At 45.9% G+C, this 71,679-nt stretch overlaps 1 protein-coding gene, 1 long non-coding RNA gene and 1 other non-coding gene across 3 annotated transcripts in view; all 3 read left to right on the plus strand.

Annotated features, from left to right (window-relative positions):
• The first annotated feature begins 3,365 nt into the window (after positions 1-3,365).
• Positions 3,366-35,263, plus strand: TM9SF2 (transmembrane 9 superfamily member 2). The gene is made up of 17 exons (XM_029073343.1): positions 3,366-3,554; positions 8,552-8,619; positions 11,135-11,228; positions 13,005-13,132; positions 16,323-16,452; positions 17,214-17,338; positions 18,322-18,433; positions 18,548-18,627; positions 18,720-18,828; positions 20,337-20,469; positions 20,957-21,076; positions 22,685-22,742; positions 23,208-23,367; positions 25,350-25,501; positions 26,750-26,861; positions 29,274-29,445; positions 33,925-35,263. The coding sequence occupies exons 1-17, from the start codon at positions 3,381-3,383 to the stop codon at positions 33,990-33,992; spliced, it is 1,995 nt and encodes a 664-aa protein (XP_028929176.1). The 5' UTR covers positions 3,366-3,380; the 3' UTR covers positions 33,993-35,263.
• Positions 35,264-38,882: 3,619 nt separating this feature from the next.
• On the plus strand, positions 38,883-38,932 carry MIR7410 (microRNA mir-7410). Its single transcript, NR_127391.1, has one exon. It is a non-coding gene; the product is annotated as a microRNA mir-7410 (primary transcript).
• A 28,183-nt stretch (positions 38,933-67,115) lies between these two features.
• LOC114814643 overlaps positions 67,116-71,679 on the plus strand; it is a 4,933-nt gene continuing 369 nt past the window's right edge. Inside the window, exons 1-2 of the long non-coding RNA XR_003762403.1 lie at positions 67,116-67,170; positions 71,634-71,679. The exon at positions 71,634-71,679 is cut by the window's right edge and continues 369 nt beyond it. This is a non-coding gene — a long non-coding RNA (uncharacterized LOC114814643). The remainder of the gene's footprint in view (positions 67,171-71,633) is intronic.

Raw genomic sequence — 71,679 nt, forward strand, 5'->3', positions numbered from 1 at the left:
TCTCCATCCCCATTTTACAGATGAGGTCACTGAGGCACAGAGAAATTAAGTGACTTGCCCACAGTCACACTGCTGACAAGTGGCAGAGCCGGGATTCGAACCCATGATGTCTAACTCCTAAGCCCGGGCTCTTTCCACTGAGCCACGCTGCTTCTCTATATGCCAAGCACTATGATGATAATAATAATAATAATAATAATAATAATGTTGGTATTTGTTAAGCGCTTACTATGTGCAGAGCACTGTTCTAAGCGCTGGGGTAGACACAGGGGAATCAGGTTGTCCCACGTGGGGCTCACAGTCTTAATCCCCATTTTACAGATGAGGTAACTGAGGCACAGAGAAGTGAAGTGACTTGCCCACAGTCACACAGCTGACAAGTGGCAGAGCTGGGATTCGACCCCACGACCTCTGACTCCAAGGCCCATGCTCTTTTCACTGAGCCACGCTGCTTCCCTAAGCACTGTTCTAAGCTCTTGGGGTAGATACAAGGTAGGTTGTCCCCCCTGGGGCTCCCAGTCTTCATCCCCATTTTCCAGAGGAGGTCACTGAGGCCCAGCCAAATGAAGTGACTTGCCCCCAGTCACCCAGCGGACAAGTGGCGGAGTTGGGATTAGAATAGCGTTGGCATTTGTTAAGCACTTACTATGTGCAGAGAACTGTTCTAAGCGCTGGGGTAGATACAGGGTCATCAGGTTGTCCCATGTGAGGCTCACAATCTTAATCCCCATTTTACAGATGTGGTAACTGAGGCACAGAGAAGTTAAGTGACTTGCCCAAAGTCACACAGCTGACAAGTGGCAGAGCTGGAATTCGAACCCATGACCTCTGACTCCCTAGCCCATGTTCTTTCCACTGAGCCAGAACCCATTACCTTCTGACTCGCCGGCCCGTGCTCTATCCACTATGCCAGGCTGCTATTCCATCTACCCCAGCACTTAGAATAGTGCCTGGCACATAGTAAACACTTAGCAAATAACATCAAATAGTGACAATTAAAAACAATAATAATCATAGCAACAGTCCCCCCCACCCCAATAATAATGATGGCATTTAAGTGCTTACTATATGCCAAGCACTGTTCTAAGCGCTGGGGAGGTTACAAGGTTACAGGTTGTCCCCTGTGGGGCTCCCAGTCTTCATCCCTATTTTCCAGAGGAGGTCACTGAGGCCCAGCCAAGTGAAGTGACTAGCCCCGAATCATCCAGCTGACAAGTGGCGGTGCTGAGATTTGAACTCATGACCTCTGACTCCCTAGGCCGGGCTCTTTTCACTGAGCCATGCTGCTCCCTGGGGTGGATAGAAGCAAATCAGGGCTGGATAGAGTTCCTGTCCCTGCCCCTGGGGCTTACCATCTCAATCCTCATTTTACAGATGAGGGGACTGAGCCATACTTTGTTCATTCATTCAATAGTATTTATTGAGCACTTACTAGGTACAGAGCAGTGTACTAAGCGCTTGGAATGTACAATTCAGATAGAGACAATCGCTGTCCAGTGACGGGCTCACAGTCCAATCGGGGGAGACAGACGGCAGAGCCAAACAGAACAAAACAAAAACAAGACAACATTATCACGATAAGTGGAATCAAGGGGATGTACATCTCATTAACAGAATAAATAGGATAATAAATAATATATACAAATGAGGACAGTGCTGGGGGTGGGGAGGGAGGATTGCCTCTATCTGTTGCCCATTCCAAAGGCTTAGTCCAGTGCTCTGCACATAGTAAGCACTCCATAAATGCTCTTGAATGAATGTTGATGGATCACACCCCCACCCATCCCAATTTGAGTGATGCAGAGTCCTCCTCCTCCCCTTCCAGAGAAGCAGTAGGTCTCAGTGGAAAGAGTCAGAGGTCATGGGTTCGAAACCCCGCTCTGCCACTTGCCAACTGTGTGACTTTGGGCAAGTCACTTAACTTCTCTGGGCTTCCTCTGGAAAATGGGGATGAAGCCTGTGAGTCCCACGTGGGACAACCTCATCACCTTGTACGCCCCCAGCGCTCAGAACAGTACTTGGCACATAGTAAGCGCTTAACAAATACCTCTCCTCCTCCTCCTCGTCTTCTATCCCTCCTGGGGATGCAGACTGTGAGCCTCAAGTGGGACAACCTCATCACCTTGTATCCCCCCAGTGCTTGGCACATAGCGCATAACAAATAATAATGTTGGTATTTGTTAAGCGCTTACTCTGTGAAGAGCACTGTTCTAAGCACTGGGGTAGATACAGGGTCATCAGCTTGTCCCATGTGAGGCTCAGAAATACCCCTCCTCCTCCTCCTCCTCCTCCTCCTCCTCCTCCTCCTCCGCGTCTTCCATCCCTCCCGGGGATGCAGACTGTGAGCCCCAAGTGGGACAACCTCATCCCCTTGCATCCCCCCCCCCCCCCCAGCGCTTAGCACATAGTCAGCGCTTAACAAATACCCCTCCTCCTCTTTCTCCACGTCTTCCATCCCTCCCGGGGATGCATACTGTGAGCCCCAAGTGGGACAACCTCATCCCCTTGCATCCCCCCCAGCGCTTAGCACATAGTCAGCGCTTAACAAATACCCCTCTTCCTCCTCCTTCTCCACGTCTTCCATCCCTCCTGAGGATGCAGACGGTGAGCCCCAAGTGGGACCACCTCATCACCTTGTCAGCGCTTAGCACATAGTCAGCGCTTGACAAATACCCCTCCTCCTCTTTCTCCACGTCTTCCATCCCTCCTGAGGATGCAGACGGTGAGCCCCACGTGGGACAACCTCATCACCTTGCATCCCCCCCAGCGCTTAGCACATAGTCAGCGCTTAACAAATACCCCTCTTCCTCCTCCTTCTCCACGTCTTCCATCCCTCCTGAGGATGCAGACGGTGAGCCCCAAGTGGGACAACCTCATCACCTTGTCAGCGCTTAGCACATAGTCAGCGCTTAACAAATACCCCTCCTCCTCCTTCACGTCTTCCATCCCTCCTGGGGATGCAGCCTGCGAGCCCCACGTGGGACCACCTCATCCCCTTGCATCCCCCCAGCGCTTAGCACAGTGCATGGCACAGAGTCAGCGCTTAACACATGCCCTCCCCCCCCTTCCAACTCCTGCTCCAGGTCTTCCCTCGCTCCGGCCGGTCCCGGCCGCGGGCGGAGCTCCGGGGAAAACCCGGAGAGCGGATCGGCCCGTCAAGGGCCCGGGAGCGCCGTCCCTACTGAGCATGCTCCGCGGCGCGTGCCACCTCCCTCTCCCCCCTCCCGCTCCCCCCCCCCCTCCCCGCGGCCTCCGTGGCGCCTGCGCAGTGGGCAGCCCGCCGGCGGCTCCGTTGGCCGGGCCCCCGCCGCTCCCGCTCGGACCCTGCGCCGGACGCTGCGCCCGTGGACCCCTCCCCCCCCTCCCCCGCCGCGGTCCCGATGGGTGCCGGGGTCCCGGCGGCGGTGGGCGGCCCTCGGGGCCCGCGGCTGTCGGCGCTGTGGGCGGCGTGCGTGGCCTGCCTGGCGCTGCCCGGCCCCGCCGCCGCCTTCTACCTGCCGGGCCTGGCCCCCGTCAACTTCTGCGAGGAAGGGAAGGACACCGCAGACTGCAAGGTCCGTCCGGCCCGGCGACACCCCCGGGAGGCCTGAGGGGGACGCCCCTCCGGGAGGGCGGGCGGTAGGACCCAGCGGACCACCACCGGGGGGCCGCCCCGCGCGGCGGGCGGGCGGCAGGACCCAGCGGGCGACCGGCGGGCGCGCCCGCCCCCCCCATCATCATCATGGCATTTCTTCAGCGCCGACTATGTGCCAAGCACTGTGCTAAGCGCTGGGGGATGCAAGGGGATGAGGTGGTCCCACTTGGGGCTCCCAGGCTTCATCCCCATTTTACAGATGAGGTCACCGAGGCCCAGTGAAGCGACTTGCCCAAAGTCACACAGCTGATAAGTGGCAGAGCGGGGATTCGAACCCATGACCTCTGACCCCCAAGCCCGGGCTCTTTCCACTGAGCCACACCGCTTCTCCAATCATAATAACGATGGCATTTATCAAGCGCGTACTACAATAACGAGGGCATCTGTGAAGCGTTTCCTCCGTGCCAAGCACTGTTCTAAGCGCTGGGGATGATAGAAGGTCATCAGGTGGGGCTCCCAGTCCTCACCCCCATTTTCCAGATGAGGAAATAATAATGTTGGTATTTGTTGAGCGCTTCCTCTGTGCCGAGCACTGTTCTAAGCGCTGGGGGCAGATAGAGGGTCATCAGGTGGGGCTCCCAGTCCTCACCCCCATTTTCCAGATGAGGAAATAATAATGTTGGTATTTGTTAAGCGCTTTCTCTGTGCCGAGCACTGTTCTAAGCGCTGGGGTAGATACAGGGTAATCAGGTTGTCCCCCGTGGGGCTCACTGAGCCCATCATTGGGCAGGGATGGTCCCCATCTCTTGCCGAACTGTATATTCCAAGCGCTTAGTCCAGTGCTCTGCACAAAGTAAGCGCTCAATAAGTACGATTGCATGAATCCCCATTTTACAGCTGAGGGAACTGAGAAGTGAAGTGGCCGGCCCAAGGTCACACAGCTGATGAGCGGCGGAGCCGGGATTCGAACCTACGTCCTCTGACTCCCAAGCCCGGGCTCTTGCCACTGAGCCACACATCTGATCCCTCCACACGCCTGATAATAATAAAAATGATGTTGGTATTTGTTAAGCGCTTACGGTGTGCCGAGCACCGTTCTAAACGCTGGGGTAGATACAGGGTCATCAGGTTGTCCCACGTAGGGCTCGCAGTCTTCATCCCCCATTTGACAGATGAGGGAACTGAGGCACAGAGAAGTGAAGTGACTTGCCCGAGGTCCCACAGCTGACCCGCGGCGGAGCCGGGATTAGAACCCATGACCTCTGACTCTCAGGCCCAGGCCCTTTCCACTGAGCCGTGCTGCTTCTCATAAAAACCATCTATCCATTGATGGGGCGGCCTCGCAGCCCTCGGTCTCCCCCATCGGGAGCTCCTCATTTGATCACTCCCCTCTCCCGAGCGCTTAGCGCAGTGTTCTGCCCTGCATAAAGGCCACCGATGAACCGACATGGCGAGAGGGAGGGAGGGCTCCTGGCTTCTGAAAAGCTCTGCCACTGCTCAGTACATCCCTCCATATCTGTAATTTATTTACTTCTATTATTGTCCGTCTCCCCACCTCCAGACTCTAAGCTCCTTATGGGAGGAGGAATGTCTCTGCTCATCATTTTATTGGACCCTCCCAAGCGCTTAGTACGGTACCGTGCCCACAGTGAGCGCCCAATAAGTACGATCGAATGAGTCAGTCGTATTTATGGAGCGCTTACGGTGGGCAGAGCGTGGTACTGTACGCTTGGGAGACAGACTGGGTTTATTCAAGCGCCTAGCACATTTTTTTGCCCATAGTAAGCGCTCAGTAAATACTATTGAATCATTATTATTATGCACTCCCCGCCTGCAAAGAGATTACAGTCTAGAGGATGACAGACGTTATAAATAAATGATATTAAATGAATAAATCGCGGATACTTACAGTGGGGCAGAGGGAGAGGTGAGTGAGGGTGTGAATCCAAGTGCAAGAGTGAAATGAGAATAAAAGATTTGATTAAAATGCCCGAAAAAGACCCTCCCCTTCCTCCCCCAAGTGGGTTTACGGGGCTCAGATGCTTTTGCCGTGCGACTTTCAGAGGAATTTTTATTTATAAAATGGGGTTCCCAGAACTTCATTCCTGGAGAGTTTCTTTAGAGAAGCAGCGTGGCTCAGTGGAAAGAGCACGGGCTTGGGAGTCAGAGGTCATGGGTTCGAATCCCGGCTCTGCCACTTGGCAGCTGGGTGACTGTGGGCAAGTCACCTAACTTCTCTGTGCCTCAGTTACCTCATCTGTAAAATGGGGATTAAGACTGTGAGCCTCATGTGGGACAACCTGATTACCCTGTATACCCCAGCGCTTAGAACAGTGCTCTGCATATAGTAAGCGCTTAACAAATACCAACATTATTATTATTATTCTAAAGCCGGGGAAGGAGCAGGTGCAGGAGTTGGAGGAAGCCCCAAGTAGAAGTAGGGGCCTAATTGTATGTCTTGGAAACTGTGGTTTGCTTTGATCTCGTTCTTGAAATGCACAGACGAAGGATTTCAGGTAGATGAAAAGTGGCGATAATCCGTCAAACCAGTTTTTTTGTTTAATGGCCCTCATAAAATTTCTAGGTTAAACTTTCCACTCGGTGACCTAGAATTTTACTTTCAAAGCATAAGTACCTCTAGGCTCCAATTAATGTTCTCCAGATTTCACCTTTAGAAATAAGAATTTAAATTGCTGCCTGAATTGATTCGTTAGAGTACATTAGTTTTAACAGACTGGGGAGCATGTTTTAGGTAGAGAAACAGTGTTTATTTCATTTTTATTTGCCAGTCTTCCTGGAAAGGTCACAGTCTTGGATCTTCGGGAAGGTTTTCCAGGTGCTTACTGATGCTACAGATACTTGTTAGCAGCGTGGCTCAGTGGAAAGAGCCCGGGCTTGGGAGTCAGAGGTCTTGGGTTCGAATCCCGGCTCCGCCACTTGCCAGCTGTGTGACTTTGGGCGAGTCGCTTAACTTCTCTGTGCCTCAGTTACCTCGTCTGTAAAATGGGGATTGATTGTGAGCCCCACGTGGGACAACTTGATCACCTTGTATCCCCCAGCGCTTAGAACAGTGCTCTGCACATAGTAAGCGCTTAACAAATACCAACATTATTATTATTATTATCTACTACCGGGCTGAAATGTTACGGTCCACTTACGTTTTGCTGGCACCACACAGCCTTTTCTTATTTAAATTGAAAAGACTTCAGATGTACAAAGACACAGTCTAGGCTTCCATGAGGCTTCAATAATAATGATAATAATTATTATGGTATTAAGCACTTACAGTGTGCCAGGTACTGTACTAAGAATAAGCCCTGGGGTGGATACAAGCACCTTGGGTTGGACACATCCCTGTCCCACCTGGGGTTCCCAGTCTCGATCACCTTTTTACAGATGAGATAACCGAGGCACAGAGAAGTGAAGTGACTTGCCCAAGGTCTCAGCAGACAAGTCGTGGAGCTGGAATTAGAACCCATGACCTTCTATCCACTACATCATGCTGTTTCTCTATTAATAATGATATTTATTGAGACCCCCCCAACTGGGTGCAAGACACTATAGTAAACCCTTAAGGTAGTACATAAAGAATAGTAATAATTGTGATATTTAAGTCCTTATGTGCCAAGCATTGAGCAGGAGGAAGAACAGGTATTGAATCCCCATTTTTGCAAATGAAGTCACTTAACTTGCCCAAGGTCACACAGCAGACAAGTGATGGGGTGGGAATTCGAACCCAGGTCCTCTGCCTCCCAGGCCTGTGCTCTTTCCACTAGGTCACAGTGTTTCAAATGAGTTTGCTGTGGTAACACCCCAGTTCTACAGCCGCACCACAGGCTTGTCCAAGAACCTGAGTAAACGCGGCCATTTCCGACATGAACGTGAAGGATGAGGAGGCATTCCTTCGCGTAAACTGCTCTTTTTCATGATGTGGCCTTCTGCATAATCAATGAGTACAGCACTTAGAGTGAAGCCCGTTTTGGCTATTAAATATTTAAATGCAGTTAGGAGCCTTTAAAAAATTAAAACCACGCCGAGTGTTGCAAACACATCAGCCCAACAGGAGACAGTCTGTGTGTGGAAATGGTATGGTCAAAACTTCGTCTCGCATCTAACCTTTTCGGGCGGAAGCCAATGCTTGATCCTTCCTGATCCATTCACATCCCAGAATGCAGGAATGCTCATGCCTCCTCCTCACCCCTCCTCACGCCAATGAATCGTATTTATCGAGCGCTTGCTGTGTACAGAGCCATGTACTAAGCGCCCAACATGCTAGAATCGGTAAACTATCACTGGTCTCCGGGTGACGGTCACCGGGCCGATGGTGTTTGGGGTTTTGTTTTTTCAGCGCTAACCATAATTGAGAGACAGAAGTTTCAGTAAAGGCACTCCTTACCGCTACAGCAGTTCTGTAAGGAAACGAGGCCTTGCGTCATCTTTGATATTCAGTAATATTCTGGTAGCAATATCCTGGTAATTCAGCATTCTGATAGGGGGTGCATTTCGAGTGTACAGAACATTAACGAAACCCGCAATTTTAAATCTGGATAGCGTCTGTAATTTACAGGAGTTTAATGACATACTTGGAAAAAAGAGTGTTTCGGCTGCTCCTTGCTTCAGACAATGATCAGTCAGTGTGGCTATGAGAAGCAACGTGGCTCAGTGGGACCAGCCCGGGCTTGGGAGTCAGAGGTCATGGGTTCAAATCCCGGCTCTGCCACTTGGCAGCAGTGTGACTGTGGGCAAGTCACTTCACTTATCTGTGCCTCAGTGACCTCATCTGTAAAATGGAGATTAACTGTGAGCCTCACGTGGGACAACCTGATTACCCGGTATCTACCCCAGCACTTAGAACAGTGCTCTGCACATAGTAAGCGCTTAACAAATACCAACAGTATTATTATTATCAATCCCAATTTTTGGCCATAATTAACTCACCGTTGTTTGAATGCTAATTCTTTATTTCATCAATTTCAGTCTGGAATAGAGCTCTTTGTGAACAGGCTTGATTCTGTGGAATCTGTTCTTCCTTATGAATATACCGCGTAAGTGTTTCAAAATTCAGTTTTTGATGTACGTTTTCCCCTATCCAGTCAAGTGACCTTTGATTGTTTGAATTTGTTTTCCAAAGTTTGCGTGGGACTGTTGGGTTTTGATCGTGCTGATAGTTAAACCTTCATGGTGGACTTTACATTTTCAACTTCCTGCAAGTTGAATCCCAAAATGAGATGTCTTTTTTTTTTTTTTTTTAACTGTTTGACCCTTGTGATCTATACTTTGTCATGCAAATACAATAATGTGTGACAGCAGTCCTTTATTTTTAAATGGTCACTTGAATCTTACAAGAGCTTATAATTTTTTGGACTAGTGATAGTGACTTGTTTTACCTAAAAGGAAGAATGAAGAAATGAAATCGTAAAAAGGTCTTTTATAGCTTATATCAATCAGTGGCACTTAATGAGTGCTTTCCGTTTCTGGAGCACTGTACTAGGCACTTGGGAGAACACAGAACAGTAGAGTTGGTTGATGTGACCCTTGCACTTGAGGAGTTTACAACGTAAGTTGGGGAGACTGCCGTTAAATTACCGGTAGGAGAAAGTGGCAGAGTGTATGGATAATCCCACTGAGGGTGGGGTGAGTATCACAGTGCTGGGGGTATGAAGCCAAGGGTTTAGGCAACGCAGCAGGGAGGGAAGATGAGAAGTTAATCAGAGAAGGCTTCTTGGAGGAGGTGTTTGTGGTAGAGTTTTGAAGGTACGGAAAGTGGTGGTCAGTTGCCTGAGAAGGGGTAGGGAATTCCAGGTAGCGAATTCCAGAGAGACAAGATTGAAGTAGACTCCATCTGTTGATGGTAAAGTGAGGTAGTGTAGGCTGGGATGTATTGGGAGAGGAGCCAGGTTATTCAGGAGGGGGAAAGCTGATTGAGTGACTTAAAGCCCGTGGTAAGGAGTATTTGATTTAAAGGTTGGATGGGCAACCATTAGATTTCTAGAATTCAGTTAAAGCTATTTTGGTTAAGAGGTAATTATTAATACTTCTGTTGGTGAATTCAGATACAAATATACCACTTCTAAATACCAAATGACTTTCAATCTGTTTAATTTAGGGCTTCCAGTCAACCTGGGCTTTTAAAAAATGCCCTCCTATTCGTATTGAACTTGTAGATCTACATTTGGGCAAAATTGGAGCGAGGGAGTAATCTCTCGGTATTCTCTTTTAGGAGGGAACCAGGAAAAAATAGCTGGGACATTAAAGCACTTCAGTGGTAAAAGATAGGCATTCCAAATCAAGTTCTTTAGATTGTGTGTTCTTGCCATATGTCAGCAACTTCCTTTTTTTTTTTTGTGCCCTGCCGTTTTGAGAGGGACCGTGAGGAAGAGAGAGGCTGTCTACCGGTTCTAGGCCAACAACTTGTAGCTGGTGCTGTTTTTCCCAGGCCAGGGATTTTGTGACATTTCTCCCTTCAGTCATGTTGTTCTGTTTCTCCCAGGTCTATTCCACCTCTCTGAGGGACCCCTGCCACCTGGACAGAAATGCAAGCAGATGGGGAGAGAGGGAAAGTGGCAATAGCCCCCGTGGTCATAGTAGCCATTGGGCGTCTGAAGGATCGGTTTGAGGCAATTTCTGACACCTGTTTTAGAAGCTAGTTTGCTAGATCGAGTGGACTGACCAGCTGGATTTCGGGTCTGTGCCGAGAGTGACTGAAGCTACGCGATCTGGTAGAAAGACCACCTGGGCCCTAGTCCCAGCTCTGCCCTTTGCTTGCTGAATGGCCTTGGGCAGATGAACCGCTTTGAACCTCAGCTTTCTTACGTGTGAAATGGGGATATAATATCTGCCCTCCTTACGTTTTATATTGAGCCTTACGCAGGACAAGGAGTGTGTCAGATCTGGTCATCTTGTATCAACTGCTCCGCACGGCGTATGGCACATAGAAAGCACTTGGGAAATCCATTTTCTATTATTACAGCGTCGTAGCTTCTGGAGAACTGAAAACGGACAAGACAAAATCCTGAAATGTAAAATTTATTAGATTGATACTACCATACTACCCCAAAATTTCTCAGTGGAAGATTGAGGTCTCAACATACCAGTATTTATCACTGGGTCCGATATAGGACTGGGAAGAGTGAGGAAGGCCAATATTGGTTACTCTGTGTTCCTTTCCTCCTAATCAAACAATAATAATCTTGATTTTTTTTCTGTGGTATTTAAGTGCTTTCTGTGGGCGACACACTGTACTAAGCACTGAAGTAGATACAAGCTAATCAGGTTGTTCCACACAGGGCTCACAGTGTTAATACCCATTTTACAGATGAGGTAACTGAGGCACAGAGAAGTTGTGATTTGTCCAAGGTTTTACAGCTGGTAGCTGGATTTAGAACCCAGGCCCTCTGACACTCAGGCCTGTGCTCTTTCCACTAGGCCGGGCTCTTCCAAATAAGAAGCAGAACAAAAACTCTTACTCTTGGTCATGATTTCGGATGGTCGTGATTTTTCTTTTAGCTCTTGTTTATATTTCAAAACCTCCTAACAGTTGCATTTTTTTTTCCTTCTTAGGTTTGACTTTTGCCAAGCAGCAGAAGGAAAACGTCCATCCGAAAACCTTGGTCAAGTGTTATTTGGGGAAAGGATTGAACCCTCTCCATATAAGGTTTGCATTTACTACTCTAAAAAGGAATTTAAATAGACCGTGTTCAATTTTATGACCAGTCCGTGCCCCATATGGTGCTGAGCGTCTAACGGGGAAGAAGGAACAGATATTTAATCTCTGTTTTTTCAGATGAGGAAACTGAGGCACACAAATCAACTGATAGGCCCAAGATCACACAGCAGGCCGGTGGCAGAGCTGGGATTAGAACCCAGGTCTCTTGACTCAGAACCGTGGGCTCTTTCCACTTAAGCCACCATGCAGTTAATTTTTTTTTTTATCTCTGCACCCTTGTACCACCTTGAAGTGTATAAATTTACTCTTGCATACTGTACGATTTAAGTACTTACTCATCTGAATATGAATTCTCTTTGCAGTCTCTTTTAACTCTTTCCTGTGATTGGGGTCTATCTTTTCCCCCATAGCTCCTAGGAGGCAGGGATCGTGTCCTCTTTCTTTTATATCCCCTAAAGCATATATCGATTGGTACAGTGCACTGTCCTAAACGAATTTGGTATTTATGAAGCATTTAGTAGGGCCCAGGCACTGTGCTCAACATTAGGATAGATAAATAATCAGATCAGGCATAGTCCTTGTCCCATACAGGATTTGCAGTCTACGAGGTAGGGAGAACTGCTGTCTTACTCCATTTTACAGTTAAAGAAACCAAGGCGTGGAAAGGTTGTAACTTGATGGGAGTCCCAGAGCTGGATTTACAAAGTCTTGACTCCTAGAGCCATACTCTCTCCATCAGGGCACGCTGCCATCGCACACATCTTCTGTCCACCCGGCAATCTCCCCAGTGCAAGTTGGCCAAGTCAGTAAACGCTAGTATGAAGCAATTGAGAGTTATTGCGAACCAGAGACTCACTTCAGCTGGAGGTTGCTTTTTCTTTCCCTTGTCCTGAAAGATGGCAGGAGAGCAACTGAACTGCTTGGAATGAAATGACTTTTCACCCCAAGCACCCGCTAGACTTTGTGGCTGTTGTTTCAGGTATCCTTGGTTGAGGATTAGAATCGTAATTGTGGGGCCGAGAAACTAATCAACTCTCCACCACTCCATTCATGGTTGCTAACACTGAAGAGCTTAGTAGACTTGATGGGTGCTCAGAATATGCTATTACCACTAAGACTGTTGTCAGACCAATAACCTACTCCATTTTGCATTAGATAGTTAAATATTTTCAAGCTCCCTTCACATTGTGGTGAAGAACAACTCACCTGTAATAGGGTGACATGGAATCCTGTTTGTTTTTTTATAAGAAACAAGGAAAGAGGTAGGCAGGGAATGTGTCTGTTTATTGGTGAATTGTACTTTCCCAGGAGCTTAGTACAGGGCTCTGCACATAGTAAGCACTCAATAAATATGATTGAGTATTTACCAAATTAGGGACAGATGATAAAGATGTTCTGTTTTGCTTTGCTGTCCGTCTCCCTCGTTCAGACTGTGAGCCCGTTATTGGGCAGGGATTGTCTCTATCTGTTAACGAATTGTACATTTTAAGTGCTTAGTACAGTGTTCTGCACTTAGTAAGCACTCAGTAAATACAAATGAATGAATGAATGATAAGTGACTAGAGCAGGATTTGATTTTTTAAAAAAAAAGACTGCCCTGCGTTAGGTAGTGAATAACAAATCCTTTCTTCCCAGTGATTGATTTTACTCTGTGGCAGCATTCCTGTATTGTGACTGTGGTTTGATTTAGTGTGTGGTTCAACTTTCCTATAATGTGGGTATATTTACATAGCCCAAACTGAAATTCCATTTATTTTTGAACAGTTCTTATTTAAAAAGGATGAGACCTGTAAACTCGTTTGTACAAAAACATATAAGCCAGACAAAACAGAGGACAAACAAAATCTGGAATTCCTGAAAAAAAGCATGCTGCTGAATTATCAACATCACTGGTAAGAAGATACCAAGATTTTGGGGGTTTTTTTGCTTCTCAAGGCATTATGGTGTTTTAGTTAATCTTGTTCCTTTTTTTTTTTTTAAATGAAGATAAAATAGTGACTGCAATGAAATGCATGCCTTGTCTTCTATCTGGGTTTTTTTACTTGAAATATGGAAGTAGCATCGAACAGTAAAGGTGAGGGGAATTAGCGTTTAAGAGTGAAAATAGGTATCACAGTCCAACCACCAAGTGTTTTAGCTCCGTTGTAAGGAAACACTTTTGATAGGTTTTTTCTGATCATTATGATACTTAATAATAATAATGTTGGTATTTGATAAGCGCTTACTATGTGCCGAGCACTGTTCTAAGCGCTGGGGTAGACACAGGGGAATCAGGTTGTCCCACGTGGGGCTCACAGTCTTAATCCCCATTTTTTACAGATGAGGGAACTGAGGCACAGAGAAGTTAAGTGACTTGCCCACAGTCACACAGCCGACAAGTGGCAGAGCTGGGATTCGAACTCATGAGCCCTGACTCCAAAGCCCGTGCTCTTTCCACTGAGCCACGCTGCTTCTCTGGAAAATTGGAAAATTGATCTTGTATAAAGTGTTGGAATCAAGCTTTGTGGTACACTGATCATTCCTTTAAAGGGAGCATTGCTAATTCAGGGGCTGGAGCCCAGGCCTACCTGCTCCCGCTAGTTTCATTTGTGTACGGCATCCACGGTTTGGTTTGGGGAGGCAGTGAGATCCAGAAGATAAGTTCTAGAACTGCTGGGTGACCCAGACATGGTGTCCAGTCCACCCAATGAAAGAGACTGAAGCCAGTCACTTATTATGCCTTTCGAGGCCTTTCTGTTAGGATTTGGGGGTGGGAGGGCCATTGACGGGGGGTGGAAACGGAGAGTGTGGATGTGAGGGGGCAGAGAGCCAAACCAACGGTGAGCTTGTTGTGCGCAGGCAACGTGTCTACCAACTCTGTTATATTGTATTCTAAGTGCCTGGTACAGTGCTTTGCATGCAGTTAGTGCTCGATGAATACGATTGATGGTAGGTGCAGTTCCTTTTTGGCCCCATTCAGGTGGCTCTGCACTTGCCAACTGGAGCAGGTGTCCTACAATCCATCAGTCATATTAATTGAGTGCTTACTGTGTGCAGAGCACTGTACTAAAACTTGGGAGAGCACAATATAGCAAAGCTGGTAGGCAAGTTTCACGCCCGTACGAGTTTACAGTTGATACGTTTGGGATGACTCTGCCTCCATACAAAAGGAGGTAACTGCCATCCTGTAGATGCCATCCTGTGGATGGAAAATGCCACAAGCCTGTAACCTTGGCATTATTCTCAACTCATCTCTCATTCATTCCACATATTCAGTCTGTCACCAGATCCTTTCTCTTTTACCTTCACATTGCCAAAATCCATTCTTCTCCCTCCAGTCTGCTACCACGTTGATCCAAGCACCGGTCCTATGCCTCCTTGACTCCTTGACTACATCGCCGTCCTCACTGACATTCCCATCTCCTGTCTCTCCTAACTCCAGCCCATACCTCACTGTTGCCCAGATAGTTTTTCTAAAAAACCCTTCCATCCAAAGAACCTCCAGTGGTTGTCCCACCTCCACATCAGACTGAAACTCCTTACCGTCGGCTTCAAAACACTCAATCACCTCATCCCCCTCCTATCATACCTCTCTGATTTCCCAGCCCGTTCACTTCACTCCTCGCTTCCGTAATCTATTCCGCAAGTCAGGCGCTTTGCTATTTTCCTGCCTCCACTTTCCTTTCTGTATGGATTGAAATTATTTAATATAAGTAGTGATTTTACTCTATAACGCCTTATGTACTTGGAAATTTCATATCAGAATACTCAGTTTCAATATTTTTCAGTCTAAATGGTGGTCATAAAAGAGAGAATGGCTAGCAGATTTTAGAAATATCTAGTACTCTATTGTTTAACTAGTAGCCATTCCTTTTAGATTGCCATTCCTCAGGGGTTTTGTCCTTCAATCAATGGTATTTATTGAGTTGGCATTTGGGAGAGTATAATACAATTGTTCTTGGTCTTTAGCTTTGCCAAGGATCCTCTTTTTCCCAGAGTGAATTTGACTTAGCTGAGAGAATGAATTTAATATATATTTTTTTAAATCCACTTATCTTTTTGGGTGTAGATGTGTATGCAGTGCTTTTCTACAAGGTCTTAAGTGCTTTATCAAATAAGATTACTGTAATATTGGCTATCCATTGTCAGATCTCATACTCTGATACACATGAAAAAAAATTAAATTAATTAAAATAACTTGACAGCTTGGGAATGATTATGGAAAGGCTGGCTATATTTTTCTATAGCTTTTTTCCCCCACCATTTCTAGATATTTTATACAATTATCTTTTGTCCCTGCCAGTCTTCTGGTTATTGTAATAAAAATAGGTGATTCAAGAACCTAGTGCATTATGTACCATTAAAGCTTTCAGACTTGACAAGACCAGTTTTACTAGCTCATTAATGCGCTCCTTAGGTGAGTGCAGATTCAGGTTTTCATCACCTGAAACTTATGTTAATTGACAAATAAAACATGCCCTGAAGTGACTTAATGTGATCATGATAATGTTTTAGCAACTCTTTTTAAAATTGGGCAGGTCTTAAAAGTTAGAATTTAAGGTTTTCTCAGCTTCTCTGCTCCAGGACTCTTTTTGTATCTTAGAAGCTACTTTTAAAGTGGAATATATTTCTACAGTGGTGTTGAAGTTTTGAACTAGTCTGGCTCTAGATTTAAAGAACTATTCTCTTAATGTTTCAAGGAAGCATTTTTCTTCTCTTCTCATCCCACCTTACCCCTTGAGTTAGATTTGGGTAACCCATCATTCTTCCAACTGTTCACGTGGGTTGTTTGAGTCACTTCAGGAGGCATGAAAGATTTTTCCCAGGAACAAGGGTAAATTGTTTCGGCAACAAACTGTTTTTGGTAAATGGAAAGCAAAGTAGGATTCAGCCTTCTGGATAATTATACATTTAGGTACAATTTTATTGCAAGTATTTTGCAGTAAATTTGACTACCAAGTCATTTTCCATTTTGTAAAGTTTAGAGGAATTCTGGATTCAAGCTTATGTGATTCTGGGCATTAAATTGATGGAAATGAAATTTTTTTCTTACGTCTTTAAGGTGTTTCATCTTATAACTTAGTTCTAATGTCTCTGCATTAGGATTGTAGACAATATGCCTGTTACGTGGTGCTACGATGTTGAAGATGGACAAAGGTTCTGCAATCCTGGATTTCCCATTGGCTGCTATATCACAGAAGAAGGCCATGCTAAAGATGCCTGTGTTATTAATGTAAGCTTAATGGCAGGCGTAATATTTCAAATGAATAGATTTACTTGCCTTGTGGATGGGGGACAGGATTAGCCTTCAGGCCTTTTTTCTCCTTCCTTAATCAGCTGAGTAACCTGTGAGCATCGAGGTCACAACTCCAGACGAGGAATATTTAAATATTAAGTCCTTGTGATTATTTTTTTTAACCATGTTTAATCTACATGTATAAATAGAGATGTAGAAGATGGCACAGCTATGAAACCAGGCCCAATTTTTATAATAGTTTTTATCAAGCACCACTTACATGCGGGGTACTACTGTGTTGGGCCATGGGGAGTTGTAAAAAAAAAAAAAAAAGAAAGAGGTAATGCCCTAGCCAGGGTTTGTTGAGAAACTGGGCTGTGTGATGTTTAAAGTGGAGAACTTTCTTCTGGGGAGCTGAAGGGGGAAGGAATCACATCTTATTTTAAAAGTATGTCTAATATTATGAGACATTTGGGTCTTTAGTGCTCTGTGAATGATGGAATTTTGGATTTCTTTACTTCGTGGGTTTTCATAGGAACTGATCTATCAAGGAAAGCCTGTTTTGTATATCCTACAAATTTGCCTGGTAGATTAAAACTCTGAGTTTGGAACCTTTATTTTCTCTTGTTTAAAGTGCTAGAGAAGATGTGAAAACTAGTATCTGAATTTACACTAGGCTCCTTGTCCATTTTGTAATTTGTATTTTGGCAGCTGTAGAACTAGTTTTTCTACCTTTAACTCCAAGTTCTGTTTCACAGTCAGAATTCCGCGAGAAAGATACTTTTTACATCTTCAACCACGTTGACATCAAAATTCACTATCATGTTGTTGAAAATGGAGCCTTGGGAGCAAGATTAGTGGCTGCTAAACTTGAACCAAAAAGGTAATTACATAAAGCTAAAAGCCATCGGTTTGAATCAAGTTTTTAGGCCCAAGGTATCCGAGAAAATTTTACCTTAAATAGTCTGTTTTAAATTATTCGACTCTTCAAACATGGACTATTAGATGGTATCCTGAGTTCCAGGAATTTCTAATCCTAATCCAGTTGTAAAGTTTTTCTAAATAGAAGTGTTGTGTCAGCCATCTCCACTACGGTCTGCAGGTAAGTTAGCATTGCAAGCAGTGGGGGTATAATAAAATTCCTCCCCCTTCAAGAAATGTTAGTTTTGCTCCAGACCAACAAAAGGAAATGGGAATGATTACCACCTATTCACGGAACAGGACCCCTCCAAGACTTCACAACCTTCCTTCTCTTCAAGGCGTGTTGTTGCATAATAATCATTAATAATAATTACGGTATTTGTTAAGCGCTTACTATATGCCAGTCACTCTACTAAGCGCTGGGTTGGATACAAGCACGTCGGGTTGGACGCAGTCCTTATACCTCATAGGGCTCACAGTCTCAATCCCAGTTTTACAGATGAGGTAACTGAGGTACAGAGAAGTGAAGTGACTTGCCCAAGGTCACAGCAGACAAGTGGCAGAGCGGGGATTAGAACCCATGACCTTCTGACTCCCAGGCCCGTGCTCTCTCCAGAGCTCCCTCCATTCATACAACCGTTTTTAAAAGAACCAGTGGAAGAGCATCTATTCATGAGGTCCTGTTTTTGACTAAAGACATTTTTTTGATATGGTGTCTGTTTTGTGAACTCTGACACTTCTCTGTGTGCATTCATTCAGTCGTATTGAGCGCTTACTGTGTGCATAGTACTGTGTACTAAGCACTTGAACAGGAAACATTTACATTGTGGCATCTGATATCTTTAATTTTGAATCTCCCAAAATCCTCAAATATGTAACCCTCAGACACTGCATTTCTTAAAGAGCAGACTATTTAATGGATAATTTTTTTCCCCCCTTCCACAGCTTCAAACATACACATTTGGAAAAACCTGACTGTTCTGGACTCCCAATGGATATAAGCAACAAGGCTACTGGGGAGATAAAAATTGCTTATACTTACTCAGTGAGCTTCGAAGTGAGTTTGCTCTTCATTATTTCTGGGCATTTGTGTTTCCTTGCATCACGTTGGGAACGTTCTGCCAGCAGTTATTCCCCTTATATTTTTATAATGACTCAATTTTATTTTCAGGAACAAAAAAAAATTCGATGGGCATCCAGATGGGACTATATTTTAGAATCCATGCCTCATACCCACATTCAATGGTTTAGGTAAGAGATGGCTTTGCTAGCTCTAGTATTAATGCTCTTTCAAATCCTGGGAGCCAAAACTAAGTGGGAAGTGTTTCTTACTGTTTCCTTAGCATCATGAATTCCCTCGTGATTGTTCTGTTCTTATCTGGAATGGTGGCTATGATCATGCTGAGGACCCTGCATAAAGACATCGCAAGATATAATCAAATGGATTCTACTGTGAGTAAAAGTGGGATTGTTTTTCTATTTACACAGAACAGTCCGATTTTTTTTCTTTTTAAGCTAAAAGTTTGAGAAAATGTAGAATGCCCTATTCTCGCCTGCGGGTTGAGTTCATCGTGTCTGACGTGACCTATTTAGTCATGTAAGGTGCTTTCAGTATAAATTAGAAAACTCTGTGTACAGTCATTCTGATTTAGCCTTACAAATAACCAGACCTGAGTTTTGGAGCATGTGATATATTGCTAGCTAGCCAGACATCTAGTTAATCTTTTAAGTGCATTTTTAAAGGGGTTTTCTTTTGGTGATGTGAAAGCATGTCTAATTATTCTGTCATTTATTCTGTTAGATTTTTATGCATTGGAAAAAACATAGGAAATTACACTTAAATTGTGTAAATGTTGGGTATTCAAATTCAGTTCTTATCTTACTGAACAAAAAGCCTGATTACATTAATATTTTAGTCAGGGGTATGGTATTCTTGAATATCGAATTGAAATTTAAAATATAGAAACCGTAGCATAGGAGAACTAAACAACAATTTGATCAGATTGAGTCAAAACTGAAATACAGGCCAAACGAAACTCAAATTGCTCTACTCTTGGGATCTTTCATCACGGGATCTTACATCTAAGCATGTTGTCTGATGTCAAGCATTGCCTTGCATGTATTTTTAAGTCTGCTAACTTCTGTGTCGTGTTTGCCAAATAGTTCTTCCTCCTCCTGTCCCCGATCCGTTTATTCTCTCAATCTCCTTTTGAGGCAGGTAAAACCCGCTGTGGTATTCCTGTTTTACTGCTCGGGGGGAAAATCTAAGGCAGATTCGTAGTTACTTTGTTAATGTCATAAAATCCTTAGTTGAGGGTCAGTTCCTTTGGGGGCGGTTTTATTTTGTTGGACTGCAAGAGCCATAGCTAAAGACGTTATTTTTAAAAAGAAAACTTTTGTAAATGGAGTCTTTCAAATTGTTTAACAGAAAGAAAGGAAACACATTAGCAGCAGTCTGGATCAGTGGACTAAGAAATAGACTGGTATTGGGAACACGTCTACCAACTCTGTGGCCTTGTACTCCCCAGAGCACTTTAGTGCTCTGCTCACAGTAAACGTTCAATAAATAATAAATACTGATTGATTGGGCTTCTGGTTCTGCCACAACCTGACACTAGAACTTCAGATATTTAGGTCTGGGCCTGGGGATGAGTCTGGGACTTAGCGAGATTCCTCGACATTGGGTTCCTAGAAACCTGGAGCCAAGAGACCTCTGTTCAAGTGTTTAGTTTGACAGTGGCAGGAAAGTTCAAGTAAAACAAAATTAGCTGAAGTGTTTACTCTCCTACTGTTGACAGTTGTTCTGGTGCTCAATTGATAGGCACCGTAACACTGTTATCTGCATCCCTACCAAAGAGGAAGACTTTGGTAATTAGCCTTAACTGGTTTAATTCAAGTACACAAATTCTGCACAAAGTTTTTCAGCAGTGGGTCACAAGTGCTACTCATTTCTTTTTTAGGAAGATGCCCAGGAGGAATTTGGCTGGAAACTGGTTCATGGAGATATATTCCGGCCTCCAAGAAAAGGAATGCTGCTCTCGGTTTTTTTAGGATCAGGCACACAAATTTTAATCATGACTTTCGTGACTCTATGTAAGTAGCTTAAGAATCGATGATAATTATTGAGCACTTACTGTGTGCAGAGCACCGTACTAAGTAAGCGCTTGAGAAAGAAAACCGAATTAAAAAAAAGAAATTGTTGCAGTAATTTACTCAGATATGTCGTTTTTAAAAATGCCATACAAGTCAAACATGGACCAAAGCCAAGAGGATGGATTCTTCCTAAAGACAGCCCTGTCACGGGAGGCCCCCTGTGGAGATGATAGTGTTAAGAGTGAGAGATTGTCGGCCGTGATAGCAACCACAATAATAGTTCCCTCAGAAGCCTTGACAAAAGGCAGCCACTGGCCAAACTATAGTGACATTATATAATTGATAATGTAGCATGGGCTTCGACATCTCATCCCATTCCTCTCTTCTGGGTGTGGATGTGAATCCTTAATTTTACCGAGCCAGAGAAGGTGGTCAACATTATGAAAATGCACGTCTAACTAGGGGTGTAACATTTTCTCTGCCGTAGTTTTTGCTTGCCTGGGATTTTTGTCACCTGCCAACAGAGGAGCCCTGATGACCTGTGCCGTAGTCTTATGGGTGCTGCTTGGAACACCTGCAGGTTATGTCGCTGCCCGATTTTATAAGTGTAAGTAAGCTTTCTAACCTGGCTGCTTGGGCCCACTCTACCACAGGAGTCTAACTAGTAAATTCTCTGGTCTTCTAAAGTGAGGTGATGGTTGAAGTGTACTGATGTAAAGTCCAGGTCAGGAGTCAATTGTTTCCTGATCCCAACTACCGAGTGGAAGGGTGGGGTGTGTTGAGACGACACATATAAAGTGGGGCTTAGTCGTTGACCTTTCCTCTCATCAATCCCAACCCCTCTTCACTCTTAATAATCATAATAATCATAGTCATGGTATTTGTTAAGCACTTACTTTGTGCCAGGAACTGTTCTAAGAGGTGGGATAGGTACAAGCAAATCGGGTTGGATGCAGTCCCATGTGGGGCTCCCAGTCTCCATCCCCATTTTACTGATGAGATAACTGAGGCACAGAGAAGCAAAGTGACTTGCCCAAGGTCACACAGCAGACAAGTGGCGAAGCCGGGGTTAACCTATGACCTTTCGACTCCCAGGCCCGTGCTCTATCCACTATGCCACGCTGCTTCTGTTGTCTCTGCTTTCTCATTACGTGATAAGGAACTGCTTCGACCACTTAATTTTGTGACTTTGAGCAATGAGCCAGCAGCAGTGGCCAGAGAAGCAACGTGGCCTATTGGAAAGAACACGAGCATATGAGACAGGCATTCTACCTGTCTGCTGTGTGACCTTGAGCAAGTCACTTCAATTCTCTGTGCCTGTTATCTCATCTGTAAAATGGGGACTAAGATTGTGAGCCCCATGTAGGACATGGACTCTATCCGACCTGATTAGCTTGTATCTTCCCCAGCTGTGTCCTGTCTCCAGCCCTTCCTGCCCAAACCGCCTATATTCATAGATTGTGAGCCCCTCAAGGATACAGGGTCTGTGTCTGATTCCCAACCGCGTACTCTTTCCCAGCTCTTCGCACAGTGCTCCAAACAAGAGTAAGCACTTAATAAATTCTATTACTACACTTCTTATAGCCTTGCCTTTTCCTATGAAGTCTCCACTATCATTTTGATGGAGTCGCTGTCCTTTCAGTAAAAGGAAATCAATCAATCAATTATATTTTTAAGCACTTACTATGTGTAGAGCGCTATACAGGTACTTGGGAGAGTACAAGACAACGGAGTCGGTAGATGGGTTCTCTGCCCACAAGAAGCTTACAGTCTAGAGGGAAAAGGTGGAAGTGCCATCAGGTCCCATTTGCTTTGGTTCCAGGGAAATTGAACTGTCCTAGATGTCGATTGCTGGAATGGGCAGGGATTGAGGTCTCCTTTGGACTAGAACTCTCCTGGATTACCCGCCCCCTTCCCAATTCCATTCCAAATCCCTCCCAGTGTAAATCAAACAGTTAGTGTACGGTGCTCTGCACACAGTAAGCTCAATAAATACCATTGAATGAAGGAATGAAAATCCAGATGCATCGTAGCCTACCGAGCCTGCCTCGGAGTAGACCCAAATCTCTGGTTTAAACCTGACCTGAGTGACTTCTAGAAGCAGAGGATTAGGGAGCATTTGCTCCAGGATATTGGAGTTTTGCCATGTTTGGATGTGCTTTTAGATAAGGAACTGGTCTTGTGCTACCTTATCTTTCTTTTTTGTTGTCTTTAGCCTTTGGTGGTGAAAAGTGGAAAACAAATGTACTGTTGACATCATTTCTGTGTCCTGGGTAAGTAAATTTTCATAATCCATCCGTGTTATACGCTGGGTGCTTATTCTGTGCAGAACACTGTACTAAGTGCTTGGGGGAGAGTTGGAAGGCACGATCCTGCCTTCAAAGGAGGTTACAATCTAGTGGGAGCTTAAAGTGAAGGGGTGACGCTACAGAAACACTTAATTTTAGACTCGATCGAGAAGCAGCAAAACACTGTAGTTGCTTTTTATATTTTGTCTATTACATATTAAAGCTTTGTATGTAAGCACACTTAAGAATGTTCCTCAGAAGTGAGGTGAAGACAGACATCTTCAAGCAGTTTGAGACTGCCAGCTCTTGCCAAAATCCAGGTCTTATAAAATTTGGAGCCATATCTTTTTCTCTAGCTTTCAAATAAAATCACAGCCATAATTTTGACTTTGGCTGGTGATTCAGAAATATGCCGTAACTCTTGATAAGAAAGTGTTGTGTATTTTACAGGATTGTATTTGCCGACTTCTTCATTATGAACCTGATTCTCTGGGGAGAAGGATCTTCAGCAGCCATTCCCTTTGGTACTTTGGTTGCCATATTGGCCCTCTGGTTTTGCATATCTGTGCCACTGACGTTCATTGGCGCTTACTTTGGCTTTAAGAAAAATGTGAGTTCACGAACACCTATTTGTGAACGTTAAAGTCAAGGCTGCAGACTAGCTCAAGTATTTAAAAGAAATCAAGGTGAAATCATCAAAGGAATTTACAAAGTGCTACCTGTGTAACACTCTTGAGTTAGATTTTTATGTGATGCGGGAAGGCATTAAAGCTTGAGTGAAGTGAGAGAGAAATATTTAGAAACCCACTTTGGCTAATGAAAATAATCCTGGTACTAAATACTTACTAGAAGCTACGCTCTTGGGTCGAGACAAGATGATAATAATAATAATGATGGTATTTGTTAAGCGCTTGCTATGTGCGAAGCATTGTTCTAAGCGCTGAGAGGGATACAAGGTGATCAGGTTGTCCCACGTGGGGCTCACAGTCTTAATCCCCATTTTACAGATGAGGTAACTGAGGCACAGAGAAGTGAAGTGACTTACCCAAAGTCACACAGCTGACATGGCAGAGCCGGGATTAGAACCCTTGACCTTTGACTGCCAAGCCCGGGCTCTTTCCACTGAGCCACGCTGCTTCTCTGTGGGGTGCAATCTCTGTCATAGAATTCACAATCTTAAAAGTAGAGGGAGTACGTAGTCTACCCCCATTTTTCTGATGAGGAAACCAGGGCACCGAGCAGTTAAGGGATGAGTGCGAAGTCATACAGCAGCCTGTGGCAGAGCTAGGATTAGAACCCAGGTCTTCTGGCTTCCAGACCAAATGCCTCCATGCCACATTGCCTCATTTAAGAAACTGATTTCCTCAATTCTTTCCCTTTGCTTTTTTTTTTTTGTCTTTTGAGGGCTTTGTTTTTGGGGTTTTTTCCCTTTGGTATTAGACACTTACAATATTCCAGACATTATCCTAAGCGTTGGGATAGATACGAATTAATCAGGTTGGATACAATCCATGTCTCTCCTGGGGCTCTCGGTCTTATTGCCCCTTTTACAGATGAGATGACGGAGGCGCAGAGAAGTGAAATGATGTGCCCAAGTGGCAGAACCAGGATTAGAATCCAGGTCTTCTGAATTCCAGGCCCGCCACTGACTATCCGCTGGGCCACGTAGCTTCTGCTTCTGTCGTTCATCTCAGTGGAAAGCATCAGACCCATATACTGCCCACAGCTTCTTACCAAGGAGAAATTATTGCCTACATTAAGTGAGCAGCTTCCTGCAAAGTTTTGCTAAACTTTATTTTGAATATCATCTTAGTAAATAAATAAAATGATACCAAAAGTCCACTTACTACATGTAGGATCTATTAAGACACTATTCTAAGTAGAGTTTCCTTCCATGGCCTCAAGTTAATCTTCTGTCCAGTTGTGAATCAAATGAAAGTTCATCATACTTCTTTGGTCTGTCTTAAGCGGAAATTGCAGAATTTTTCCTGGAAGGAAAACTAACTTCTACTTCAGTACTTTTTTCTTTTATTGGACGTTAGGTACTTTTGGGTATGTTATTGCCCTCTTACCATTGTGTGTGATGAAAGGGGAAATAAGAACATTGCAAAGAACCTACGGTCAGAAAGCTTCAGGCAGCCACCTATTGTGTTCACTGCAGTCTCAAATTTTACCAAATGGAGCGTTTTTTAATTAAGATGACAGTATCCCACCCTCCAAATAAAGCACATTGACAGAGTTTTCCAGTACCAGCTCTTTTCTTGCCTAAGCGAATAATTTTTTTTAAAGCCACCTGCTTTATTTGTCAAGTCCTGTATTATGTGCTCTTAGGTAATTTTTTCTTTTTTACTTTGTCTAAAGCCATTAGTCTCTGGATGACTGCTGGAAGCAGTAGCCGCTCATTCCGAAAGGCCACAATTTGATAGTCTCCAAGTTCATTGTTTTTAAATACAAATTTCAATTTGAGGACATAAGTAGAGTTGTGCTTCCATTAGCGTCAGCATGGAAGCTGAGAAAAAGCTGGGGAATAATCTAGTTCTGAGACGAATTTTTAAAATGGATATGTAATTACAAATCTGTTCTTCCTTAAAGGCCATTGAGCACCCAGTTCGGACCAATCAGATTCCTCGTCAGATTCCTGAACAATCGTTCTACACAAAACCATTGCCGGGCATAATCATGGGAGGGATTCTGCCCTTTGGATGCATCTTTATACAACTCTTCTTCATTCTTAATAGCATTTGGTGAGCTCTCTGTGAAGTCCCTTATATTTCAAGAGAAACTAACTTTCTTAGTCCGGCTGTACCACTGATGATCGATATGTAAAGGTTTCCCAGTATACGTTTTCTAACATCAACAATTATCCATAAATCATACTACCATTGCCGAGAAGAAAAAACAAAGTGCTGTGGATGGACTTGTTTAACTAGACAAGTCATTCCAGTAATGCTTGCTTAGTGATTTGCAGGTCAATATATATGTTTTTCCTTTCACTTCTGCCTCATATGCCACTGATGGATTTTTAAAGTTGATGGCATACAAAGGCTAGAGTTTGCCTCGTAAGAGGTAGGGAATCATGCAGCAGTGTATTTCCCCTCTTCTCCCCCTTCTCCCAGGAATTTTCTTACAAATCTCCCAGATTACAGTGTTTCTTTTTAGTGTATGCAAGCAGCTGCAGTTCCATAAGCCTCTCCTGTCCTCAAATTTAATTACCATATTGCTTACAAAATTACCTTTTATAACATTTTTTCTAACATTGGGGTGGGGCCATTATGCTGGCTAATTCAGTGGATGGTGTTTATTGAGCACTTATTGTGCACAGAGCATTAGAGTAATCATTTGGGAGAGTACAGTACAGCGTATCAGAATGAAGTCTAGCAATAAGGGGAAATAAGGGAAGAGACCGCCTCTCATTTCTATTACATTCTCATCAGTGCTGCATAAAATGGGCAGTCAATGAATTAATTGCCCTCTTGCTGTGTTTTGACAGCTTCACTTTTCTGTTCTTCCTTCCCTCCTTAAGGAACTCACTTCTCCTTCTGCTCCCATCTCCCCCATTCCAGTCTCTGCGTACAGTTGTGTGGTACAAAAAAATCGTCTTTCATTTCCTCTGCCAAATTCAGCCTGGGGAATTTATGCCAGTACATACAGTATATAAAACTTGAATTAAGATCAACTTAGAATAAGTTGTGTAGTTTAAAAAAGTTGATCAGACTGTAAGCTCCTTGTGAGCAGGGAACATGTCTACCAACTCCGTTATATTGTACTCTCCCAAGAGCTTCACACTGTAAACGCTAAATAAGATGGATTTTTTCTTCAGCCAGTTGTCCTACTTGGAGTTTTGCTCTACATTGGAGGGGAAAACACCTACACTTCCCCAGTGTTTTCAGGCTAAATTGAAAATGAATAGATTAACATTAAATGTATTGTGTAAGGAATCTGATTTTTGGTGGGGAGACTGTTTTTCCTAAAACCGTATCTTGTGGTTGCAGGTCTCATCAGATGTACTACATGTTTGGCTTTCTATTTCTGGTGTTTATAATTTTGGTTATTACATGTTCCGAAGCAACTATACTGCTTTGCTATTTCCATCTCTGTGCTGAGGTATGTATCGGCAACATCATTCTTTATTAATATGCAACATCCCAATTCAGGTAACACTTACCAGGGGTGCTCCCTATTGCTAGGAAGAACTTAAGTGAGCTGTGATCAGTGGCATTGATGAGACCATACCAGAAATAAATGTTAGTCAGAATTTATGGAAAAGCAACAGAAAGGAAAATTACAAATTCAGTTAGCACTTGTTATTTGGCAGTGTTGTACAGAATTGATTTTAAACGTTCATTCATTCATTCAGTGGTATTTATTGAGTGCTTACTGTGTGCAGAGCACTATACTAAGTGCTTGGAAAATACAATTCAGTGATAAAGAGAGACAGTCCCTGCCCACATCGGGCTTATAGTCTAGATGCGGGGAGACAGACATTGAAAGCGGTAAGGAGGCAGCAATAGAAATAAATAGAATTACAGATATAGACACATCAAAACAAGTAAACAGGTATCAATATAAATAAATATAATTATAGATAATATACATAAGTACTGTGGGGCAGGGAGAGGAGGAGAAGAGCAAAGGAAGCGAGTCGAGGTGACCTGGAAGGGAAGGTGAGCTGAGGAAAAGGGGGGGCTAAATGCCTAGCCAGAAAATGGTCTATTTTAAATGGAATGAGAATTGTGGGTGGGAAATTGGATTAAATTCAGGAAAAAGACAACTTTAAATAGACAAATGTTCCCCTATGCTCTTAAACATGATCTTGAAAGTGATACTACAGGGGAAATTAGGTCCTTTGCTTCAGACAAATTTCTAACTAAATCAAATCGCTATTAAAGCATCTATTTTTAGTAACTAAATGGATGATGCCAAGTCATTCTTCCATTCCTAATGTTAATTTAAAATAGAATTTGTGATAATGATACATTTTCTTGAACTAATGTATGGAAAAACATTGAAAGCATTTAAGTCCATTTCTTAATTATATAGCAATATTTATCACAGTTTCTTGTTCTTGGGTGTACTTTGGACTCTTTGGATATTTCTTCCGCTGCTGGTAATTTCTCCAGAAGCCAATGGGTGGAATTTAGCTCATACCATTTTGGTGTGATTTTTGCACTCTGATAAAAGGCCTTAGTGAAGGGGCCGGATTTTCTGTGGTTGATGGCTAACCTTTCCCTCTTCTCAATCAGTATAGGTCATTCACTGGGAAGAATAAGCTGGGCCCAACGAAAAACCGTCAAATACAGAATAGCCTAGCATTAGTAGAACAGCTAGATTTCATTTAAGTTGCGGGCATTTTGGGCAGGGAACGTTCCTACCAACTCTGCCGACACCTTGCACTCTCCCAAACAACTAGTTAAGCGCTCTGTGTACAGCAAGCATTCCGTAAATACCATCGATTGATTGGAAAGTAAAGGTCTTTCAATCCCCGGGCTCTACCTGGAGGAAAGGAGACTATCCGTCGATGACTATGGGCATCGGACATGAGGCCAAACAGGACAAAGGAAGTCATAAACGTTTTAAAGTAGGGCCCTGGCTAGTCTGAATTCGTTTCGTCCAGTGGTGAGCTCCACATCCGGTGAGAGGATCCACATCCATTTGGGGTCAGCCTGTGATGTCCAAGACCACTCTTGTACCCCAGTTGGGCACAGGATGCTACAACAGACCAAACCTGGTCCAGTTAAGAGTTTGCAGTAGAATTTTAGAAGCACTGGTGATCAGAGTGCAAAAATTAGTTGGGAGGTTTTTATCCATTCATTTCTTTAAAAAAATGCACTATTTGTCAAACCTCCCAAAAGCCCAGCTTGTGTGTTTCTTCAGACTCACTTTAGCTGTACTGCTTCTGTTCTTCAGTGCCTGCTGCTTCCCCCTCCTCTCTCCACCCTGGGTCCCCCACCCAAACAATCAGTGGTATTTATAGCATGCTTAGTGTGTATAGAGCCCTGTACTAGGCCCTTGGGAAAGTACAGTGAAGTACATCGCCCCCCTCACCTTCCTTCCCTTTCTCTTTTCCTCTGCCATCCTTTCAACTCAGAGGTTTGGAACCTCCTGCTCTTTCCCTAGCCCGCCCTTCCACCTGAAGCTTCTCCACTAGCAGCTTCTGCCACTTAATGTTGGCCAAGTAGCTGACCCATCACCTAGTCCATGGTTAAGTGCCACTGGTGCTTCCTCCTTCGCAGAGATTTCCTGGATCAGGGATTATTGGAGGAAAAAAAATTCTCCCCAAGGTTAAAACAGTATCCAGTAATCTCCCCACCTCCAGCTTCTTATTCTCTGGTTGTAAAGCAAAAACTCATAAAGTTTCATAGCAGACTCTCTGAAATGCTTAAAAGCCAAATAGTCTTTGCTTGAGCAGAGTTTGGGGATTAAAAACAATCTCTCTGCTTCATTCCGTATATCCCATTTCCTTTAACTTGGAAAACATTACTCTACCAGCATGATCATTCTGTTTTTCTTTTTCAGGATTACCATTGGCAGTGGCGTTCATTCCTCACCAGTGGCTTTACTGCAGTCTATTTCCTAATATATGCAATACACTATTTCTTTTCGAAACTGCAAATCACAGGGACAGCAAGTACCATCTTGTACTTTGGTTACACCATGATAATGGTTTTGATCTTCTTCCTCTTTACAGGTAAATTCCCAAACTCCTTTCATTTAAGAAGTATCTCTTTTTCCTCTGACCCTCAAATTTCATGATGGAAGTTGCCTCTCAGCAACTTGGAAGTGGATTTTTCACCTCACGTGAAAGGCCAGAGGTTGTCATGGAGGCCAACTAATAGCCAGATAGGCCCTGTCGAATTCCGATGAATGAAAGTGTCCCCCTTAGAAAGTGAAGGAAGGTTGAAGGAATCTTGAAAAGGGCGGACAAGTATCCGTAAGCCTTCCAGCCACCAAATGGAGTGTCTGTGAGATTCCGAATGCACATTACTGGATTACACCAGTGGACCATTCATCTCAGAATCTTCTCCCTCACTCTTAGAGTGTGAGCCCTATTTGTAACGGGGACTGTATCTGATCAGATTATTTTGCATCTATTTTAGTGCTTAAGCAAAGTGTATCAGACACGTGGGAAACACTTAATAAATAGAGTGCATATTGTTATTATGTGACTACTCTGTATTAGAGAAGCGGTGTGGCCTAGTGGGAAGAGTGTGGGCCTGAGAGTCAGGGGACCTGGATTCTAATCCCGGCTCCACCATTTGTCTGCTCTGTGACCTTGGGCAAGGCATTTCACTTCGCTGGTGCTTCAGTTCCCTCATTTGCAAAATGGGGGTTCAATATCTGTTCTCCCTCCTACTAAGACTGGAGCCCCATGTGGGACCTGATTATCTTTCTTGTTTGTACCCCAGTGTTTAGTACAATGCTTGGTGCTTAGTAAGCTCTTAAATATCACAAGTAGCATTATTCTCACATCAACCGTAGCGCTTGGATCATGGGAGTTTCAGTGTATTGGTTGCTGTCCTTGAAATTCATCCACATGAGGTAAATGAATTCCATATGTTTTTCACCTGCTGTGTGTGAAGAAATGTTTCCATTTTTGTTTGTTTTGAACCTACCATTCTCAAGCTTTAAAGAATGACCCCTGTCTTGGAGTTATGGGATTTGGCGAACGGCAACTCGTTTTGCGCCCTGGCCAAACTTTTCATGGTCTTGTAAACTTCAATCATAGTCCCCCTCGGCCTGTGCCTTTCCAGACCAAAGCGTCCTAATACTCTCAGAGTTTCTTCAAACGGTGACGTTCCCATTCTTTGATTGTTCTTGTCCTTCTCCGTGTCTTCTAATAGCTCTATTGTTATGACATCCCTAAGTGGCCACGACTAAATTGAGTAGTGGTCCATGCGTGAAAATGCCCTAACAATACCAATAATAATAGTAACAATAAAAATTATGGTGTTAAGCGCTTACTGGGTCAAGCACTATAGAAAAGCACTGGGGAAGATTGAAGATATTCAGGTCGGACACAGTTCCTGTCCCACAGGGGGCTCACAGTCTAAGTAATAGGGAGAACAGATACTGACCTTGCTTTATATCATTCCCAAACTTACCTGTATGTAGTTTGCTGTCACCTTCCTGATGATGTACGGACTTTGCTATTTTGAGGGATTTGTGAATAAATTCTATCCCTATCCCCCTTCTTTATCTTCATTTTCTTTTAAACCACCCCCCCAACTTTCCCTTTTGACCTTAACAGGGATCAGAACTCAAAGACTGGAATTGTTCCGTTTCTCTCCATTGGTTTGACCCCCTTAAACAGATTGGTGCCAACAGTCACCAAGGCTTTATGGAAGTCCCTGTAGCTCTCGTTCCTCCCCCTCCACCCCGGTTCAGAAATTTCCAGAGAATCCTGGGGAGGAAAAGTGGAGAGAGGAATCTCGCTGAAATCAGCTGCTGCGAGGAAACACGTCTTCTACTCTCGTGGTTTTATTTAGCTGCTTCCAGTTCTCTAGTCACCTTTGGGTTTATGTAGCGTGGCTCAGTGGAAAGAGCCCGGGCTTGGGAGTCAGATTATGGGTTCTAATGCCGACTCAGCTACTTGTCAACTGTGTGACTTTGGGCAAGTCACTTCACTTCTCTGCCTCAGTTACCTCACATCTGTAAAAAATGGGGATTCAGACTGTGAGCCCCATGTGGGACAACCTGATCACCTTGTATCCCCCCAGCGCTTAGAACAGTGCTTTGCACGTAGTAAGGGCTTAACAAATACCATCATCATCATTATTATTTAGGGATAGAATTGATTTTGCAGCATTTTAGTAGATCATTTTTTAAAAGCGATGCAAGTTTAGAGAGTGAATTTACCAATTTTCAAAGCAGAAACTTGGAAGCTGTCCCCTTCTCTCTCTCAAAATCAGCGGGACCCCATTTCTTGGAAATGTCCACTCTGATGTGACATTTCATAGGGTTGTAGCCAGTGCAGTGGTTTGCAGCCCACAATCCCTCTGAATGCTGTCAAATGCATCCTTTTTTGCCAGAACACATCTCACTGCTTGTTTTGGCTGGGCCATTCTTTGGGAGTTAGGGAATGTCCAGCTGAAGATAGTGAAATATTCAGACTTTTAAAATGTCATACTATCCTTAAGGATAGTTCCCTAACCCCAAATTAATTCATTCAACACCAACAACTTGCCCCATATTTCCCCTATGGGCCCATTAATCTCTGATGACAGAGGAATGTAGGAAGAAAAAGAAAAAAATATTGTTTTATTTAATGTTTATGGTATTTAAATGCTTGCTCTGTGTCCAACATTGTTCTGAGCAATAGAAGTTAATTAGATTGGATACAGTCCCTGTCCCTCATGGAGCTCACAGTCTAGTGGGAGAACGGGGGAACTGAGGCACCGAGAAGTGACTTGCCCAAAGTCACAGCAAACAGCAAACAGTCGATGGAGCGGGAATTAGAACCCAGGTCCTCCGACTCCCCTGGTCTGTGCTGTTTCCACTAGGCCATGCCGCATCTCTATCAGAACGATTCCGCTACTACTTACTCATCTGTTAAAAATGTCAGTATTCATTCAGTAGTAGTTATTGAGCGCTTACTCGGTGCAGAGCACTGTACTAAGCACTTGGAAGGTACAATTCGGCAACAGATAGAGATAATCCCTGCCCGATGACGGGCTCACGTCAGAAAGGGTTTCGATGGTGCCCTGCCGCTGTGTCAGACGAGCCCGTGTTTTAGGCACTTGCTTCTAACTGAATTCCAGGCCATTGAGCAGACACAGCGGGGACATTGCCGGGAGCCTGGTGACAGATCTTTGTGATGCACAGCCGGGTGCAACGATGTATCCCACTCAGTGACTCTATTAAACATCCAGAGTCTAAGTTTGAAGGTCCATTTCTCAGGTCTTGCTGCTCTTGTTTTCAATATATAATTCAGTCTTAGCATGTAAATTTCAGTGTTTGCTATCTCTGCTTCTAACCGTGTTATGTTTAAACATTTAGTACATGTCGAGGACTATTAATCAGGGAGGACAGATATTGAATCCCCATTTTATAGGTGAGGAAATCGAAGCAGAGGGAAGTTGTGACTTACCCAAGGTCATACAGAGGCGAGGGGTGGAACTGGGATTAGACTCCAGGTCTTCTGACCCCCAGGCCTGAGCTCTTTTCACTAGGCCACTAATTTAAAGATACCTACAAAGTGCATAGTGGAATTCAACTTTTTTAATCATCCTGAAGTGTCACATCTCAAACATTCAAAGGCGTCTAGTGAAAATTGATTAAAAAGAGCACAGATCAGAAATCTAAACCTGCCAATCACCAGTTCAGCAGGAATAAAAGAGTGTTGTGGAAAACACCTGGCTCCAGGAAACTTGGATGATGTAGAAATGTACAAACTCAGTGCTTTTAGTTTCCAGTTTGGATGTGGGCAGGGAATATGTCTGCCAACACTCTTATATTAAACTCTCCCAAGTGCTTAGTACAGTGCTTTGCACACAGTAAATACCGTTGATTGAGGGTGTATATATATATATATATATATATGTGTGTGTATATATATATACACCCACACCCACACATATATATGTGGGTGTGGGTGTGCATTTGTGTATATATATATGCACACACACACAATATAAACTGCTTTCAGGTAAAAAGCAGCTCTCCCGGATCTGCTTCCCTAACTCTGTAGACAGGTGGTAGTGTTTTGCAGAGTGCTTACAAACCCCCAGTGTGCTCATGGTAATAATAATAATAATAATAATAATGTTGGTATTTGTTAAGCGCTTACTATGTGCAGAACACTGTTCTAAGCGCTGGGGTAGACACAGGGGAATCAGGTTGTCCCACATGGGGCTCACAGTCTTAATCCCCATTTTACAGATGAGGTAACTGAGGCACAGAGAAGTTAAGTGACTTGCCCACAGTCACACAGCTGACAAGTGGTGGCAGAGCTGCGATTCGAACCCATAACCTCTGACTCCAAAGCCCGTGCTCTTTCCACTGAGCCACACTGCTAACTTCAATCATGATCAGATTTCATAGTGCAGTGGTTGATGATGCAAGACTTTCTATATGCATCGCTATCTAGTCGTGTTTTGTTTTTCCCAGAAATTTATTTTGGAAAATGCTGATGTTCTTGACTTTTCTTTTTTTTTTTTTTTAATTATAGGAACAATTGGCTTCTTTGCATGTTTTTGGTTTGTGACCAAAATATACAGCGTCGTGAAAGTGGACTGAAGAAATCCATGAACCCAGGTTTAAATTTTAAACCTTAATGAAAAACTGTTCATGTGACTATCTGGTTTTATCAGAAGTATTGATCCTAGTGTTGCTTGATACTAAATGAACCTCTTCCCAAGCACCTGCCCCCCAAAAAATACATTTTCCACTAAAGCATTTCTATTGTAATTTGATTTTAAGTACGTTTTGAGTTCATGAAGAGCAAATATTGTGCGCATTTGTAAATATAATATTTACAGTACTATTATTGGCCAAATAGAAGAGGCTGAGTTAAACAACGTAATACTTCTGAATAAAGTACAGTTAATTGTAAATAGGATTTTCTAGGCTCGGTAGGCGGGAAGAATTATTTTTATTTGAAGGAAATAACTTTTTATCATGGTAATTTTGAAGAATGACTCCTATGATGTGGTTCGTTTGGGATGTGACATTTTTTATCTTGTACTGGTTGTAACTGTTCATAAATATTCCTATTTCTCTGCATTGACTTCATTATTCCCATGGTATTGGCCTTTTAAACTATGTGCCTCTGAGTCTCTGAATTTATAAATTTATTACCTTAATAAATATTGTAAAAATGTCTTCAGCGCATCATTATCTGTTATAGATGTATTCGTTGAAGTTCTGTGCATTTACATCTATATACCAAGGATGTTGAAAATGATTTACAGCATTTTATAGGAGTCTACTGTATTTTGATAGTGTAACATTTAGGCTCAGATCACCTGGGCCAACTGATTCTAACTTAACTGCTCTTCCTTGATGGTGGAAATCATAAAGATAATAATTATGGTATTTGTTAAGGGCTTACTATGTGCGAGGCACCGGAAATTCTCCCAGGGTCCTAGTGTAAATCTTTTTGGTCAATATTTTGACTAAAAGTAGCAGTTCATGGACCTGCTGAGTAAGTTGAGTTGATGCATTAGGCTTCAAAATAATGGTGGGTAGCTTCTCTTTTACACCTTTGACTGCATCTTCTCTTTCTGAGGATATTTCACCTGGAATGTTAGTTCTATTTCCTACATGCTAAGAGATTGATAGATCTGTTCATTTGCCTCTGAGAAATTGAAGTTGCTCTAGTTAGTTTATTCGAAAAGACTACCTGAGTTCTTTAAGGTTCTCTTCATTAAACTTACATCCTTAATTACTAATTGCTGCTTATATGAAAGTAACGGGTTCCTCTCTACAATACCGTGTTACTATGCTTTTCTAAAGTGTTGATCTTAGACTTGAATAAGGAACCAATAAATGCATCATTGAGTAAGGAAGGAATTTGTCATTTTTAAGCTCTCACTCACAGAGGATTTAACACACGGGGAACAGTCTCCTATAAATGAAGTATTTAAGGCAGGCACGGAAGCTCGGTCTTTTCTTCGCACGCCGTATTCTGATGTGGGACCCCCTTGTAAAAAAAAAAAAAAAATACTTAGTAGATCACCAATTTTACAGAATAGCCGTTAATACTGTTGAGGAAGAATGTAGCCTAAATCCATTCGAGGACTCGCGGATGCCAACCCCATTTCTGATGGTGACTCTGCAATTTCCTGTGGGCGAGCCATTAAAATGTTCCTCCTTCTCGTTGGCCAATGTTAAAAAGGAAATGTGAACTAATGTGTAGGGTTGAGTTCCACTTCAGTTTCCGTCACCTACAAAGCAATCAAAGATTGTCAGAGGCCAGAAAAGTCTGTTGGAGGTCCAAATTGCAGTGGGCCGGCCTCTCCCTCACTGGGTCTCTCTAAAGGTCTCCCTCTCTAGACTGTAAGCTCATCGTGGGCAGGGAACGTGTCTGTTTATTGTTGTGTTGTGCTCTCCCAAGCGCTTAGGACGGTGCTCTGCACACAGTAAGTGCTCAGTAAATACAACTGATATGTTTGGAAGTTGAGCTGGACAGACGAGGCAAGTATATCCACGTACTCTTAGGCTCTCCGCTGAGCCTGTCAAGACTCCTGCCATCGGCGAATAATAATAATGCCATTTGCTAGTCGCTTGCTATGTGCCAAGCCGTGTTCAAAGCGCTGGATCTATCTGATGTATGTAAGGCATCCCCACAGGGTGGGCCCAGGGCTCCCAACACCCGCAGCACGCAACTGACAATCATCAGACCCCCGGGGCCTAAAAGGAGGTACAGACGAGGATACAGATCTCACAACTAAATTACCCTGGCTACACAGCTTTAAGCCGCATGCTCTGTTGTGACTAAAAATGAATAATAGCAAGCTTCCTTATCAACCAGTCATTGGTATTTGAGTGTTTACTGTGTTTTGAACGCTATACTGAGGGCTTGGGAAAGTACAGTGTAACAGAGTTGGGAGGCGTGATCCCTGCCCACAAGGAGCTTTCATTTCACAATAGGACACAAGTGTAGCGGTACATATCTCTGCACACAGTAAGCGCTCAATAAATATCACTGAATGAATATCTGTTATAATTATTTATACTTGTATATTTATGATTTATAAGTTATATGAATGTCTATAAGCTATGTATTATATATAATTGTATAACTTATAGACAGTTATATAATTTATAAATCATATAAATATACAAATATATCCATTTTATCAACTCAAGGACTCTTAAGTTCCTTGTGGGCAGGGAGTGTTTCTGTCAACTCTGTTATATCTTATTCTCCCAAGATTTAGTACAGTATTTTGCACACGGTAAGTCTGCAATAAATAGCATTGGCGATGCAGCCGCTGCTACATTAAGGACAGGGGAAATAGTGAAATATAAGAATATTGACGTAATTATAGGGCAGGAGTATCAAAATACTTGAGGGGTACACAGCCGAGTTCATATCATTAAAAGTTGTTTGCTCCGTTAAGATTAGGGTCGATTCTCTTGATTTTCTTGAAAGGGGGCTTAGAATTAAGAGGGCAAGGAAAGTTTGGGAGCAGTACGTCGGAAACCTCAATTGCCTCTCATCTCCAACCAGAGGATCGAAACATTGAAGCTGGAAGGAGAGCGGGGCCTGAATGTGGCTGAGGGTCACATGGTGAGACAGGAGTACACTAGAAAAGGAAAGGTGGAGTCTTTGGGCTGGAGAGTTGGCACCTGGAGTTAGGGATTGTTTATTTGTAATTACATTTGTTGTTCTCACAGGATTAGACTGAAGCAAGATCCTCGAGGGCAGGAATTATGTCTACCGCCTCATTTGTAGTCTCTCTCCAGGCTGGCACTTTTCCAGTATACCCTGCTGTCTCCCCTTATCAGGAAGGCTTTTTGAGTAAAGGTTTTAAGGCATCCCGAGAAGCAGCATGGTAGTGGATAGAGCTCGGGCCTGGAGGACAGAAGGACCCAGCTCCGCCACTTGTCAGTTTCATGATCTTGGCCAAGTCACTTAGCTTCTCTGTGCCTGGTACCTCAATTGTAAAATAGGGATTAAGATTGGGAGCCCCATGTGGGACATGGACAGTGTCCAGTCGGATTACCTTGTATCCATCCCAGTGTTTAATATGAGAAGCAGCTTGGCACAGGGGATAAAGCACGGGCCTGGGAGCTGGAAGGTCATGGGTTCTAATCCCGGCTCTGCTACTTGTCTTGCTGTGTGACCTGGAGCAAGTCGCTTCACTTCTCTGTGCCTCAGTTCCCTCATCTGTAAAATGGGGATTAAGACCGTGAGCCCTATGTGGGATAGGGACTGTGTCCAACTTGATTTGCCTGTATCCACCCCAGCACTTAGAACAATGCCTGGCACAAAGTAAGGGCTTAAACACCATGAAGATTATCATTATTACAGTGCTGGGCGATTAGTAAGCACTTAAAATATCATTAAAAAATGAAGTCATGAAAAATGCCTGCAAAACAGAGCTTAAAACCAGTAGAGGCTAGATAAACCGATTTATGCTGTGAGATAATCTTGGCTGTCGTAGAAGAAAGTCACTTTGTCAAAGATTGCCAGATTTCTCAGGCAGATATTGAATTTCGGAAAGAAGTAACTGTCAACAAGACAGTTAGAACCGAAAGAGCACACCGACAGTTGGGACGGAACTTTGAACGATCTGAGACCAACGGCCATTCTGGGGCAACTTCCGGTACAGGGCCTCAAAATGTTCCCAGGCTCCTGCCGCATTAACTGGGATTAATGACGCGCTCCCCTGACTGCTCACCCCAGGGGGCAAGGCACCGTAGGGAAAAGGTACAAATTAGTCCCCCTTTGGGGTGTTGGGAGCAGCCTTCAAGCCTCATCCCCTCAAAGCCCCGGGACCTGAGATAGGGAGAGCGAGGAGCAAACACGTCAACCCGCCTACGTTTCATCGGGCAACCAGTAGGATTACACAGGGCGTAACGGGCTCTGCCCAGTAAAGGGATATTCAGTCTCTCGTGATGCACAAACCAGGGGGTCTTTATTATTCAATTCTAATTTTGTTAAAATTTAGAACAAACAAAACATTTGCAGTTCTCAATTCCGGTCTCATCAGATGGCAATCGCTCAACTTCCTCAGTGGGCGCCGTTTCAGTGATTTTCGGTTCACAACTAGGAGGGAATCCGGGATGTTTCAGCAAAAGAATTGAACTGCCAGATCCTGTGGCCTGCCAGAAGCCCAGGGCTCCCCTTCCTCTGTGACTTCAGTTTCATCAAGCTATTTCTGCGAATATTGGCTTCTCCAGCCTGGACTCTGCCTCTTGCTTTTTTTGTTGTTGTTTTTAAATGATACTGGTTAAACCCTTACTGTGTGTCAGGTGCCGTTCTAAGGGCTGGGGAAGATACAAGATAATCAGGTTGGACACAGTCCATGTCCCACACGGGGATCACAGTCTTAATCCCCATTTTGCAGATGAGGGAACCGAGGCCCAGAGAAATTAAATAACCAAGGTCACACAGGTCAAGGTCACAAGGGGCGGAGCCAGGATTAGAACCCAGGTCCTTCTGACTTCAAGGCCCGTGCTCTGTCTGCTAGACCGCAGCCCTCCTGCGATGTGTAGCTCTGATGTACCTGGATGAGTCTTTGTTGTTCTCCTTTGAAACCCTTTAAAATATCAACACTTCATTTATTTCACAAACATTTCTTTCAGTTAGGATTTCAGAGCTAAACTGAACCCTCCTTAGAAATGTAGTAACTGTTTTTAGTGGTGTAAAGTTGCACAAAAAACCTAAAGTTGAATTCCAGGGATTTCCATGTTGGGGAACATTGCGTTGGAGCTATGGAGGGGGAAAGAGAAGTCACAGAATGGATTAGGAGTTGAGGAAGTCCATGGGAGAGGGAACCGTTTGAGGTGGAGGAAGCCGTCGGGAAGAAGCCGTCGGTCTCCATAGACTGGAGGATGGGGAATAGGGGTGGGACACTAAGGCTGGCTCGTTATAGCTCAAAAGGAAAGGGGATGAATAAACAACTCCAGAGAGTAGTAAAGGAGCAAAATTCCCTCTTTCTGGTCTATGGGAAATTTGTATTTAAACCCAGTGATTCACATCTTTGAAGAATCAGAACAAGCAATTGCCTCTGGTCCCGATTCTACTGTCGCATGCATCTCCAAAGTGGTAAAGGGAACCCTGAAAGAAAATGGAGAATTTAGCACAAATAATCCCGTTCATTGGTAACTAGTTCGGCACTTTGGGTAGCCGCGTTCACCCGTTCAGTCCACCAGGATAGCATGATTGCACACTGAAGGAACAGCGACCTCAAACCTTCCTTGATAGAAATCCATATCTTTCTACTCACACAGACCTCCCGTTATGGTGGCGTGTATTAAGCCTTACTATTTGCCAGCATCAAACTTCCTATTACTACGAGCAAAGTCATAGCAATGAGTCAGAGACTTAACAAATGGTACTGTAGTGGCCCGGGTTTCCACAGCTCCGTGCTCGATTTCCTCTCAAATCCTGAGTTTGGGGTGACATTTCAGGTCTTGAAGGCCCTTTAAACTAATAGCGCATATTCTGGTGTGACCTAAGAGTGGGAGCGGAGGTCTGTGACAGGGTTTCCGAGACCTATAACGCAGCATCGTTCAAGGAGTTGACAAACACCCCCCCCCCATCATCCCCCTCCTTCTTTCTGATATCCGAATCAAGGCCGCTGAGTCTACCTCCATTCCTTCAGTCCTGAGGAAATCCCTTAATTCATTGATCCACTTCCTGGATGCTCTGAATGAAATTTAGGTGCATCAGGGCACCTAACAATCAAATAATGGAAAGTCACTGACCCAGATAAGCCCCATTAAGCAGCTGGCAGAGACTTCTCCCCATGCCAGGCTTCCGACACAGAAGGACCACGAAGGTCCCGACTCTTTTCTTTAGCAGATCTTTTTTCGCTAAGGATGACAGCACTGAAGGGAGGAAGGAATTCCTTCATCATCCCCAACCCGATCAATGAGCCCCCTTCATTGTGTAAACTGCCGTCCTAGACGCCGGAAGGGGTATAATGAAAATTAGCAGACAAAACTACCATCCTCAGGAAGCTTTTATTACAAACTGGGGTTGACCCATAGGGGGAAGAAATAACTGTCGACAAAACAGTGGGGTTTAAAGGGCACGTCGGCAATTAGTATGGAATTTTGAAAGGTTCGAGGTCAGCCGCCTTTCTCGGGCAACTTAGTACAGGGCCTCAAAATGTTCCCAGACTCCTGTCCTGTCACAGTCCTCTAAATGCTCTCCCCAGAAGATTAAGGAGGTGGGAAGAGGGGGTGTCACCTTGTCGCCCTTGAGGGAAGTGGGAACGGCCTTCTGGCCTCATCCCCAAACCCCAAGACCTGAGATAGGAAGAGAATAACAAATGCAGGAGCCTGGCTCTGCTTCGTCGGATAACGGGCAGGATCACGCAGAGCGTAACTCAGCCTCCGCCTGGCAGAGGATTGATCATGATGCCTTTGGTGCACACACCAAAATTTATCGACAAAAATCTAACGTCGATAAAGAGATTGCGGTTCTCAATTCCGATTTCATCAGCTGCCCGCAGCTCCGCTTCCTCAGTGGCCGACGTTTCCGTCAAATATTTTCTGTCCACAGATCGTGGGGGAATCGGGCTGTCTCAGCAACGGCTTTGGGCTGCTTGATCTCGTAGCGCGACAGAAGTCCAGAGCTTCCCTTCATCTGCGGCTTCAGTTTCATTATTTTATTCCCGTAAAATATTGGCGGTTTCAACCTGGGCTCTGTACTGGTTTGTCTTCCGCGCTCCGTGGCTCTGATGCACCTGGATAAGTCTTTGTCGTTATCCTTCGACACTCTCTAAAATGATCGACGCCTCATTCTATTTATCGCAAAAAAGTATTTCAGTTAGGTTTTCACAGCTAAAATTCTAAGGGTGTCAAATTGCACAATCCAATGACGGTAAATTTCAGTCATTTCAATATTGGTTACAGTTGGATTGAAGCTGTGTGGGAGGAAAAGGAGAGGATTTGGAGTGGAGGGAGCAAGAGTCTTGGGGGGAGGGACTGGTTTTGAGTGCAGAAAGAGAGACCAGCCAAAGCTGAAGCCGTGGGGAAAATGGGTGGGACTAGATACGTGGTACGGTAGGCTTAGCTCTAACTAGCTCTACGGGAAAGGAGTTGAACATACAACTCTGAAATTCACTTCTCCGATGGGTAACTTGGACCCTTTTTTTTTGTCTGGGTTTTTATCTGTGTGAAATTTGTGTCGATACCCAATTATTCCAATTTATCTTTGAAGAGTCACTTAAAGCAATTGGCTCTGGGTCCAGATTCTCCCATTTTCTATAACCTGTTGATCTCAACGAAGAGGGATTTCCTGTTCTGCTTGCCTACGGTGGAGGAGATTTTGACACAAATAATCCAGTTGTGTAGTAACTAGTTTCGCCCTTGGGGAAAACACATTCACTCTGTCGGTCCACAAGGGAAACACTGGTTGAAATACATACCTTTCTGTTCTGTAGCACTTCCTGGTCCTTTGAGGGCTATGAAATGAGCCAGTGAGTTAACAAATGCTACTACAGTGGCCTGAAAGAGTTTCTAGAGGCATTAGGAGTTCTTGGTTCGATATATGGCAACGACTCCTGTGTAATGAAGTGAAAACATTTTCACGCTCTTCGGTTTTACAGTAGAGTGTCACACAAACACGATCAACGTTGCAGCCAGAGTGAGGGTCGGTTCGAAGTTACCTTGGTCGGCGGCGGTTTTGTCATGGTCGATGGCGCGAATCAGAAACTTTAGAGAGGGAAACCATATTTAATGGGAAATGATGACTTTGTAGGGTGTTTTTTTTAGCACGTCGAGTTGAAAGAAAAGATCTTTCGAAGTGGAATCTTTCTCAGGAGCAGCTGGGATTTGAATATTACAAAGCATCATGAAGCCATCAGCAATAAATGTGTTGAAGGGGAGTGACATCTCACTAGTTTTTGTGAGGTATCTACTGATTCTTTGCTTTTAGATTCCTCTGTCCCAAAGTAGATAGCACGGTTGGATCCAGGTGTAAAAGGGACTAGGAAAAGGAACTAGTAGGGGAGCAGAGGAAACCGACAGTGGAAATGACCCAAGGCTGGGGGCTGAGGGAGGCCCTGTGTTGAGGGTCAAGGGACCTGATTAATAAGTCCATATGAGACTTATTTGAGAGTTTCTTGTTCCTACTTGCTCTAAAGAATGAATCTGTGTGGAATCTTCCGTCCAGATCTCACATCTTCAAGCTCTATAGAGTCTACAGTGGGGTCTGCTAAATGAATGCAGTTGGTGTTGTAAGAAAAGACAATCAGCTCTATCCTCTCTGCTTCGCTTTTCTACCTGAAGTACACACACCCCGCTTCTCCCTGAAATCCCTTCGTGAAGAGGTTTGGCTGTGGTTGATAAGGTGGCCGCCGGAAGAGATGAAATCCACGTCCTCCCAGGCTTATTGCACTGTAACAGTGTTTCAGGAGGCCCTCGTACTTGTGAGGAGTCTCCACGGGAAATGGAACGAACGTCTTTTTAATCCTTCGTATTCTTCTTCCTTTTCTTTTTAATTCTGGCAATGGCGATACATGTTGGAACCGTTCGTTTCTGCACCGAACGAGTCTATAAAGTCAAAACGGACAAAGCGGGGTGCCGCAGACCCTTCTTAGTTGGTGGGTGTTTACCTTCAGTGAGATCAATCCCCAAATAGTTCCTGACGCAGCTTTTAATGCCGTTCAAGCCACAGAAAAATCCTTTCCTTATTGCATCAACAGGCAGGTAGCGTCATCCATCAGGAGTGCTAAAAATGTCAGTGTAGGGGACAGAAACTACCTTTTTTAAGCTAGTCCTCTCAAATAAATTGTAAAAAAGTAGAGCATCTGAGGAGATCTGTAAGACCACCACTATCTCCCCCCTCACTCCCTACTCCCTCTAAGGCTGGTGGGAGGTGGAGAGGGAAGGGCGGCAGGGGAACCATGGTGCCCCTGGACAGATGGGAGATGGGGAGTCTGGGTGGACTGCTGGCCAGGAAAGAGAAAAGGGAGGGGGGGAATGGGAATGGGGCAAGACGGAAGAAGGCTTGGAGGAATTTGTGTGATGATCGCCTTCCCTCACGGCCTCCTTCTCGTTTGTCAATCGATCGGATTTATTGAACGCTCTCTGTGCAAGAGCACTGTACTGAACATTTGGGAGACTATAACACAACGGAGTTGCTAAACACATTCCCTGCCCTCAATTAGCTTCCGTCTAGAGCGGGAGACAGACATTAATTGTAGGCATACCATCTACTGGACAGATGGAAGATGGGGAGTCTGGGTGGGCTGCTGGCCAGGAAAGAGAAAGGGGAAGGGGAATGAGAATGGGGCAGGACGGAAGAAGGTTTGGAGGAATTCGTGTGATGATCGCCTTCCCTCACGGCATCCTTCTCGTTTGTCTACCGATCGGATATATTGAACACTCACTGTGCAAGAGCACTGTACTGAGCATTTGGGAGAATATAACACAACGGAGTCGCTAAATACATTCCCTGCCTTCACTTAGGTTCCATCTAGAGCGGGAGACAGACATTAATTGTAGGCATACCATCTAAGACCCTAACTTTTCTCCTAACCAACAGGTTACATACGTGGGTGATATTTCAAGGCCGGTGGTGTAGCTTTGAAAACGGACAGTTCTCTTTCTCTCATTCTTTAACCTTCAAATCGGAGTGAGATCTCCAACTAGATGAAATTTCCAATGAGAAAAAATTACTTTGGTGATTCGATCTGTGACACAAAACTGTCTGGTGGCCACTTTTGATCACCCTTCGGGTATAGCGTTCAGTCCTGAGAGTCTTTGTGAAGCATCATCAGGTCAAACGGATCTTTTATGTGAAAACAAGGTATTCTTGGTTTTATCTGTTCCTGTCTTTCCATTTGGGGAAGAACATTTTGGGGAGCATCTCTCTGTACTAAAGGGAAAATGGTGGAAAGATAGACAACAAAGGATAGCGGCCATCATTTTGTCTCAGGGTGTGGAGGCATGGAGACCAGTAAAGAAAGTGATGGAGCAGTCTGGTCAGGGGATGAGAAGGGTTTGGATCAGAGTAATGGCCAAGCATGAAGAGGAAGAAGAAGATCTCAAAAATATCACTGCTCTCCTCTCTCCAGCCATCAACCTGGCTGACTTCTCCCTCGGCCCCTTCTCTGCCACAGCCCCTTACTCCGAGCCCACTCCTCCTGGAGAAGGAGAGGATGTTGCTCTGCAGAGGACCTGCTTAAAATGGGCTCTCAGAATGTCGGCTCTGTTAGCACAGACCCGGGAGTTGGAGGTCCTGGGTTCCGATCCCTGTTCTGCCCCATGTGTGCTTGTGTGACCTTGGGTAAGTCACTGAATGGCAGTCTGCCTCAGTATCCTCATCTGTCAGATGGGGATTAAATGCATGTTGTTCCCTCCCTCTTAGACAGTGAGCCCTGAGTGGAAAGGGGACTGCGTCCGAACTGTTCATCTTGTATCTATCCCAGGGCTTAGTACAATCTTAGCACATAGTAAGCGCTTAAGGAATGCCAAGAACCTGGGTTTGAATCCTGGCTCCGTCACCTGTCTGCTGCGTGACCTTGGGCAAATCACTTAACTTATCTGTGCCTCAGGTACCTCATCTGTAAAATAGGTTTAAGACTGTTGGGAGAATATAACACAACAGAGTTGCTAAACATATTCCCTGCCCTCAGTTAGCTTCAGTCTAGAGCAGGAGACAGACATTAATTGTAGGCATACCATCTAAGATCTTAACTTTTCTCCTAACCAACAGGTTACATGCATGGGTAATATGACCAACAAGACATTGACTGTGTCCAACCTTGTATCTACCCCCAGTGCTTAGTATACAGTGTCTGGCATATCGTAAGCACTTAACAAATACCATAAAAACCCAAAAAAAGTAATTATTATTGTTAGGAGGAAGCACAAGATTGAACCTAGCAAATAACCCCTAGGAGAAGGCAGACTCTTTTTTACCCTGCCTTTACAGAAAACCCATTTCCTGTGCAAAACCCATCTAGAGGGACCAGGAGAGAGGGGCCCTGGATACTTGCCAATATCGGGACCATCAGGGGATTGCCATTTAAACAGGAGGGGACTACTGCTCGTGACCATTTATTTCCATCTCTGATCCTAAGCAATCCATCGGTGGAATTTATTAAGCATTCACTGTGTGCAGAGCATACAGGGTGAATAGGCCAGACACTAGGGTGGGGTGAAATGGAGAAGCAGCATGGCTTCTCCATGCTGGATAGAGGAGAGAGCATGGGCCTGAGAATCAGAAGGACCTGAGTTCTAATCCTGGGTCTACCACCTGTCCGCTGTGTGACCTTGGGCGAATCAATTCACTTCTGTGTGCCTCAGTTACCTCATCTGTAAAATGGGGATTAAGACCGTGAGCCTCATGTGAGCAATGGACTTTGTCCTACCTGATTAACTTGTATGTACCCCAGAGTTCAGCATAGTGCCTGGCACATAGTATGAACTTTAGAAATACCGTTAAAAAAAAAAAGCAGGCTGGAGGGGAAAGCACTGCCTCATCTTTTCGCCACTCGCTCCCTCCTGTATGATGCTCTCTGCTTCCACCTCGGTCTCAGCCTTTTCCAGCGCCGTAGCATCTACCTAGAATGTCACCAGATGAAATTTTGGCTTTTATTATAGACGCTCTCCCTGAGACCAACAAGATATTCTCACGTGGGGCCATTTTACTGTGCTCGCAGAGTGGTCAGTCCTACATGCCCCATGTGGGGCAGAAACTGATCTGACTGCATTGTATCTACCCCAGGGCTCAGTGCAGTGCTTGGCACATAATAAGTGCTTAACGAACGCCACGTTGATCTTTTCAGCCTACCTGCAACCCAGATAAAGCCTAACAGTCAGAGGCAGTATATGTGAGACAAAGGCCAGATATAGATATTGTAAAATCTATTGAGGAAGCAGCGTGGCTCAGTGGAAAGAGCCTGGGCTTCGGAGTCAGAGGTCATGGGTTTGACTCCCGGCTCTGCCACTTGTCAGCTGTGTGACTGTGGGCAAGTCACTTCACTTCTCTGGGCCTCAGTTACCTCATCTGTAAAATGGGAATTAACTGTGAGCCTCATGTGGGACAACCTGAATACTCTGTATCCACCCCAGTGCTTAGAACCATGCTCTGCACATAGTAAGCGCTTAACAAATACCAACATTATTATTAAAATGGGGATTCAGTGCCTGCTCTCTCTCCTACTTAGACTGTGAACCCTAAGTAGGACAGAGACTGTGCCTGACCAGATTATCTTGATTTTCCTCAGCACTCATTCGAATGCAGTGCTTGGTACATTAGACTGGAAGCCCGTCAATGGGCAGGGACTGTCTCTATCTGTTGCCGATTTGTATATTCCAAGCTCTTAGTACAGTGCGCTCTGCACATAGTAAGCGCTCAATAAATACTACTGAATGAATATATAGCAAGCGCGTAACAAAAACCATGATCATTATTATCATCCTTATTTTTCTTTTCTTCTTCTTGTTATTAGTATTAATAATAATATTACTACTACTATCATTATTATGTTCTTTAGACTACCGAGTTCTGCAGTTCTCTGTCCACTGATACTTCAAAATGGCACTTGTTAAAAATGATGCCCAAAGAGTTTGGGCCAGACCGACTTTGAACCGCTACCCATGAAATCAGTCCAAACGCAAAGCTACAAAGAGACTAATTGAAATCAGAAAGCGGGGTCATTTCTCGTCGAAACAAAGCAGATGGCACTCTCTACCACACTTCTGTCAAACTAGGGAAAAATTGATTAATGCATTTCAACTCCCACACACTCTTAAAACGATACAACCATAAAGGCTTTGCTTGCACTGGGCCAAGTCCTCCTCCGGTTCTTTTCGAAGTTTCCTATTGAGGGAGCCCTCGGTTAGCGATGTTCTCCGCTGCTCCGGGAGGAGGTTTCCAACAAGGAAGAGCAGTGATTTTCCTTCCGCTTCAGGGGAGGGAGGAACGCTTTCTTCTGAAAGACAGTGAGAACGGTGATCTAGTTGGCATCCCACCGTATTTCCTTGGCTGCCCCTGTTGAGATAGAGAGCCCACGTATGCAATGAACTGAAATATCTTCTTCCTCCCAGCTTGTAACTCTCAGCAGGCTTCTGCCTTAACCATGAGGTGAAGGGGGATAACACCCTCAGGCCCTTCTCATCGGGATCCTCCCCAACCATACACAAACACACAAATTCCTAAGACTCCCCCGTCCCTCACTGTCATTGGGGTGAAATCGCAGAGAGAGGAACAGGGCTCAGCTCACCTCAGAAAAGGGTTTTTTTTGGGTGGGGGGGTTAGAGGGTGGAAGGGACAGGTAAACTTTGGTCAGGAGAGTCCTTATCAAAAAGCCTTCCTTTGCCCGACATCCATCAGATCCTTGATCTTTGCCAGACCCGACCGAAAGCTTTTCTAAGTCTTCATGCTCTTATCAGTGGTGGTGACATCTTTAAATGTTAAGAGGGAAGATACACAGCCCACAGATCCCACACACAGCCCCCCCATAGGCACTCAAATACTACGCTGGCAAAGTCACACTCCTTGAGAGGATTCTTGATGGATGAAAGGGGATTCAGGAGGCCAATGAAGTGCCATTGCCAGTTCTTTAGAATTCCCTTCTTGTCTACACTGCCATAGTTTTGTTGGTGGATATGAGTCCCTTCAGTGGTAATGGTATTTATTGAGCCCTACTGGGCATTGTGCTGAACTAACCATTAAGGGAAATAGGGCGGAAGTAAAAGACACGTTCCCGGCCCACAAGGAGCTGACATTTTTAACGTGTGTGACAGACATAAACGTATTTACAGATACAGAAATCAGAGTTAGGGCTCTGGGGGCTGTACAGAAATCCTTGTGTAGGTTTTCAGTGGGCCCAGCCTCTCCTGGCAAACATGCCCCTAACTTGTTCTACCTGCTGCGAGGCAGGTCTCTGAAAGGAGACGACTGTGGGAAAGTGCAAGGAAGCTTAATGATGCATTGCAGGTTCTGCTGCAAGGCACGTTTTGTTCTTGGAGTCATTCTCGTTTACACTGGCGCTGCTCATAAGGCCCTCGATCCTGCTGATTATCCGGTGGGTGCTCACTCACTCCGCAGGCGCGGTTTTGATGACACCATCTGGTTTTTTGCGGCTTCTTGATTGCATTTCTTCATTTCTCAGGAGTTTGATGTTTAGTCACCTGAATTGTCTAGTGTCATATCGTGTGATATCAGGTCAATTCTGTGGCAGAAACGTTTCCCGTCTCAAGTTTGAAGGCCACGCGGAAGCCTCGGGGCCATCCTTTGAGTCATGGTGGCAACCGAGATGGCTCCCTGCTGCCCGTGCGGCAGATTTTGTCGATCATTTCAAACCGATGTTTGGCACATCACATAAGGCGTCACGGAAAGAAATTTATACAGTTTTAAAAGCAAAGGCGATGAGCGTCCCAGCACTTGCGAACATATGTACATTCAAATATTTATTTCAGCTACCGAGTTCTGCAAAATATGTTATCTGCACCTAGGAAGCAGCATGGCCGTGTGGAAGGACCATGGGCCTGGGAATCAGAGGACCTGGGTTCTAATCCTGGCTCCGCCACTTATCTGCAGCGTGACCTCGGGAAAAGTCACTTAACTTCTCTGGGCCTCAGGTCACTCATCTGTAAAAATGTGGATCCAATCCTCCTCTCAGACTTGGAGCCCTTTGTGAGACAGGGATTGTGTCCAACTTGATTATCTTGTATCTACTCCAGTGCTTAGTACAGGACCTGGCACATAGTGTTTAACAAATACCATAAAAATAAAAATAAAATCTGCAATGTTTTTGTTTCTCCTCCTGTTCCCAGTATTTACAAATGACATAAGTGTGCCTGGACTACCCATGAGATAGTTAAGCCCCTCTAGGAACCCAATCTTTGGCTTCTGGTGTTCTTTCCCAAGAATTCAGGGAAGTGCTCTGCACATCATAGGTACTAGATAAATTATCATCGGTGATAATAAGGATTAGCGTATTTGCAAAAGCATGAAAGCAGTTTGTATGGTCTATTTTTCCTGCCTTGCTTATCGGTGAGTGAAAATGAGTGAATCTGCAATTTGGGCAATGACGAGAAGAAGAAATGGGGATTTTTATATCAAATCAAGTCACCTATATTAAATATTCTACTACAGATACACAAATACAGTCTGTTAGATTTTGAAGCACGAGTGTTAACTTTACCCCCATGATCATTGTTATATTTATAAATTTATATAGCTATTTGGATAGATATAGATAGATATAGATAGATAGATAGATAGATATAGATAGATAGATAGATAGATAGATAGATAGATAGATAGATAGATATAGCTCACTGAAGCCGCTAGATAGCTTACAAACAGATAATATCAGGAAGGGATGTTGAGCAGAATGTCAATTTGGAGCAAAGAGGGAAAAAAAAGGCGGGTAGAGGAAAGGAGAATTTAAAGGAAGCAACTCTAGCGTCTCATTCTGCCTAACTCCCTGCTGCCATGCCAACCACATTTTGAAAGTAGCTTCTACAGTGAAACTGGAACACGCTCCCCCCGCGCCCCCCCACCCAACCCCCAATGAGGCCTGAATTTAAAACTAGTGTGAATTGTCTCCTCCCAGGAAAATGCTCTTTTGCAAAACAGAGATGCTGGGAATACAAAATGAGATTTGCGTCCATCAGCTGCATCTGTGAAAGCCCCCTGAGCCCAGGGAAAACAGCTGTTGCTGAGCGATAGTGTGTTCTTGGAAACCCTTCTCCCGCCCTCACGCCTCACCCCACTCCTCACCGAGGCCCCGTGATCTATGAACCACCTCTCCCACCCAGGGCCCACCATCACCTTTCCCTCAGGGTGAGCCAAGCACTGCAGTTCGGGTGATCCGTGCCCTAGCTCCGAGCACAGAGTAACAGCAGACTTGCTGGCTTTGCTTGAACAGACCAAAGGCAGCAATCAATCAGTGGGGTTGATTGAGCGCTTCCCGCAAGCAGAGCACTGTACTAAACGCTTGAGAGACTACAGTACAGTAGAGCTGGTAGACCTGATCTCTGCCCACAACAAGCGTACAGTCTAAGCACAAACCCCAGGCTCCGATTCTCCATTTTGGAACTTGGGGCATCAAAAGGACCAGATCTGTCAGTGGGAGCAGGTGGTCTGCTGACACATGGAATTTCAACCTTTTCATAGGTTGAATCGGAGGGATGATCGATTTACACTAAAAAGCCTTGACTTCGCGGGAGATGCTACCGGAGCATCCGCTTGCTCGGGTTTTGGGGACTAGAAGCGGGGAGCCTCCAATCCATTTACCAAGATCAGCGCTTCTGGCTCATTGGATAACACAGGTATTCTCATATTCTCTCCTTACCATCAGCTCACTCCCTCCTCTCCTACCTCAGTGATCTCTTCTTGCAGCCCAGCACGCGCACTTCGCTCCTCTAGTGCCAGCTTCCCTCTATCTATTCTATCTCGCCGCTGACCCCCCATCCCACGTCCTCCCCCTAGCCTGGAACTCCCTCCCCATCCAGACCACCACCTCACCTCCTTCAAAGCCTTATTAAAGTCACATCTCTTCCGGAAGGACTTCCCGATTAAATCCTCTTTTCCCCAGCTCCCTCTCCCTTCTGTGTCGTCTGTGCACTTGGATATGTGAACTGTGGGTATCTGATAATTCGCCCCACCCTCAGCCCCACAGCACTTAGGTTCATACCCATAAATTATTTATAAATAATTATTAATTTATAAATTAATTTATAAATCTGTCTCCCCCTCTAGATTGTAAACTTCTTGTGGGCAGGGAACTTGTCTACCAACTCTAATGCATTATACTCTCCCAAGCGCTCAACAGGAGCCTGTTCAAGCACTTAGTACAGTGTTCTGCACTCAATAAGCGCTCAATAAATACAGTTGAATGAAAAGCACTGGGTACAGTGATCCACACCCAGTAAGCGCTCGATAAATGCCATTGATGATGATGAGGATTTAAACTTATCATTCTGCAGACATGGTAGCCAAGTGTTCACCAAAATTTTGCAACTTAAAAAAAATCAAAGATGATTTTTGACTGCTCATTCCTGAGGATAAATGCTTTACTTGGGGTATATAAAATGTTGGGTTTTTTCTCCAATTTTCTCTTCATGTACCTTCAGATTGGGACAGAGATCTGAATAAATGAGCCTCCAAGTCTCAGTGGGGAAAAATATCACAAGGGAACAAATACAAAGACAGCTTCGTCCACTGGCAGAAAGCCACTAGACCCTCAGAAAAACATAGGGTCCTACTTGGAGTGGAAGTAAACATCAGTGATATAGGGACTTACATCCCTGGAATTTTCAGGCGTAAGACCCTTAAAAGCTGGTACATTTTCCTCCGCTCCAGGTAAGATCCTGTTTTTGATCAATCATTAGGATCCTCAACAACTGGACAAGTCCCAAATCATCAATTTCCCTTGGGCTTTGTTGATAATAATAATAATAGTATTTGTTAAGTACTGTTCTAAGCACTGGGGTAGACCCAAGCTAATCAGGTTGGACACAGTCCTTGCATCCCCATTTTACAGATGGGGTAACTGAGGCACAAAGAAGCAAAGTGACTTGCCTAAGATCACACAGCAGATGAGTGGCGGAGCCAGGATTGGAACCCATGTCCTCTGACTCCCAAGCCCACGCTCTTGCCACTAGGCCACGCTGCTTCCCGTTACAAAGGATGGTAAAGAGTCCACGGTTTCAAAGATCTTTCACAAAAGGAAGAAAACTTTTTTCTGGTGGCAGAAGCGCTCGTAAAGCGCCAGGTGGTTTTGAATAACGGCCACACGTTTTCCAGAAGCGCCAGAGCTCTTTCCTAAATCTTTGCAAATCGAACATGTTGCGGACTGCTATTTGGAGGGGCCTGTTGATTTCTATAATTAAGTTACTGAGCTGGCAGTCTGCTTCCTCACTGCCAAACCGGGCAGCAGCCGTTTCGAGGGGAGGGAGCACGGCATGCAACTCCAAGCTCGACGCAGCCGCTGGCTTCCGCCTCTCTAAATTAAGGCCGGGCGGGCAGCGGGACCGAGTCACCGTAAATGGATTCAGCTGGAGAGCACCACCAACCAGCAAATGCTGCTCTTCTCGCATTCGTGTACATATCCGAGAAGCAGCCCTGATGCGAAGAGCACGGGCCTGGGAGTCAGGGGATCTGGGTTCTAATCTCAGCACTGTCAACTGTTTGCTGGGTGACCTGGGGGCAAGTAACTTCAATTTTCTGGACCTCATTTTCCTCAACTGTAAAATGGGAATTCAATACCTGTTCTCTCTTCTCCCTAAACCCTCTTCTCCCCCTTTTCCCTCTGCTCCTTCCCCCTCTCCCATCCCATCCCCTCAGCACTGTACTCGTCCGCACAACTGTATATATCTTCTTTACCCTATTTATTTTGTTAATGAGATGTACATCACCTTGATTCTATTTATTTGATATCGTTTTAATGAGTCGTTCTTCCCCTTGATTCTATTTATTGCCATTGTTCCTGTCTGTCCGTCTCCCCCGATTAGACCGTAAGCCCGTCAAAGGGCAGGGACTGTCTCTATCTGTTACCGATTTGTCCATTCCAAGCGCTTAGTTCGGTGCTCTGCACATAGTAAGTGCTCAATAAATACTATTGAATGAATGAATGAATATTTGGGACAGGGATTGTGATCGAACTAATCAGGTGGTATACACCAGCACTTAGAACAATGCTTGGCACACGGAAAGGCTTAAGAAATACTATAATAGTGATAAGACACCAGAGAATCTGCAGATTCTCTTGCGTGTATGATTTTTACAGTGAGATCTGCAGGAGGAAAAGAGCAAGAAAAATGACAAGAAACCCTATATAGCAGTCAGACATGTTTTCCTCATCTGTCCCCACCTCTTCCCCCGCTCCAATCCCGAAGGAGATTCTGGTATTCCTGATCACAGTCGGGAATGGAGACAGTCAGGGTCTCCAACCGCTGACCCAGGAGGGTCAAGGCTCCGACAACGTGCTTGAGCCGGGAAGCCAGGGGGCTTAGAGAAGCAGCGTGGCTCAGTGGAAAGAGCATGGGCTTGGGAGTCAGAGGTCATGGGTTCTAATCCTGGCTCTGCCACTTAGCTTTGTGTCTTTGGGCAAATCACTTAACTTCTCTGTGCCTCGGTTCCCTCATTTGCAAAATGGGGATTAAGACTGTGATTACCTTGTATCCTCCCCAGTGCTTAGAACAGTGCTTGGCACATAGTAAGCGCTTAACAAATACCAATATTACTGTTACTGCCCTGAGGCTAGCCCAGCAAGCTACCGGCTGGATCTATGAGAACCGCCTCAGATATATGTTGCTTGCCTCTTTGGTGACTCCACTGAGTAACCCAGAGCCATGGCTCCCAGGACCGCAGGAGGGTTTGGACTTGTGAGACCTTGGGCAAATCACTTCACTTCTCTGGGCCTCAGTCGCCTCATCTGGAGAAGCAGCTTGGCTTAGTGGAAAGAGCCGGGGCTTGGGAGTCAGAGGTCGTGGGTTCTAATCCCGGTTCTGCCACTTGTCTGCTGTGTGATCTTGGACAAGTCACTTAATTTCACTGTAGCTCCTCTGTCAAAGGGGGATGAAGACTGTGAGCCCCACCTGGGACAACCTGATTACCTGGTATCTACTCCCACGTTTAGAATAGTGCTTGGCACATAGTAAGCACTTAACAAATACTAACATTATTATTATTATCTGTAAAATGGGGATTGAGACGGTGAGCCCCATCGGGCACAGGGACCTAATTTGCTTGTATCCACCCCAGCGCTTAGTACAGTGCCGGGCACACAGTAAGCACTTAACAAATGCCACAATTATTATTATTTGGAATGAAGTTGGAGGGAAAGAATGATACCTAGAGCCCATGTAGGCTCCTTCTGGCATTGCCCTCTTGGTGCCGTCTCCCTCTTTCCTATCCTCTCTCTATTCAACCTCTACACCCCAGCTCACACTTGGTGCTCATTCCAAGTTATCCTACTCACTGCAATTCCATGCACAGTGCTCTCTGGGGCAGCGGAGGGATGGGGAATCAAGACGCTCTTTACAATACTGGGCTTGATACCGACACCGACACGAGTGAGGAGATGCGGGGGGCGGGGGGTGAAGCTTGGTGTGATGTGGGGAGGGCCAGGGGGTGTCACACCTACTAAAATAAACCACCTTCTGAGCCCGGTTGGGATTCAGCACAAAAAAGCAGCCTGGCCTAGCGGAGAGAGCACGGGCCTGGGAGTCAGAAGGACTTGGGTGAGAAGCAGCGTGGTTCAGTGCAAAGAGCACAGGTTTGGGAGTCAGAGGTCATGGGTTCTAATCCTGACTCCACCGCTTGTCAGCTGTGTGACTTTGGGCAAGTCACTTAACTTCTCTGGGCCTCAGTTCTCTCATCTGTAAAAGGGGGATTAAGACTGTGAGCCCCATATGGGACAACCTGATCACTTTGTATCCCCCCAGCACTTAGAACAGTGCTTTGCACTGAGTGAATGCTTAAAAAATACCATCATCTACCTAGCAGCAAGAGCAGGGGTTTGGGATTCAGAGGTCGTGGGTTCTCATTCTGGCTCCGCTACTTGTCTGCTGTGTGACCTTGGGCAAGTCACTTAACTTCTCCCTGCCTCAGTTACCTCATCTGAAAAATAGGGATTAAGACTGTGAGCCCCATGTGGGACATGGACCGTTTCCAACCTGATTAGCTTGGATCTACCCCAGCGCTTAGTACAGTGTCTGACATATAATAAACACAGAGCAAATACCTTGAAAGAAAAAGAAAAGAAAAAAGCAATTCCTAAAACGATCTCCAGCCTTTGTGCCTTCTCAGTTTCTTCTCCCATCGTGCTCTCTTTTCTTGTTACAACGCGACATCGTTCCTGGATATTGTCGGCGATCCCGCTTCACTTGCTTTCCCTGCTGGTTACCAACTGAACTATCACTAGGCCAATGCCCTAAATAATAGTGGTATTTATTAAGGGTTTACTATGTGCCAAGCACTGAACTAAGTGCTGGGCTGGATAGAAGATAATCAAGCCAAACAGAGTCCCTGTCCCATTTGGAGCTTACACTCTAAGTAATAATAATAATAATAATGTTGGTATTTGTTAAGCGTTTACTATGTACCGAGCACTGTTCTAAGCACTGGGGTTGATACAGGGTAATGAGGTTGTCCCACGTGAGGCTCACAGTCTTAATCCCCATTTTACAGATGAGGTAACTGAGGCACAGAGAAGTGAAGTGACTTGCCCACAGTCACACAGCAGACAAGTGGCAGAGCCAGGATTCGAACCCATGACTTCAGACGCTCAAGCCCGGGCTCTTTCCACTAAGCCACGCTGCTTCTCAAGCAAGACCGAGTAGGATTAAATCCCCATTTTACAGATGAGGAAATGGAGGCCCAGAGAAGTTAAGTGATTTCTCAAGGGTCACACCTCAGGTAAGTGGTGGAGCCGGGATTTAGAATGCAGGTCCTCTGACTTCCAGATCTGTCCTCTTTCCATTAAGCCACGCTGTTTCGCTAGAGAGTTGGGGTTTTGGTTCCTGAGCAGGATTGTCAATTGCTGAGACTATATTTTTATAAATCGTGAGAGAGAAAACAATTGAGTTTTCAAACTTTTCTACTGACAAGTCAAAAGCAGGTGCTTTTATGTGCTTCATGGACATGACCAATTTTAGAGCGTAGTTCCTGGAGCATGGCAATTCCCTCCAAAGCTGGCTTGGAGCTGGCTAGATGGACCCCCATTCATATTCTGGTCAAAAATGGAACTATCTAGCGGGAAAAAAAATCTGCCCCCCAAACTACACTCGCGACATGTTGACTCAGCCAAGGCCTCCCTGGGTTTTTCAGTTAAAGGCAATTTCCCAAAGACATTGCGATCGCATAGTGGCCACCTTTTGTTTTCAGTGCCTCCTTCTCACCTTCTTTTACACTAGTGGATTTGAAGTGTCCTTGTCTGCATTCCCTCCAGAACCCTTTCTGGAAGCGTTCACAAAGTCTCCTTCTGTGGTGTTTCAGCATCTCACCTGACAGATGTAGAAGCACCTAAACTTCTCACTTCTTCCAGTTTAACTAAGGGTCAGTCATCAAGCGATCAGCCTCTCTGCCCCAACAGTAAGCTGCTTTTGTTTTTCCTTAGGATCCAAATGCTTTTAATGTTTCCTCCATATGGCTGTTTATTTTTTGCGGCGTGGGGTGGGGGGGAGTGCTAGTTGTCTGAACAGATGAGCGAGGGAAGGACAGTGTTGCACCGGAGGACGATAATTATGAAATATTCCAATTGTTGCCTAGCAAATAGAAGGGAGATGCATGAGACGAGATTGGCAGCCTTTTTCAAGGAGGTTGTAGGTTCATGCACCACCGCCCTTTATCCATCCCCTAAATCTACTTACTCAACCCCCCTTCAGGAAATGGCCTGAAGTGGAGGATGGCTCGGAAATGGACTCAGTGAAATAAGCCTCAAGGCCTGGGTGGTGGATTAAGGCCTGCAAAGTTCCTCTGGACAGCTCTAGGCGGTTCCTAAATCTCGCTCCCCTCACCCCCATCTTTAAGGGAGTCCGCTGAAGACTTTAAGAACGCCTTGCTCACTTGCTACCTCTTGGTAGGTTTCTTGAGGCTTTCCTGTCACAGCAACAGGGGAGAGGCAAAGCGGAAGCAAAGGCCATGATGAAGGGGAATAGAAGGGAGAAGGGTTTGAGGGTGGTCACTGGACACAGAGTGCCCCAGATGTGGAATAAAAGCAGCAAGAGAACTGTGCTGAGTCTGCTTCGGTCCAGAAAGAACAATCTGGTCCTCTCTGGAACTGCTCAAGGAGAAACTTCCGCTTTGGGTTGCCCACGTACAAGGATCACTCAGTTTAAGAGTGGGCAGAGGCACTCTTCCAGTGATGGCCCCTCGGGAAGACAGAGCAGATAGCTAGCTACCTGCCTCCAAGGCTGCTACCGATCCGATCCGACTTTATGGACCGAGATCCTCCCCTTTGGCAAATTCTCCAAAGAAGGACCGTTTTCGAGGTGTTTTATCAAAGAGGCGATTCCCTTTCTCAAGTGTCCTAAGATCGGAATCGGCAATGCTAGCGAAGAGGAAGGCTGTGGCGTGAAGGGAGGGGTGGATGCCAAATGCATAAAGGGTACAGATCCAAGTATTATTATTATTTCTCTCAAATGGCAAGGGCTACACCAGTCACACAATCAATGGTATTTACTGAGTTCTGACTGCCTGAAAAGCACTATACTAAGCACTTGGGAGAGCACAATACGATACAATCCCTGCCCACAAGGAGCTTACAGTCCAGAGGGGGAGACAGACATTAAAATAAATTATAGATATCAATCATATTTATTGAGCACTTACTGTGTGCTGCGCACCATACTAAATGCTTGGGAGAGTACACTATTACAATATAGCAGAGTTGGTGGAATGGCAGCTTAAAGTCTAGAAGGGGAGGCAGATATTAATATAAATAAATAAATTACGGATATGTACATAAGTGCTGTTGGGCAGAAGGGGGGGGTGACTAAAAGGAGCAAATCATGGTGACGCGGAAGGGAGTGGAACAAGAGGAAATAAGGGATTAGGGAAGGCCTCTTGGAGGAGATGTACTTTCAATAAGCATTTGAAGTGGGGGAGAGTAATTGTCTGTTTGATACGAAGAGGGAGGGAGGGCATTCCAGGTCAGAGGTGGGACGTGGGTGAGAGGTCAGCAGCGAGATAGACAAGATGGAGATGTACAGTAAATAGGCTGGTATTAGGGGAACAAAGGGTGCAAGCTGGGAAGTAGTTTGGAGAGCAGGGAGATGAGGTAGGAGGGGGCAAGGTGATCGAGTGCTTTAAAGCCAACGGTAAGGAGATTCTGTTTGATGTGGATGTGCAAACGCAACCGCTGGAGGTTCTTGAGGAGTGAGAAAACGTGGACTGAATGTTGTTGTAGAAAAATGATCCAGGCAGCAGAGTGAAGTAGGGATTGGAGCGGAGAGAGACAGGAGGCAGGAAGGTCAGCAAGGAGGCTGATACAGCAATCAAGGCGCGATAGGATAAGAACTTGGATTAACGTGATAGCAGTTCGGATGGAGAGGAAAGGGTGGATTTTAGCGATGTCGTGAAGGTGGAACCGACGGGATTTAGGGGTAGATTGAATATGTGGTTGAATGACATAAAGATGAGTCAAGGGTAATGCCAAAATTATGGGCTTTTGAGAGAGGAAGCCTGGTGGTGTTGTCTATTGTGATAGGAAAGTAGGGGAGGATAGGGTTTGGGTGTGAAGATAAGGAGTTCTGTTTTGGACATGTGAAAAGTTTGAGTTGTCGGCGGGACATCCGAGTGGAGATGTCTTGAAGGCAGAAGGAAGTACAAAACTGCAGAGAGGGTGAGAGATGAGGGCTATTTATGTAGATTTGGGACTCACCTTCTCACTGTACCTCGATCTTATCTATCTCACTGCCAACCTCTCGCCCACATCCTGCCTCTGACCTAGAATGCCCTCCCTCCTTATATCTGACAGAAAATTACTCTCTCCCCCTTTCAAGGCCTCATTGAAGGCACATCTTCAAGAGACTTTCCCCGACTGAACCCTCCTTTTCTCTTCTCCTTCACCCACCTGTGTAGCCCTGACTTGCTCCTTTCATTCATCCCCCTTCACAACTGATCTTTCTTCAGCCACCTTACCCCACCTCACTGCCTCCATGCTGAACATGCTTTCTTACTGTAATACACACTACAGTCCCTACCCTTCCTTTTCTCATGGCCTTTTCTTCCCCTGCCAAAATGAAAAAAAAACCCAACAAACCTGTAAAAATCTCTCCTCTCTGCTGCTGTTGGCCCGAGCTCTTTGATGTGATTTTTTAACTCCCTGGAGTTAATGGATGAAATCTCAGGTAACCCTCCTCTAAACAAACCCTGGGTCGCAGTTAATTTTTTTTGGCTGTCCTGGAGTTAACTCTCTCTACTTCTAAACTGAGGAATTGACAGAACTGGGTGAGGAACGTCTTTTCTTTCACCCATTCTTTTTGTTCGTTTTTGGTGTTTTAATCCATCAGCTTTGGAGGTAAAAATTCAGGCTTCTTTCTGCATTCGGCATCATTACTTAAGAATAATTTGAAATCTGGGTTAATAAACTGGAAAGCAGCATGGCCTAATGGATAAAACCTGGGCCGGAGGACATGGATTTTAATCCCAGCTCTCCCCCTTGCCTGCTGTGTGACCTTGGACAAGTCACTTAACTTCTCTGTGCCTCAATTTCCATACTGGAAAATGGGGATTCAGTTCCTGTTCTCCAGCCTTAGACTGTGAGCCCCATGTGGGTCAGGGACTGTGTCCAACCTGATTAACTTGTATCTCCCCCAGAGCTCAGAACTGCATGCGATGCGAAGTAAGCACTCAATAACTACTATAAAAAAAAAGAGCAACTGGGGCACCTCAGGAAGAAGAAACGGGGGCTCAGATCATCACCTACCAATCAACCAATCGATGGCTGGATCTACAGGGGGCAAACCTAATGTAAATTGAAAGAATTTCACATTCTACCTGCATCTATCTGCCCGCATTAACAATGTCTCAGAAGGATTTACTTGGTTTGGGAAATTCGTTCTTTCCATTTGGATTCAAAAGTGGGGATCTTTCAGCCAGGGTATTTTTCTGTGGGACTGTGAGGCCGTATGCCGGCCCCCTGCTTAGCACAGATAAAAGCCAACACTCACCCACTGCTAGCAACTCCCTGGAGTGTTTATTGCTGTCCTGTCCTTTTGGGTCTGGCTCAGGGTTTCTGGTTCCATCAGAGGGTAGGCCAGGAAAACAGGAAGGAAAGTGGAAAAGTAATAATAATAATGTTGGTATTTGTTAAGCGCTTACTATGTGCAGAGTACTGTTCTAAGTGCTGGGGGAGATACAGGGTAATCAGGTTGTCCCACGTGAGGCTCACAGTTAAGCCCCATTTTACAGATGAGGTAACTGAGGCACGGAGAAGTGAAGTGACTTGCCCACAGTCACACAGCTGACAAGTGGCAGATCTGGGATTCGAACCCATGACCTCTGACTCCCAACCCCGGGCTCTTTCCATTGAGCCACGGGAATTACCATCTCTCTCTTCCCCGGTGAGACTGAGAGGTAGCCTTCCTGATGGATTCTCCCTGAGGGCAGGGAACACATCTACCAACTCTATTGTTTTGTACTCTCCCAAGTGCTTAATACAGTGCACTGCATGTAGTAAACACTCAATAAATACCATTGTCGATGATGATGATGATGCTCTGCATCCAGGAAGTGCTCAATAAATATCATCGATTGATTGATTGATCCACTAATATCTGTCTCTAAATAATAACAAAAATAATGTTGGTATTTGTTAAGCACTTACTCTGTGCAGAGCACTGTTCTAAGCACTGGGGGAGATACAGGATCATCAGGTTGTCCCACGAGAGGCTCACAGTTAACCCCCATTTTACAGATGAGGTAACTGAGGCCCAGAGAAGTGAAGTGACTTGCCCACAGTCATACAGCTGACAAGTGGCAGAGCTGGGATTCGAACCCATGACCTCTGACTCCCAAGCCCGGGCTCTTCCCACTGAGCCACGCTGCTTCTCTAAATACGCCATTGGAGGTAAAACCCGGCCTAGTGGGTAGAGTGCGAGACTGGGAGTCAGAAGATTTGGATTCTAATCCCAGCTCCATTGCCTTGGACAAGTCACTGTGCCTCATTTGTAAAATGGAGATAAGAGCCATGTTCTCCTCTCCTAGACGTTGAGGTCCCTGTGGGGCAGGGACTTTGATCAATTATCTTGTATCTATGCCAGCACTTGGGGCATAGAAAGTGCTTAATAAATACCATCCTAGTTATTATTATTACTTTCATTATAATTTTTATTTTCATCTTGTTGACGCACCCTAATTTTCACTAAGGGAAGGTCAACACTTCGCTGGTTTCGGTATTTTTACGTAAATTAGGTCTTTTCTCAAAGACAACATCTGCCTCAGGGCCAGCCCAACCAATGATTTATTAAGCACTCCGAGTGAGGCGCTGAACTGAGCAGTGAGGAGATTTCAGAGTGGACCCAAGCATGGTCTCTGCCCCGAGGAGCTCGACGTTCTAATGTGAAATTAAATCGCGTGTCCACGAGCCATTTTTAAATCTTCACAAGGAAGTGGGTAGCACCAAGGCCCGGTTTTTGAAAGTTAAAGGAACCTTAAGGTGGTGAGACCAGGGCAGGAGAGAGAAAGGAGTAGAAAGAGTCTCTGACATTTAGCTTTAGTTTCAAAGGGTCAGCAGGAAAAGATGGAAACTGCTGATCTTGGCCACAGGAGGCTGGTTTACATTTAGAATGTTTTTGAGGTGCCAATTGGCTAAAAACTTCCATAATCTCAATTGCCCCCATGGATCACTTACCTTCAAATAACTAACTAATCCAAATCACTCCCTACAATCTGGAGGTGAATTCTGGACAAGAGTAACCCGAATCTTAATTAATGCCAGCACACGTTCTCAGGGCCTTGGAAATAAGATGACGGATAATTTCATTTGCCTAACCCAGGTGGACAGGTAAGAGGACAGAGAAATTAGCAGACGGATCACATGAGCCGTACTATTCTCCTTTCCTTGCTGGAATCGTGGATAGAGTGGTTAAAAAAGCAAGTTTGGGAAATGGTCTTAGGACAACATCTCAGTGCCAAAGACATCATATGAAATCCGACTTTTTCTAATGTGATCTCCGGGGTTCTCCAGAAGGCAAATTACGGTTTGCACAAAGCAGCCTGTCTCCGCTGAGCTGTGTAGAAAGAACCACAGGGAAAAAAAAGGAGTTTCAGTCATAGTTTCAGTCATAGCTGTGTAGAAAGAACCACAGAAAAAAAAAAAAGGAGTTTCAGTCATAGTACTTACTGTATAATTCTTGTAAACAAAAGCCAGGGCAGGCTCACCCCTGAATTCACAGACTTGCCCACTGCCAATGGTAAACACCGTCCGGCCTCACGATCCCAAGATGACCCCTCAATATCCAAGTAATCCCCAAATCATCTGCTCTCCCTCCTGCTGTGGGGTCATAAGGTTGTGACGGGAGACCTGCTGGCAATCTCCTGTCTGTGCATTACAGATAATTCTACAAATCCAAGGAGATCTTAGCTGGGAAGGCGTTGCCGTGTGGCTCGATTTCATGTGGCTTGTTGACCATCAAATCCATAAAGCTCTGGGGTACTGAGGAAGGAATGAATTGAAAAATGTGTCAAGAAGTAGCCATTTTCAGTCTGTGGGACTGACAAGCCCTTTCCTCGATTTTCACTCTCCGGTTCTTACAACTTTTGAAATTTTTATTCTGTATGTAATTTCCACTCGATTTCGCATACTGCCCATCTCTGGCCACTCAATCCAGCTTAAGCTACCTCCTCAGTCTTGCCCTCCCTCTTAATATTGTGGGTTAGGGTTTTTTTTAAATTATTATTAAAATAAAGAGAGTAAAGAGTAAGACATGAGAAAGCATTAACGAGTCCCAGCTAAACCAGTTATTTATGTTACCCCAAATATTAAAGAGAAGTTCCCACATGCTGGCAAGCCTATTTCACACTGGCACGAATTATATAATAATAATAACAATTATGGTATTTGTTAAGCACTTACTATGTGCAGAGCACTGTTCTAAGCGCTGGGGTAGATACAGGGCGATCAGATTGTCCCATGTCGGGCTCACACTTTTTAATCCCCATTTTTACAGATGAGGTCACTGAGGCACAGAGAAGTTAAATGACTTGCCCAAGGTCACACAGCAGACAAGTGGCAGAGCCGGGATTAGAACCCACGCCCTCTGACTCCAAAGCCCGGGCTCTTTCCACTAAGCCACGCTTGATAGAGAACCAAGTGGGCCTGCGAATCCTTGGCCCCCCAACTTGTGCTGAGTTTAACCGGGTCACATTTTTATGAACCTCAAACCCGAGTTAACTGAATTCCGCTGTAAGGTTTTGCATGTAGATTTGCACCCTCTATTCACTCCTGCTTCCGCCCCACAGCACTTATGCACAATTCCAAGCGCTTAGTACGGTGCTCTGCACACAGTGAGCGCTCAGTAAATACGATTGAGTGGATATCTGTTCATTTATTACATTAATGTCTGCCTCCCCCTCTAGACTGTAAGCTCACTGTGGGCAGGGAACACGTCCACCATGTCGGTTGTATTGTACTCTCCCAAGCGCTTGGGACGGTACTCCGCAAACAGTAAGTGCTCAATAAATAGGATTGATTGATGGACTGGAGAGGCTCTAAAGGGGCCAGTTGGAAGAAAAGGGGGTTGGGGGTCTCAAAGAAAACCAAAAGGAGGCACGAGGGCCTGACGAGATGGAAACGTGTCATGGGAGCTGAGCCCGGGGTTGGTGTCCTGTCGCCGAGGGGGCTGAGAAGGCCCATTCATTCATTCATTTATTCATTCATTCATTCAATAGTATTTACTGGGCGTTTACTATGTGCAGAGCACTGTACTAAGTACTTGGAATGTACAATTGGGCAACAGATAGAGACAGTCCCTGCCCATTGACGGGCTTACGGTCTAATCGGGGGAGACAGAAAAAAACAATAGCAATAAATAGAATCAAGGGGACGTACATCTCAGAAGGCCCACCCAAAGTAGCTCCAGGAGAAGACCCCTCCCAACCCATTATCCCCTTCCATGGAGGCTCAACAAAGCTCGGTCATCGATCCCCTTAATAATAATAATGTTGGTATTTGTGAAGCGCTTACTATGTGCAGAGCACTGTTCTAAGCGCTGGGGGGAGATACAGGGTCATCAGGCTGTCCCACGTGAGGCTCACAGTTAATCCCCATTTTCCAGATGAGGTAACTGAGGCCCAGAGAAGTGAAGTGACTTGCCCACAGTCACACAGCTGACAAGTGGCAGAGCCGGGAGTCGAACCCATGACCTCTGACTCTGAAGCCCGGGCTCTTTCCACTGAGCCACGCTGCTTTCCCCTTAAGGGAAAGAGGGAAGGGATGGAATGAAGTGGGAAGGGGAAGGGCAGGGAGGGGCTGGGCTATTTGGCAGAAGAGGTGGCGGGACTGTGGAGGGGCAGGATTTCCTGCTAATAAAAATGAGGGCATTTGTTACACACTCACTAGGTGCCAAACACTCTTCTGAGCCCCGGGGTGGATTCAAGGTCATCAGGGTGTCCCACGTGGGGCTCACAGTCTTCGTCCCCATTTTGCAGAGGAGGGAACTGAGACACGGAAGGGCTAGGGGACTTGCCCAAGGTCACAGAGCAGAGAAGCGGCAGAAGCGGGATTAGAACCCACATCCGCTGAGTCGCAAGCCCGGGCTCTTACCACGGAGTCACCCTGCTTCCCTAGTGTGGGTAGCGGAGGGGATGGGGGCCATAGAGGCGTGGCTCAGTGGAAAGAGCCCGGGCTTGGGAGTCAGAGGTCATGAGTTCGAATCCCAGCTCTGCCGCTTGTCAGCTGTGTGACGGTGGGCAAGTCACTTCACTTCTCTGTGCCTCAGTTAACTCATCAGTAAAATGGGGATGAAGATTGTGAGCCCCACGTGGGACAACCTGATTACCCTGTGTCTACCCCAGCGCTTAGAACAGTGCTCTGCACATAGTAAGTACTTAATAAATACCAACATTATTATTATTACTAGGTGGGGGAGGGGCCATTAAAGGTTGGGGCCGGGGAGGGGCGGACCTAGCTGGTAATAATACGGTCTCTACGCAGATGACACGCAGATCTACATCTCCGCCCCTGTCCTCTCCCCCTCCCTTCAGGCTCGCATCTCCTCCCGCCTCCGGGACGTCTCCACCTGGATGTCGGCCCGCCACCTAAAACTCAACATGAGCGAGACTGAGCTCCTCATCTTCCCTCCCAAACCCGGTCCTCTCCCAGACTTCTCTATCACCGTGGATGGCACGACCATCCTTCCCGTCCCGCAGGCCCGCGATCTCGGTGTCATCCTTGACTCGTCCCTCTCGTTCACCCCACGCATCCTATCCGTTACCGAGACCTGCCGGTTTCACCTCTACGATATCGCCAAGATCCGCCCTTTCCTCTCCACCCAGACGGCTACCTTACTATTACGGGCTCTCGTTATATCCCGGCTAGACTACTGTGTCGGCCTTCTCTCTGACCTCCCTTCCTCCTCTCTCGCCCCGCTCCGGTCTATTCTTCACTCCGCTGCCCGGCTCATCTTCCTGCAGAAACGATCTGGGCATGTCACTCCCCTTCTTAAACAACTCCAGTGGTTGCCTATCGACCTCCGCTCCAAACAAAAACTCCTCACTCTAGGCTTCGAGGCTCTCCGTCACCTTGCCCCTTCTTACCTCTCCTCCCTTCTCTCTTTCTACCGCCCACCCCGCACGCTCCGCTCCTCCGCCGCCCACCTCCTCGCCGTCCCTCGGTCTCGCCCATCCCGCCGTCGACCCCCGGGTCACGTCCTCCCACGGTCCTGGAACGCCCTCCCTCCTCACCTCCGCCAAACTGATTCTCTTTCCCTCTTCAAAACCTTACTTAAAAATCACCTCCTCCAAGAGGCCTTCCCAGACCGAGCTCCTCTTCCCCCTCTACTCCCTCTGCCATCCCCCCTTTACCTCTCTGCAGCTAAAGCCTCATTTTCCCCTTTTCCCTCTGCTCCTCCACCTCTCCCTTCCCATCCCCACAGCACCGTACTCCTCCGCTCAACTGTATATATTTTCGTTACCCTATTTATTTTGTTAATGAATTGTACATCGCCTCGATTCTATTTAGTTGCCATTGTTTTTACGAGATGTTCTTCCCCTCGACGCTGTTTAGTGCCATTGTTCTTGTCTGTCCGTCTCCCCCGATTAGACTGTAAGCCATCAAACGGCAGGGACTGTCTCTATCTGTTGCCGACTTGTTCATCCCAAGCGCTTAGTACAGTGCTCTGCACATAGTAAGCGCTCAATAAATACTATTGAATGAATGAATGAATAATAATAATGTTGGTATTTGTTAAGCGCTTACTATGTGCAGAGCACTGTTCTAAGCGCTGGGGTAGATATAGGGTCATCAGGTTGTCCCACATGAGGCTCCCAGTCTTCATCCCCATTTTCCAGATGAGGGAACTGAGGCCCAGAGAAGTGAAGTGACTTGCCCACAGTCACACAGCCGAGAAGGGGCAGAGCAGGGATTCGAACCCATGTCCTCTGACTCCCAAGCCCGGGCTCATTCCACAGAGCCAAGCCCGTCAGTGGGCAGGGCCGGTCTCTCTCTGTTGCCGAATTGTGCCTTCCGAGCGCTTCGTGCAGTGCTCTGCACAGAGTAAGCGCTCAAAAAATACGATTGGATGGATGAATGAATGAATGAATGAATGAATGAATGAATGATAGCGGGGGCCGGGGAGGGGCGGGGCCCGCTGGGGACGGGGGAGGGCCGCGTGGGCGGCAGGGGCGGGGCCTCTAGAGGGCACGTGACTGACAGGGGGCGGGGCCCCGAGGGAGCGTGACTGACAGGGGGCGGGACCTCGGGGGGCACGTGAGCAGGGCCTGGGGCGCGTGACCGACAGGGGGCGGGGCCTCGTGGCGGCGCGCTCGGGCGGCAGGGGGCGGGGCCTCTAGAGGGCACGCGGGCGGCGGGGGCGGGGGCTAGGAGCACGTGGGCGGCCGGGGGGCGGGGCCTCGTGGCGGCGCGCTCGGGCGGCAGGGGGCGGGGCCTCTAGAGGGCACGCGGGCGGCGGGGGCGGGGGCTAGGAGCACGTGGGCGGCCGGGGGGCGGGGCCTCGGGGGCGCGTGGGCGGAGGGGAGCGCGCGGGCGGCGGGGCCGGGGGTGGGAGGGGGGAAGATGGCGGTGCGGTGGGGCCGTTGGTGGGGGTGGCGGCTCGGGCGGGCGGCGCTGAGAGGAGCCGACGGCGGGGACGTGCGCACCTGGTGAGTGGCGACTTCTCCCGATCCGGCCCGGCCCGGCCCGGCCTGGCCTTTCCCGTCCCGCCCGCCCTCCCCGCCTCCTTCCTCCTCCTCCTCTCAGGGAATGAAGCGGCGCCCCTCAGTGACAAGAGCCCGTGGCTCAGTGGAAAGAGCCCGGGCTTTGGAGTCGGGGCTCATGAGTTCGAATCCCAGCTCTGCCACTTGTCGGCTGTGTGACTGTGGGCAAGTCACTTCACTTCTCTGGGCCTCAGTTCCCTCATCTGGAAAATGGGGATGAAGACGGGGAGCCCCACGTGGGACAACCTGATTCCCCTCTGTCTACCCCAGCGTTTGGAACAGCGCTGGGCACATAGTAAGCGCTTACCAAATACCAAGAGCCCGGCCTGGGGCGTCCGAGGTCGTGGGTTCGAATCCCGCCTCTGCCCCTTGTCCGCTGGGTCACCGTGGGCCAGTCACTTGGCTTCTCTGGGCCTCAGTTCCCCCATCTGGAAAATGGGAATGAAGCCTGGGAGCCCCACGGGGCACCCCCTGATCACCTTGTATCCTTTCCAGCGCTTAGAACAGTGCTCGGCACATAGTAAGCACTTAACAAACACCAACATTATTATTATTATTATTAATAAAATGGGGATTAACTGGGAGCCTCCCGTGGGACCACCTGATGCCCCTGGATCTCCCCCAGCGCTTAGAACAGCGCTCTGCACAGAGGAAGCACTTAACAAATACCCACATTATTATTATTATTATAATGGGGATTAACTTTGAGCCTCACGTGGGACCACCTGATGACCCTGTATCTCCCCCAGCGCTTAGAACGGTGCTCGGCACAGAGGAAGCGCTTAACAAATACCGACTTTATTATTATTATTATTCACCCATTCATTCAGTAGTCTTTATTGGCCTCAGTTCCCTCATCTGTAAAATGGGGATGAAGACCATGAGCCTCACATGGGGCAACCTGATGACTTTGTATCTCCCCCAGCGCTTAGAGCAGTGCTCTGCACATCCTAAGCACTTAACAAATACCAGCATTATTATTATGATGATGATGGGGATTAACTGTGAGCCTCACGTGGGGCAACCCGATGACCCTGTATCTCCCCCAACGCTTAGAACAGTGCTCTGCACCTAGGAAGCGCTTAACAAATGCCAACATTATTATTATGATTCATCCGTTCATGCAGTAGGCTTTATTGAGCGCTTACTAGGTGCAGAGCACTGGACTAAGCGCTCGGAATGGGGCAATTGGGCAACAGATAGAGACAATCCCTGCCCATTGAGGGGCTCACAGTCTAATCGGGGGAGACAGACAAAAACAAGACAACTTCATCACGATAAATAGAATCAAGAGGGTGGACACCTCATTAACAAAATAAATAGGGTCATAAATAATATATACAAATGAGCACAGTGCGGAGGAGAGGGGGAGGAGCAGAGGGAAAAAAATGTTGGTATTTGTAAGCGCTTACTTTGTGCAGAGCACTGTTCTAAGCGCTGGGGGAGATACAGGGTCATCGGGTTGTCCCACGTGAGGCTCACAGTTAATCCCCATTTGACAGATGAGGTCACTGAGGCCCAGACAAGTGAAGTGATTTGCCCACAGTCACACAGCTGACAAGTGGCAGGGCTGGGATTCAAACCCATGACCTCTGACTCCCAAGCCCAGGCTCTTTCCACTGGAAAGGGGGGGAAAGGTCCTCCTCCAACCCCAGGCGGCCAGGCAGCCCTTACCGCGATTGGGAAATGACCCTAATCATCATAATCATGGTATTTGTGAAGCTCTGACTCTGCGCTGAGCGCCCTTCCAAGCGCTGGGGTGGATACAAGGTCATCAGGCCCGTCCCCCGTGGGGCTGGCAGGGTCCCTCCCCATTTTGCAGATGGGGGAACTGAGGCCCGGAGAAGTGAAGCCCAGCTTTGAGCGGGGATGGTCTCTGTTGCCGAATTGTCCATTTCAAGCGCTTAGGACAGTGCTCTGCACAGAGTCAGCGCTCAATAAATACAATTGAATGAATAGTAAGCGCTCAATAGATACTATTGAATGAATAGTAAGCTCTCACTAAATACTATTGAATCAATGAATGAATGAAGTGACTTGCCCAAGGTCACCCAGCAGCCAAGTGGCGGAGCGAAGATTCGAACCCACGTCCTCCGACTCCCAAGCCCGGGCTCGGGCCACTGAGCCCCACCGCTTCCCGACCATCCGACGCCCTTAATAATAATATTAAGAATAATAATGATAATGGTATCTCTTAAGCCCTCGGTAGGTGCCAAGCGAGAAGCGTCGCTCGGTAGCAACAGTCCGGGCTTGGGAGTCAGAGGACGTGAGTTCGATTCCCGGCCCCGCCGCTTGTCTGCCGGGTGACCCTGGGAAAGTCACTTCCCTTCTCTGGGCCTCAGCTGTAAAATGGGGGCGAAAAGGGTGAGCCCCACGAGGGACAGCCCGATGACCCTGGATGTGCCCCCGGGGCTGAGAACAGTGCTTGGCACATAGTGAGCGCCTAACAAGTGACGTACTTATTATACAAGGTCATCAGGTTGTCCCACGTGGGGCTCACGGTTTTAATCCCCACTTTGCGGATGAGGTCACTGAGGCCCAGAGAAGCAAAGCGGCTTGCCCGAGGTCGCACAGCAGAAAGGTGGCGGAGCCGGGATTAGAACCCACGACCTCCGACTCCCAAGCCTCTGCTCTTCCCACTAAGCCTCGCTGCTTCATAATAATGATGGCATTTGTTAGGCACTTGCTATGTGCCAGACACTGTACTAACCCCTGGGGTGGATACAAGCTTAGTGGAAAGAGCCCGGGCTTGGTTGTCGGGGGTCACGGGCTCTAATCTCGGCTCATCCACTTATCGGCTGTGTGACCTTGGGCAAGTCACTTCCCGTCTCTGTGCCTCAGCACCCTCATCCGTAAAATGGGGATTAAGTCTGTGAGCCCCACGTGGGACAACCCGATTACCTCGTATCTACCCCAGCACGTAGAACAGTGCTTGGCACATGGTAAAGTCTTAACAAATACCATCTTTATTATTATTATTATTACTACAAGCAAATTGGGTTGGACCCAGTCCCTGTCTCACATGGAGTTTACAATCTTGGTCCCCATTTTACAGATGAGGGAACTGAGGCACAATGAAGTGACAGATATGTTTCCTGCCCACCGTCGCCTTAGAATCTACCTCCCCCCCCCACCCCATTTTCTATTTTTGTGCCATTAGGGAGTTTGTTGTAAATTTAGATCATCCTAATCCCGGAGGAGGGAACGGAGGCACAATGAAGTGACTTGCCCAGGGTCACGCATGCGGCCAGGTTGGGGGAGCCGGGATTAGAACCCGTGACCCTCCGACTCCCAGGGCCGTGCTCTATCCCCTCTGCCGGGGGACCCTGTCCCTGCCCTAGAGGAGTTTACAGTGTAGTGGGGAAGGCAGGCGTCGAAATGAGTTACAGAGGAAGGGTATGTACATAAACGCTGTGGGGCCGGGGAGGGCCGAGTGTCACGGTGTTGAGGGGTACGACCCCAGCCCCGAAGCACTGATGTCCACAGTTGTCATTTTATTGATTTGTACTCATGTCTGTCTCCCCCTCTTTAGACTGTCAGCTCGTTGTGAGGGCTCAGAAAATACGAGTGAATAAATGAGTGAACATAGATAGGCAACAGAAGGAAGAGCGAACGGTGGGTGAGGTTAGTCAGAGGAGGTTTCTCGGAGGAGAGCGTCTTGTAGGACACCCTCCTTTTCATTCATTCAATCGTATTTATTGAGCGCTTACTGCGTGCGGGGCACTCTTCTAAGCTCTTGGGAGATTACGATACAACGTCCCACCGACGCGTTCCCTGCCTACAGTGACCTTTCAATGTAGAGGTGGGGAGACGCACATCAATACAGATATATAATTTACAGATATGTCCATAAGTGCTGTGAGGCTGGGAGATCCCTTTCCCTTCCCTCAAACATCTATATATCTTTGCGGACAAACAGTACATTTCTACTTTCCTTTTCCATGGGTACCCCACTAATCAGTTGTATTTCTTGAGTACTTAACTGTGTGTTGAGAACTGTACTAAGTGCTTGGGAGGATACAATAAAACAGAGTTGGTAGATATGTTTCCTGCCCACAGTAACCTTAGAGTCTACCCCCCCATTTTCTATTTTTGTGCCATTATGGAGTTTGTTATAAATTCAGATCATCCCAATCGTAGATGGATATACATGTAGTGATACGGCAGTATCAGTATTAAGTGTTTTATCCATTCGTGGTATTTATCGAGAGCTCACTCTATGCAGAGTACTGGACTAGATGTTTAGGAGAATACAGGACCGTAGAGTCGGTGGACAAAATTCCCTGTCGAAAACGAACTCCTTTACTGTGTGCAGAGCACTGTCCTGGTAGAAGATAACCGTTTAATAACATCTTGAAGGCTTTCCTGGACTTCAGCCCTTCAAAAACAGCATTTTCTCTTGCTCACAGGTTAGGTTCGTGGCCACTTGTTTTGGACTGACATTTTAGATAGTGG

This window comes from Ornithorhynchus anatinus, chromosome 10 (assembly GCF_004115215.2).
Source record: "Ornithorhynchus anatinus isolate Pmale09 chromosome 10, mOrnAna1.pri.v4, whole genome shotgun sequence".
NCBI lineage: Eukaryota > Metazoa > Chordata > Mammalia > Monotremata > Ornithorhynchidae > Ornithorhynchus > Ornithorhynchus anatinus.

What these genes read in the sequence shown, in the direction of transcription:
- TM9SF2 (XM_029073343.1), top strand. Translation starts at nt 3,381, where the DNA reads ATGGGTGCCGGGGTCCCGGCGGCGGTGGGCGGCCCTCGGGGCCCGCGG. An exon ending in TTGAACCCTCTCCATATAAG is followed by an intron (nt 11,229 to 13,004) that starts GTTTGCATTTAC and finishes ATTTTTGAACAG; the next exon opens with TTCTTATTTAAAAAGGATGA. An exon ending in ACCCACATTCAATGGTTTAG is followed by an intron (nt 18,628 to 18,719) that starts GTAAGAGATGGC and finishes CTGTTTCCTTAG; the next exon opens with CATCATGAATTCCCTCGTGA.